The sequence below is a fragment of the Sciurus carolinensis genome, unplaced genomic scaffold (genome assembly GCF_902686445.1).
Source record: "Sciurus carolinensis unplaced genomic scaffold, mSciCar1.2, whole genome shotgun sequence".
Lineage (NCBI taxonomy): Eukaryota > Metazoa > Chordata > Mammalia > Rodentia > Sciuridae > Sciurus > Sciurus carolinensis.
This window is the reverse complement of record NW_025920267.1, coordinates 244,545-316,633: the sequence shown is the minus strand read 5'-3', so window position 1 is coordinate 316,633 and position 72,089 is coordinate 244,545. Positions and strand designations below refer to the sequence as shown.

The window sequence follows — 72,089 nt, the reverse complement described above, 5'->3', positions numbered from 1 at the left end:
CAAAATGACTTCTAAAAGCAAGGTGATTAATGGTGGTTTCTTGTACACCTGGTGATTTCTCTCTCCTCAAGCTTTTCTAGAGCCTGGATCATGTTCTGAGTGTGTGCTTTCCATATTACATTCGATGGTAAATGCTGCTCTACCCAGTTCTGCCTCACTCTGCAAAGGCCATTGCTTCTCTGTGACACACTAGGGAAGTCTCAGGTTTTCCTGAGAGGTTGAGTGGACTTGTAAGTGTCTGTTATGAGAATCCAAAATTGTTTCTATTTTCACCATTTTGTTAGGAGCCTATACATTTCACTTCCATCTCATTTTTTTTGTAAATTGGTACGTTGTTCATTAAATTAAGGGTAGAACTCCTTTAGAATGAGGTACAGAATCTCATGGCTTCCCTTTGAATGAGGACTGACTTATGTTCCTGTGGGGTGTCCTCTGAGTTTCAAAGGCATAGAGGTAACATTTCCTAATATTTGCTCAGGTCCACAAGAAAGGATTCCACCTCTTTCTGTAGTTGTTTTCACAGGTAGAATGGATATATATTGAAGGTCAGGGAAGGATTGGAGGCTTTTTCAGGGGAAATTGCAATTGAAATGGTGAGATCTGAGTGGTCAATTATCAATGTCCATCTTGCACTATATGGCAAGGACATAAATACTTAATAATCAACAGTCAGAATATCTGAGCTCAAATCCAGTCTTGGTGAACATGCATGTGATATCTGTGATATCTGTGATATAAAATCAACTTTCTTGAGTGTCCTCCTCTGTAAATCTGGATGGTAATAAAACACATACATTTTCACAAGATGATTTTGAAGCAAGCCCAAGTTATGGAACCATTGCTTTAGAAGACAGATTTATTCTTAATGTCTTTTAAAATAAAGGATGGAAAATTCTAGTTCAAAATCATGTCTCACACTTTTATTTCATTCTAGCACTTAGCACAGTGACTGGGAAAGAATTGGGGTTCAATAACAACTCATTTCAATGAAAAAAATAAAGGAGGAGGAGTGTGTAATGAGGGATGGGAAGAAATTGTATCACAAAAAAGTCTGAATATTCATTCCAGTTCTCAGTAACAAGGAGGAAGCTTTTGTGTTTGATGAAGTTGTTCTCAAACTACATCAAATATTCCCAAGGGTTTGTTGAAGCATAGATTGCTTGTGATTATCCTGAGGATGATTCAGCAGATAACTGTGGTTGGGGATGAGGGATGTGTATTTCTGTCCTCTTTCCAATTGCTGCTACTGTCCATATTGGTTATGATGCTTTCTCCCATCTTTCCCATTGTACTTACCAGCAATATGGAACCCACAAACCAAACAGCTGTCTCAGAATTCCTCCTTCTGGGACTGACAGATGATCCAACACTGCAGTCAATCATCTTCAGTCTGTTCCTGTCCATGTACCTGGTCTTCTGGGAAATCTGCTCATCATCCTGGCTGTCAGTTCTGACCCCCACCTTCACACTTCCCTCTATTTCTTCCTCTGCAGTCTGTCCTTTAATGCCATCTGTTTAAGCACAAGAACAGGCCCCAAGATGCTGGTGAACATCCAAACACAGGATCAGAGCATCACTTACATAGGATGTCTCTCCCAGATCTTTTTTGTCTTAATTTTTGCATATTTAGAAAATTTTCTCCTTGCAGTGATGGTCTATGACCTGTATGTGGCCATTTGTCATCCCTTGAGGTACACAGTCATCATGATGCCCCACTTCTGTGTTCTGCTGGTTCTGGTCTCCTTGTTCATCAGCTCAGTCATGCCCTCCTCCACACTCTGATGCTGCTGCGGCTATCCTTCTGTGCAGATCTGGAGATCCCCCACTTCTTCTATGACCTTGCTCAGGTCATCAAGCTGGCCTGTTCTGATACCTCAGTGGATAATGTACTGATATATGTTTCAACGTACATGTTTGGTGGCATTCCTCTTTCTGGGATCATCTTCTCCTATGTTCACATTGTGTCCTCTGTTTTGAGAATGCCCTCATCAATCTGAAAGCATAAAGCCTTTTCCACCTGTGAATCTCACCTGTTTGTTGTCTCCTTGTTCTCTGGGGCAGCTTTTGGGGTGTACATTAGCTCTGCAGTGACTGACTCCCCCAGGAAGACAGCTGTTGCTTCAGTGATGTATTCTGTGGTTCCTCAGATGCTGAACCCATTTATCTACAGCTTGAGGAACAGGAACTTGAAAGAGGCTTTGAGGAATCTCATTGGAAAGACAACTTCCCTTCTATGATATGATGACTTCCATCTCCACATCTCTGTGTTCTTTCTCTTTGGACTATAAGTCAAAAATGACAGGATTCCTGTTCAGCCTGAATGTGTCAAACTTGTATTAATGCATATTTCTCATGTTTGGATAAATAATCACCATGTGCATTATAACTTGTCTTGAACCATGACTTTTTTTTTCTAACTGGGATATTTGACTTATGATTCCTATGAACAGAATGTATTTTATTTTCTCACGTTTCACAGAAATGGTTATTGAAGCACTGACTTCTGATTTTTAAAAATTTTGTTTTTTGTATTCTCCTAGAAAAAGGTAAAACTGTAGAAGGTCATCAGTCAGGAATATATTGAATCTTAACTGTGGTCTTATATGAAGAGTAGGTTCCACCTGTTCTTATGGTTGGAGTCACATGAATCACCTCCAGATTTAGTCTTATGTGATGAAAAATGTTGCCCATTAACAGTCTGTGAAGCAGACTGCAACCTTGAGATAATTATAGCATTCTCCACATTCAGTGCCTTCCGTGAAGTTGTCATAATTAGATAATATCAGTGGTTTGTGATGATTTTGACATAACTGAGATTCATCAATGAAATAATCCTAAGGTCTAATAGAAAAAAGAAAGGCTAATATTGAAATGCTCTATCAATTAAGAGAGTTGCCTTTTCTCACAAGGAAAGCTGAGATAAGGAATGTTCCAGAAGTATAGGACTTCAATCAGTCCTCCTTGTGGTGGCCTCTTCCTAAGACTGGTTCCCTTCCAGGTCACCAGGTGGTAGCAGCAAATCCAGGTGTCATTCCTGAACAAGATGCTAGAGACAGAAACCTAAGTATCCTTCCTTAGGTCCACACATAATTCATTTCCTCATGGACCAACTAGACTAACTGAATCTCTGTAGTGGACTGAATGGTGACCTCAAACTATGTTCAGATCCTGTCCCACTGATCTGTGATTGACTTATAGGATAATTCAGTGAATGTCCTGTGTTTGGGAAAAGAGGATTTATTTGTTGAGGAGGAGATTTTCCTGGATTATTTGGGTGGGCCTTGAGTATAATCAACTGGTTCAGTGTAAGATAGGGAAAAGTGGAGAAGAAGTGGAGAAAAGGAGACACATAACACTGAACATAAAAGCTGGATTGGGAAGCCAGTAGTTGATCATTTTGTCCCTATAAAAATATCATTTTCAAAAGATTTTAGGGTATTTTAATCACTCCTTTAAATATCCCTATACTATCATTATATAAGTGCTACCCTTAGACCTTGCCAAAAGTTCAGATTTGATAAATGAATTCCATGTCTCATACAGGTGCTATCATCCTGCTCTGAAGGACTGATCATGTTGTATTTAGAAGTCATTCATTCATTTTTAAACTCCATATTTATTTAGAGGGACATTAAAAATTGGAAACACTTCTGGTGTTGAAATATTAGCATATATTTTTCTACTGCTGTGAATCAAGTTGTTTGACTATTGTCCATATCTTTTGAAGAAAATAAAATGTTTAAAAACCTGGGGTAAAACTACTGGCTATAGCAGCATAACTATTCACCTTTGGTTAATTTCAAAGATATTTTTAAGGTGGTTAAGCCATTTTTCTTCCCAAGCAGATATTCCTGCTCTTCCATATGACTCCCCAAACAGTGTCCCTTAATTTGACAGTCTAAAAGGTGTGAAGTATAATTTAATTAATTTAAATTTCTCTTGTGATGTGGTTCAGTGTCATTTCATATAGAATTGGTCTTGCCTTGTAAAATAAATGCATTTTATTTCCATCAATCTTCTTATCCTTTTGAAAATTAATTTCTAATAGTCCTTTACATAATTTGTAATAGCAGTCCTCTCCATTTCTCTCCCTATATATCACAACCTTATTCTTTAGACATGGTTCTCCTTTATCATGTGTGTTATAGTAGTTAGTAGGTACCCTAACATGCTTAGATTTAATTTGATATTTACTTCTTTATTTATTTATTATTTTTAATACAGTAATTTTATTTTATGTTTTCGACACTATTTTTCTTGTAGTCACTTCTCAATAGTTGTTGGTACTGAACTGCCTACTTTGAGGAAGTGTTTGTAGACTTGCCTTTCCCATCTGAAGCTGGAGCCCTGGGCAATTTACTTTTGCAGTTGATGTAAGAAAGGAATCACATTCGTTTTCATTACTGAGAACATTTCATTAAGGAATCTGGCCATTTCTGTAACACAGTTCAGCAATGAAAAAGCAGTGAGCTCAGGTGTCCATGTGTCCTGGACTTTCCTTCTCGACAGTGACATGGTTGCATCTATCCCTGCACTAATATCACATGTCTTAATGACTGCAGCTCACCAGTACACAGAACTAAGATTCTTATGGCAACAAACAAGCCCTAGAGGCTATTTAGTTCCAACCACAAAGGTGTCTTGACTCAGGACAAATTATTTCTGTTAATTTGCATTTTGGGGCAATGGTATTGATAATTGACTTTTAAAATTTTTTAATTTTATTTTTTAAATTATTTTTTCATTTTTACAGATGGAATTTTGATTCATTGTACCCAAATGGGGTATATCTTTTCGTTTCTGTGTTTGTGCATGATGTAGATTCATACCATTCGTGTAATCATACATGTACATAGGGTAACTCTGTCTGTCTCATTCCACCATTTTTCATATCCCCCCTCTTGTTGCCCTCTATAATTTACTCTTAGTTCAAATCTATGACATCCACTTATGAGTTGTAATGTGCTTATGTGCTACTACTACAAAGTTGCAAAAATGCATTGGTAAAATTCTAAAAAGGAAGTGAAATAGGTGTTATCGTCCATTTTGACTATGGAAAATATATTAGAAGCTTTTGCTTATAAAATGCAAAATAAGTTCACATTTAACAGAGCCATACATAGAATAAGCGTTAAATGGTTGGTATTTTTGTGGTACTTTCTGTATATTATCACTTACTAGACAATGAAATGGTTAGCCAAAATGATAGATCTCCTCAATCTCTCTCTAGAATTCCCAAAGCATATCCAAAGGCCCCTTTGGCACTCTCATGTGAACACCTAATAGACATCTTATAATCAACATTCATTTGGAAATCCTGATGTTGATCTTCGAGTATGCTGTGCACACACAATTTCTGGTCATCTTTGATGGCAATGACTTCCTTTAGATACCGAGCCATTTTTCTCACTGAACATCAGCACTCATTCCTCACTTTTTGTCCCAACCCACGCACCATCATTCAGAAAGCCCCGTTGTCCACACTCTTCGTGTTCCCAGAATTCAGCTGAAAGGCATCTCCACAGTTGCTGCTCTCCAGCCCTCGGGGGTGCACCCCCAGGATTTGTGCAGGAGTTGGAAAGAACTCAACTAATGAGAAGCTTTGTATATGGAAGCCCCAAGGGCCACAGAGATGACAGTCTATCTGTGACTCTCCACTCCACACCTGGCGCAGGTGAATATGTAACACACCTGGCCCTGGGCTGGGGTCCATCATTTCTGCACCAGAGGCACGTGCTGCCCTCGTTCTGCATTCCCTGAGAACAGAGCTTCTGTTTTTCCTCCTTCACATCCAGGGAAGAACAATATCCTTCCTCAGTGTTGGTGCCAGGTAACCTGAAGCCTCCTGGTTTATATTTCCCTCAGTGGCAGGTCATTGTCCATCAGTCCACCTTGGGCAACCGGAGGTAAAGACCTGAGGAGGGTGAGCAGCACTAGTCACCTGCAGGGTGTCTTCCTGGCTGTGCATCGCCTGCGCACGCTAACCTCCTCTCCTGCACCAGCACCCAAGCCCCTTTCCTTTCACTACCACCTCACTCTGCTGATGGAGTCCAGCACTGCCTTCCACACTCCACAGCAATCTGCTCCTGTGCAGGTTGTAATTTGTTCTAGAATTCTCTAAACTTTCCTTTCATTTATTTCACAATGGGCAAAGGTACGCTGACAGCTTCTGGTTCCTTTTTCCTTCCTGGGTCCTACTTCCCTCTGTAGAGCACATCCTGACCAGCCCTCTCTCCTGTTATAAAAATTCTGTGAAATAGCAGGTGGAGAGCAAGGCAAATGCCAAGACTACACACGGATTCAGCTCTCTCTTGGCACTAACCTACGAATTGCTGATAAACAGAACAGCACAGCCTAACCTGAGAGATGAGCCTGCATGCATGACTCCACAGGGTGGCTGTTTTGCTGCCCGTATTCTGTTCATAAAATAACAAAACAGCAGGCATCAATGTGACCAAGACTTTGTGTTCCACCCTATTCTCCTTCATTTTACAGAGGAAAAACCAGTTTTTAACTAAATGGTCCTTAATGCGTTATTTTAAGTTCATTTATATTTTGTACACTTTATGTGTGTGTATATTTTATGGACATATATATATCTTACATACATTCAATAATTAAGAATGACCATTGGTTGGAAAAAGAAAAATAAATTGTGATATAATAAGACATTGGGACAAAGTAAGGTAGTGGTGTTAATGAGCAAGAGAAAATCATACCAACACTAAGAAGTGATTAAACACATTATTTTTTCAAAATAAGAAAAAGCCATGTAATATACATGGAGTTACTGTATTTTTAAAGTTGTTTTTGTTAGCACCTTGTAGTTATAATTGACTTTGGGGTTCATTTAGACACAGTTATACACCCATGGAATATGATTTGCTCCATTTCAGTCCCCAGTAATCTGTAGTGCAAGCACAGAGGAATAATGTGTGTCAACTTCACTATACTGATGATTTCTCTTGTACACTTTCATATTATGGATATGGAAAATTAATAGGTATTACTTATTTTTCAACAATAATAGTGCAAACAAGGCAGTATCATTTAATTGATGGTGAATGCTCCACACTCAGTTCTTTATTCTTTTTATCTGCCTTTTGAATATCTGAGATGTTCTTATAATTAAAAGGTTCATATCTGTGATTATTCAAAATGTAGAGTTTTTATAATTCTTTCGATATCTTGTTAGGAAAAGTCAGTTTTCCCTTTTAATATTTAAACTATTTCAGGTTACCCCTGTAGTTCTAATGTATTTGTTTTGATTTCAGGACACTTTATTGCACGTACCCGAGAAGCAAACAGGAATTTCATAAGCTTCTGTTCAGTTGTTCCCTCTTCTGGCTTCTCTCTCTGTACAAGCTGGCTAGTGGGCCTTTCAGTACCCTGATGCTGCCCTGATGGTTTTGGTTATCAAGTAATGATAACCTGTTTTTCTTCCACATGTGTTCCCCTCATCTCTTCCCTTCTGTCATGATCTGTGCCAGGTGTCCTCGTCTCCTTCATGCCAGGAGCAAATCACGACAGAAATACCAGGAGTGTCTTGGATCTCAGGCAGTGTTGTTGAAGATCTGTCTTCTCATTACTCATCCTGGCGATATTCCTATTAGGATTTATAGAGGTTCCCAAAAGTATAAATAAGGAGCCTGACACTTCTTGCACAACTCATCAAATTTTCTTCTTTACCAAGCAAGCACTGAAGACAAGATGAAAGCCCAATCATTCTGAGTTAAAATCCTGTTATTCAACTATTTTAATTTATTTTATTTTATTTGTTCTTTTTAATTATACATGACAACAGAATGTAATTTGACGTACCATACGTACATGGAGTTTAAATCTTGATGAAAGCTGCTATTATTGATTTAGGTATAATATTGCCTATTTATTCATTTACTGTTCATTTAAGAACTGGAGAATTATCAGGGAAAAGCCACATTTTATTTGCTTTTTTATTCCTACGAGGTGGATCAAGTAGGAATGGAGGTTGTATTAAAGAATAAGCAGTCAGATAGTTGGGGAGTGGAAGTGAGAAAGACAGGAGGTTGAGAGGGAAGGGAGCAGGTCACAGGAGCTGAGAAGAATGTAACTCTTCTCACCTCACCATGCAGACACTGCACTTTCCTAATAAGGAACTGTGTGCATCCATTATCTATATCCTCACCTGTATCTTTTCCATCAGTCTCTCCAAGAGCACAGAATCAGAAAACCAAGTGGGCACAGTAGAACTTCTCCTCCTGCGCCTCTCAGATGACCCAGATCTGCAGCCCCTCCTCTTTGGACTGTTCCTGTCCATGTACCTGGTCACTCTTCTTGGGAACCTGCTCATCATCCTGGCCATCTCCTCTGACTCCCAGTTCCACAGCCCCGTGTACTTTTTCCACTCCAACCTGTCCTTCACTGACATCTGTTTCAACTCTACCACGGTCCCAAAGATGCTGGTGAACATCCAGAGACAGAGTAAGACGATCAGTTACACAGACTGCCTGAGCCAGGTTTGCTTTGGTGTGGGTTTTGCTGGATTGGAAAACTTTCTCCTTGCAGCAATGGCTTATGACCATTACGTGACCATCTGCCATCCACTCAGGTACTCAGTCATCACGAACCTCCGCCTCTGTGTCCTGCTAATTCTCTTGTCCTTGTCCATCAGTGTTGTGTATGCCCTGATCCAAAGTTTGATGCTGCTGAGGCTGTCCTTCTTCAATGACCTTGAGATCCCCCACTTCTTCTGTGAACTTGTTCAGGTCATCAAGCTGGCCTGTTCTGACACCCTTCTCAATAACATCCTAGTATATGTGATGTCTAGCTTACTGGGTGATCTTCCTCTCTTGGGGATTGTTTTTTCTTATATAAAAATTTTCTCCTCCATTCTGGAAATGCCCTCAGCTGGGAGAAAGTCTAAAGCCTTTTCCACCTGTGGGTCTCATCTCTCAGTGCTCTCCTTGTCTATGGGACAGGTTTTGGAGTGTATATTAACTCTGCAGTTACAGACTTATCCAGAAAAAGTGCAATAGCCTCAGTGATGTATTCAGTGGTTCCTCCAATGTTGAACCCTTTTATTTACAGCCTGAGGAACAGGGACATGAAGAAGACCTTAATGAAACTCATTCAAATGTCTACCTTGTGATTAGTTCCGTGCTTTGTGCTTTGACTTCTATAGTGAGTCAATGTCCAGGAACACTGGATGATCCAAACAGTTTTCTTCTACCACTAAGGTCTTATTCTGCAATGCTTAGTTCCTCTTCTGATCTGGGTATTTCTCCTTAGAATGGAAACTGACTTGAGTCTCCAGTCGTTTGGGATTCTTGAAAACTCATGTGAACTTCTTGAACTTAATTTTGTGGTCAGCTTCCACAGAGGCAGAACATAAGCAAAGAGTTCTTGCTATTGAGATTTTGGGGTATTTCTCAGGATAATGTGAGTGACAATAGTGTGGTAGGAAAATGGCTGGAATTAAGTAAGCATTTCAGTACGGTAGGAGCCAATGTTTGAGCCTCTACCTCAACCCATGGACTGAGTGATCACATGACTTCCCCAAATTATTGCAATCTTATTTTCTGATTTAAATCCATGACGTTTTGAACATTGTCTCCAAGGCAGATAATCACCTGCCAGTTTCTGTTGAGTTGTGATAATTCCGCAGATGACACAGGAGCTATGCAGTGTCAGTCAACAGTGACAGCAGGTGGCAATCAGCTCAGTGGTTATCAACATGCTACTTATGTAGTAAAATAGCACCCACTAACCTTAGCTTCGTCTTCCACAAATTTGGCCTAAATGCTGCATTATGGAATTTGACATAACTATGGAATGTTTGAGTTTCATGAGTGACAAGGGCTGTAGCTCACATCATATGAAACACTATTAAATTATTTCATTCAAACAGTGAAGCTGGTCATCCTGAGTCATTGAAGTTCACACAATGCACATCCAGGCATGGCACAGGATGCCTCATTCACTGTCCCACCTGTTGGTTTCACCCATGTTCTGCCATTCTGGTCACTGAAGTCCCAGATCAGTTACAGGGTTCATATACTTAGATCTTCCAGAAAACTGAAAATAGATTGTTTTTCCTTAGGTTTTGTTTCAGTAGAGAGCCAAACATTTCATGGTTTTATTTAGAAAACATCCTTTCACATAGCACAGTCGAGAATGACGGCCTTTGCTCAATTGTAAACTAATCTCTGTGAGGAGATACAGGCTGTATTCTGGGGTCCCTGCAATGACAAACCCACCCATTCATCTACAGTTCATGAAACAGAACATAAAGGTGACCCTTAAACTCATTAATGCACAAATCAAAACAATAATAATAATATGAATAATAATAATTAATAATAGCATAAAGAAGATCAATAGAGTAGAAGAGGCAGCTCAGGAGGAGGAATAAAAGCTAAGAAACCTAATCACATTATATTATGTGTATGTATGAATATGGCATAATAAGTCTTGCTACTACCTATTATTATAATGCACCAATAAAAACTATGAGACACTCCTCAGAACATCTTCTGTTCTGTTGCTATTGGGTCATCTGATTTATACTTTGGCTTCTTATTGACTGCTTTCATCTATACCCATGGATGAAGGTAATCCTCAATCAGCGGGGCTGCTATTGAAAAACACCATACCTGGCTGGGTTCAAGAGTGGACATTTATTTCTCCAAGGACTTGGCATTGCAAATCCCAAGATGCAGATCTCAGAAGATTCAGACACTGGTTATGGCTCTTCTTGTGGTTTTCACATTGCTACCACTTTGTTGGACCTTCTCTTAGCAGAGACAGTATTTCTACTCTCTTCCTCTTGTTATGAGGGCATGAATCTCATGGCAAAGCTCCATGACTTCATAAAATCCAATTAATTTAAGAAGTTCCACCTCCCAATGCTATCAAACATGGGAACAAATATAAATGATCAGAAAAGTACCTACTTGTTGTAAAATATATTCGTGATTAAGAACCAAAAAGATTTCAGAGTTTTTTATCACCATAGCAAACATAGTTTTGGTTACAATGTTCTATGTTTATTAAAGGATGTGATTTTGGAACAGGGAGAGATACAACAATAGTATTGTTCAGGAAAGAGATTCCAGGAATCATTGACTTGTAAATGAACAGTTTATTTCTGAATTAACCTCACAGCAAAGATGGATTGTTTGGTCAAAAGTGCTTAAAAAATGAATATGATTCCTGTCTCTCATCAAAGGCGAAAATAAATTTCATGTGGTTACAGTCTAATTTTCTAAAGGTAAAATTTAAAATCATTTACTGAGGAAAGTAGGAGTTTTAAAATCAAGACCTCCTGAGCACAGACCATGAGACTATGTATTTACAAATTAAACTGTGTGAAAGCTGTGTTCTGTGACCGTCTAGTGAATACCATGAATACCATGAAGCACAAGAAAAACAAGACACTCCTAAAAAACTAACTGCAGTATTTTATATGTAGGAGTGTTATACATGTATAGGATGGCTACTCCAATTATATAATGAACAATTATGAATTGTCTTTTTGAGATAGATGAGGAATTCAGTGGATATATCATGGATTCATCAAAAGACAGAAAAATAGATAATAATATGTGCAAGGAATCTTAGCCTCTTAATGAGAGAAACAAATTAATTGCCCGCATTTTGCACCCTTTAAATAATCAAGGTAGTTTAAATATTGAAGAATAATAAAGAAAATCAGGAATTTTTATTGAGAAGGTACATCATTGCATAGTTCCTTTGAACTATGCAAAAATGGAAAACCACTTGACCACAACCCAAAATTCCACCCCTCTGTAAAAAAACCTTTTATTTCCTTCTTTAGACTTGGAAGAGAATGTTACAATGACTTTATTTAAAAGAAAAGAAAATAGATAAAAAATTTAATCACTATCAAAAAATATTCCTCAGTTTTAATGTCAGCCTAATGGGTATAATATTATGGAATATTCGGAATAAGAGAGTAACTGTTGTACCCAAGAACACGATGGATGCTGAAGTAACTTGATGAGAATAACTGGAGACAAGAATTCAGTCTCCTGTTATTTAATTTTGAATTTATACATGTGAAATGGAAGCACTTCTATGTATTGAATCATCCAATTATAGCTGCCTTGGGGATACAAATGCACCAGAGGTTTATGGGAATGCCAACTGGGTAAAGGAAAAACAATGAATACTGACCACATCAATCCACTTATGACCTGTATGGTTACCACATGTTCTTTTCTGTGTCCTCTTCCTTCTGGAATCATTGATTACCTGAGAGCCCCCCCAGATCATCCACTTAATGATCTTCCTCCACAGATCCCCTATTGGCAGGGACCATTTCCGCTATGCTGCTTGACAAGGTCTGAGAATGGGGAAGGGTTTGGCAAGGCCACCATTCCAGGAATTGCCGCTGTCATCTCTCCTAGGAATTGGGTGTTCTTTTTCGTAATCATCATATTTATAAGTATGCAAGTGCAAATCATATTCTCTGATTGTTGTGATAAGAATTTAACCTCAAAGAGTCTGTGGAGGTTGGGGGAGGATAAGGAATGCTTTAAAAATGTACTACATCACACATATAAGTCTGAAGGTACAGATTTGAGGAGTTCTTCAAGAAACTATAGTTGCAGGAATTGCTTGCTCCTGTGCTGACCACATCGACCCCAGTTAATGCTTTACCAGCAAAACAGCCTGACAAACAAAACAGGAGACTTGTCCCCAGAGTGAAAGAACCACGCTACTTAGCTTACAAGATTGGGGGATGTTTGTGGTACCCACCTAGAGGGAAACAAGTGAATAAGCATAAGGACCCACCTCCCACAGATCCACCTCTTCCCCATACAAGAGTGTACAATGAAAATGGTAAATGAGCAATTATTATTAATGGTAAATGGACAAATGTCCAATGTTTGTCCTTCCTTTAGAGGCTTGGACATCAAGGGTCACCCTCGAAATGTAGGGCTAAAGAGCAAAGAAACAGCATACGCAAACAACTAGAAAGATATTATCTGAAGTTAAAATGCCCTCATTACATGTTAACTGGTTATGAGTAGATTATGCTGGCTTAAATCTCATATATGTACTAAAATAGGAAGAAGATAAATCAATGACATAAAAATAATAGGATAAAATTAGGTACTCACTCTGATTGTTCGCAATAAAATAACCTAACTTAGTTTTAACAGAGTGTGTTTAGATAATATAGTAGAACTTTAAGGTTAAATCAAAACATAATAACATGAGCTAAAGATTAGTGCCTATTTTAATTAGCAGTTAAGTAAAATTAGCTTAAAACGAAATAGGAGTCATTATGCTAAAAATAGGTCTGACACCAAAGGGTAAAAAAATCCAGTAGGATGAAAAAGGGAAATATCTTTCACTGTAATATGCTTATGTGAGTAATTTTAAGTAAATATAAAAAGTTGACCTTAATGTACCCACTATGTGTGAAAGTGTGATTACTGACAAATCTTATGGTAATTTCTCAATAACATGTATCTTATTTAATCCTGCTTTACTTAATACTATAAAAGAAGAGCTAAAATAAATCTGAGCAGAATTTGCTTCAAGTCGCTCCAGGGGTTCGTGTCATTTCTCTGCACCGACTCCACCCATCCTTTGGGGATCCTGTGAGTTGCTGGGGCTGGCTCCCAGCACCCTATTGCAAACAAGTGCCTTGTAACAATTTGTTATGTAAGTTAGTCACGAGTGACTGAGGCAGCAACTGTATATCTGAGGGCCACAACTCAATGCACCACTGAGATGTGGTCTGCTTCACTCATGGAAAGGTTACCACCTGTGGACCCATGGAAGGACACATGGGTTTCTGTCTCTGAAATCATGTCCAGGTGTGACACCTGACCTCAGTTTCTTCTGCAAAATCCTGAGGACCTAGAGATCCAGTCCCAGGATGAGGTCCCCTCATAGAGGAGGGAATGTAGTATCACTCTCTGTTCTATCACATTCTCTGCCATTGAGTCATTGTAATGAATCTTGTTTTATTAATCAAGCTCATTACTATTAGGCTTTCTTTTCCTTATTAGGACTCAAGACATCTTCACTGATGAGCTTCACTGTCCTATCACACCAATGACATCATCTAGTTATGAAAATTTCATCAACAATGAAACTAAGTGTGGTAGATGCTAGTGTCACCTTAGATGTGCATGGTTTGCCAGTACCAGGTCTCAGTGTGTATTTCTCAGGTCATGGATGCTTAATCCTTTGATTCACAGTAGTACTACACTAGAATGTACTTCTATTGCTCCTAAACACTTAAGCAGGCAAACACTATTTGTAAAATATGACAATAACTATGCTTAAATATTTTCCTGATATCTCCAACCTCACATTACCTTCTTCTGAGCAGGCAAAAATGTTTACATTGGAATCTCTTCCACAGGTTCTGCATCTATGGAAGTCAAGCCAGGAAGCATTATTTGGAGAATAGAAATTATGGGTCAAAGAACAGAGAGCAGAACAAAAGCAAAGTTAGGTTCCAGCAAAGTTAAAATGCACCTAGTCATTACTTGGTCATTGTAGGTTACTATGGTGGAAAAAGGCTAAAGTAATATGGTTCACAAAGAAACTTGTCAATTAAATATGCTTTAGAAACCCAAATTCAAATCATGAATCTTTATAGTAAAGATGCAGTCCTACTAATGAGTTTCCTCAAGGCTTCTTTCATATCTCTGTCCGTCAGGCTGTAGATAAAGGGGTTCAGCATTTGAGGAACCACAGAGTACATCACTGAAGCCACTGCAGTCTTTCTGGGGGAGTCAGAGACTTCATTGCTAATATACACCCCAAAAGTTGCCCCATAGAACAAGGAGACAACAGACAGGTTAGACCCACAGGTGGAAAAGACTTTGTGCTTTCCTTCAGGGGGGGCATTCTCAAGACAGAGGACACAATGTGAGTATAAGAGAAAATGATCCCAGAGAGAGGAAGACCACCGAATATGCAAGCTGCAATATATATATAAGGATGTTATCAATGAGGGTGTCAGAACAGGAGAGCTTAATCATCTGAGCAAGTTCACAGAAGAAGTGAGGGATCTCCAGGTCTGTGCAGAAGGACAACCTGCAGCAGCATCAGACTGTGCAGCAAGGCATCCCCAATGCTGACTAAAAAAAAATAGAAGAGAATCATAAGAACACCGAGGTGCAGATTCATGATGACTGTGTACCTGAGTGGATGGCAGATGGCCACATAACGGTCGTAAGCCATTGCTGCTAGGAGGAAGTTTTCCATTCCAACAAAAAACCAGAGCAAAATAGACCTGGGTGAGGCTGCTTGTGTAACTGATGGTCTTACTCTGTCTTTGGATGTTCACCAGCATCTTGGGGACTGTGATGGTGCTTAAAGATATGTCAGTAAAAGACAGGTTGGAGAGAAAGAAATACATAGGGGTGTGGAGGTGGGAGTCAGAGCCAATGACAAGGATGATGAGCAGGTTTCCCAGGACAGTGACCAGGTACATGAACAGGAACAGTACAAATGCTGGATTGCAATGCTGGGCTGCAATGCTGGATCGTCTGTGAGGCGAAGTAGTAGGAATTCTGAAACTGCTGTTTGGTTTCTGGGTTCCATGTTGTTGGTGAATCTCAAGGAAAAGGTGGGGTGAAAAATAAAAATACATAGGAACAGCATTAGCAACATTATTTGGGAAGATGATAGCAATGCAAATTCTTGAACCCTCCATTGGACTCACTGCTGATAAACCCTGTGAATGAAAACTGGCATTCTAAGTTTCAACAAGCCCCCTGGGTGGCTTTGATATATGCTGAATTCTAGGAACCATTTATTAGAAACAAAGCTGTATCATTAATACTGTGAACTCAAATGAATGTTCAAACATCTTCCTCTGCTACTTTCTCCTTCCTTCCCTATCCACTCACTTCTTTCTCTCACCTCATTTATTGAAATGATTGTTTTACTGAACACCAACTGTTGCATCTACTGAGTTAGGTGCTGTGAATAAAGCAATGTGTAAGACATGACTTTTCAATTAGAATTAGTCTGTACCTTCACGCAAACAGTAAGACAGCCATGACCATGTTACATCTGTCCTCTTGAGCCAGGGTTCACCTACATTGGTTTTTTTCAGAATCCTTTTGGAATCATCTGATTGTCTTGTCAAACTGCTGCTGTGTTAGTCCACACTGCCACCTCATTTTACCCATGAAGACCCTTAAGAAAGGGGAGGTAATACTGGGATGTGGGCTGTGTGATGAGTGCTTGGCTAAGACCAGGACCCAGCTCAGGTCATCTGACTGAAGGGTTGACTCTCCACTAAGCTCTGCTAATGACTGAATAGCACAGGAAAAGCATTCTGAAATAAACACTCATATCTCATAATCTACCATTGTAATTTTAACATTTTTTCCTGTGAAAAGCCTCCTTCAAGGATTGGCCACTTGTACCATTAGTCATGTCTATGGCTAGCATCCATCTAGGTGGGCATAAGACTGCATTTATACCTGAAGTTAGAAGACTCGCCCATGGAATTGCAGGTCCTCTCCTTTGCAAGCAAGTCTCTTCATGAGATTCCTGGTCTCTTTCTAATTGTTTTTTTTTTTTTTTTTTTTTTTTTTTTTGCCTTAAGGTAAAAAGCACCAGAATGAAAGAAAGCTTGAAGTTCATAGACTCCTAAGAAAATCAGTAAGACTACATACAACTTGTTGTTCTCTGGAAAACAGAGACCAGATAACACAGACTTATATTTATTAGGTCCTTTTAGGAGAATCAGGTTCCTCTTAGAAATGCTATTGTGGAAAGTTGGTCATGTAGAAGCAGGAAACCAATCTTCATTTGTGATACATTTGGGATGAAATGGATAACAACTTAAATGAATTGAACAATAATGGATTTAGATACATGAATCACACCTAACTTCACTTGCAGTGCTTTAACTAAGGGACTGCCTGGTACCTGGTGGACTTCAAGAGGAAGGATGCTCAGTGCCTCATCGGTGTATTGGTGATGCACGATGCATGCTCAGGAAGTGCAAACAGATTGAGTCAGCAGGTCCTGGTCAAGAAGGATCACATCTCTAGGAGGAGGCTCCTGGGTTGCTTCTCCACTGGGGCAGGGCTGTGGGGTGGGGTGGCCACAAGGTGACTCTATGCAGTCTCTGTACCCCTGGGGCTCAATATCCAAAGCTCCTTGTTAGACTAGCAATTTTACTGCCCTTCTGATCCCTGGGGTGCATAACCTTAAAGACCAAAGAAAACAGAAGACAGGCTTTTAGGCTGGCAGGTCCCCTGACCCCAGAAGTCAAGTGCAGCTCACCCAATTCTCTCCACTGATTCTCCTCTCCTCCACTTATGGTACCTTGCCTGCAAGACCCATGAGGTTTCTTGTAAACCCCAAATATTCATTTACCAAAAAAGAAAAATATAGCTGTTTCATATCAAGGAGCCTGATTCTCTTTTAGGTATGAAAACATAGCTTGTGCATGTAGGTATTACAAATCTGATTACAAACACAACCAAGAGGTTATAATCAAACAAATACTCAGAGGTATCACTTCAATGTCATTAATGATTCCTGATCCTTGATTTTTATGTTCAATATGTTGTCCAGAATATTCCAATCTAGTTTTTTGGTCATTTCCAACGTAGTTTTTAAGTACAGACAAGGATACTTTTTCTATGGCATTTTGCAAAATCTTTACAATTGCATCACAAAGTATGTTTTTATCACATTAATTGACTGTGAGATGAAATTATGCAGGAGCAGAGGTCAGAAAACCCGACGCAGGAGTGGAGACCTGACTGGAGACAGTGAGGACAACTGCAGCCCTGTCAGAGGGGACTTCAGACAGATTTAAGAAAACATTGGTGGAGAAGAATTGGGGAGAAGAAATACAGAGATCAGCTTCAAGAATGTTTTATAAATGGAGAAGAGAATGAGGCTGTAGCTGGAGCAAGATGAGTGGTCTAGAGGCCACTTCCAATTATTATTAAGGGGAGTGCAATATACAATTACACTGAGGACATCAGACTTCACAGGTGACCTACACCTCCATCTGCTGTGACCTCTAAGTACCACATTAGGATCATTGAAGTGTCACCAAGACTCCTTCACTTGATTGACAATGTCCATCTGAACAGAGACAGACAGGCCAACTTTAGCTCTCAGTGTCTCCACTGCTCTGACCACATAGGTCCTACATACCAAGTGGCAGCATCCAGATAGGACCCACAATCTGGACCAGCGCACACACTTCCTCAAACCTTAAGGGTCATGAATATTATTATTATTACTAGGGATTGAAGCCAGGGACATTTACACAGTGAGACATAGCCCCAGCCTTTTTTAAATTTTAATTTTGAGAAAGGGACTCTCTCAGTCTCTTGAGGCCTCACTAAGTTGCTGAGACTGGCTTTGAACTTGTGATCCTCCTCCCTCAGTCACCCAGTTGCTGGGATTACAGGTGGGTGCCAGTGCACCTGGGTCATAAGTATTACTTTGAGGAGGCATTCTTTTTAGTAATTTTTTGAAGATTAAACCTGTATCTATGAGGTGATATGTTGCCTATATATTTTTTCAAAGCAGAGAAATGAGAGGAAAAATACCATAGAGGATTTGAGACACTTGTAAAAACAACAGCAATTTTTAGTATTACTTAACCCGACACCTGAGAGGGAAAACACCACCTCTCCATACAAGTGCCTCTGCAGTTGGTGAGGACAGCATTGAGGGAGTTTGGAAGAGGGGAAATGGACACCTGGACACTCAACACCTCTTACCGTTGAGGTGTTTTAAATATTGAAGCACATTATACAGCAGGGGGCTCACTTGTTGATAGTGCAATCCTTGCGCTGCAAGGCCATTGGCATGATTGATTTAGGACTTGAGACTTTTGAGAAAGTCGTCTTCTTTCCCAACCTGATGCTGACTGCTCCCTCATCCTGAGAGTTCCTGGTGGTGTGGTCTTCTGCATCCACCTTTCTCTTCATGTCTGTCCTGAAGGACTTTCTCACAGGGACACACCTTTGCATATACACGATTCTTGTCTTTTCTCCTTTGGTAGCTTTAGAGTCACAATGATCTTTACACACAGTATCAGGAACACCAACACACCTTTCAACTCAAAAATAAAATATAGATATAGAAGACAGTTACAGTCTGTAGTTTTCATGATAAATTGTATACATAGATATTGTTATAACTAGTTTTTGCACAGTTACACATGATTCACATGTATTCATGTGAGTCACAGGTACAGTTTTAGGTAGCTATAACCTAATGCTATAATTTGTATTTATAATAAATAACAAAATTAGAAGAGGTGACACTAAATAGACAATAGAATTTCACTATCAAGTTTTCATTGAAAGTGATATAATTTATACTTTTATAAATACACGTATAAACACATTAAGACACAAATACACATAGACACACTGAAGATCCTAGACCCAAATGTTGGGTCTCTGTTATCAATTTGGACGCAGAAAATTGCCAAGTATCAGAAACCCATTAACCCAGGGTGCAAAAGACCTTTGTGACTATAACTAAAACAAATGACTTGTTTGTTACCACACTAACATTAGTTTTATCTGAGCACTGTGGCTCATGGTGGCACAGGCCTGTAATCCCACTGGTTTGAGAGAATGAGGCAGGAGGATCATAATTTCAAAGCCAGCCTCAGCAACTTAGTGAGACCCAAAGTGAATTATTTAGAGTCACGGTCTCTAAAGAAAAAGAATAAAAAGGGCTGGGGATATGACTAGTGATTGAGCACCTCTGGGCTTAATCCCAATACCAAAAATTAAATAAGAAAAATAAAATTAGTTTTAACTGACTGAGGCACTACAGTAATAAAGAGTTGTGAAATTAGGGAAGAAGAAGTTACAATCCTATTGCCCAGGAAAGTGTAAGGAAACACATTAACTCATAAGTGAATTTATTATTCACAGCTGGATTGTCATTGTAGTGAACAGATAGAAGCATTTAATAGAAGTGTAAGGAAATTAAAAAGAAAAAGATGCCTGTCTCACCTCAAAGGCAACAATAAATTTTAGTTGGTCTCCTCCTCAATGGCAAATGGCAAGACTAAAAATCCCTTACTGAGGCTATGTATGCTTTCAGTGCTAAGACCTGTTGAACACAGATCCAGAGACAAAACATTGCAAAATTGTACTCTATACTGAGTACTGGGGGTGCCTACTAAGCCACCATGAAGCACATGCAAAAGTAGATGCGATCCTGCAGAAAAAAATCTGCGGTATGTATTTAAAGACAAAGGGCTGTTATTCCAATTGCATGCATGATATTATGAATCAACAACAGATCTGCAGCTTGATGGACAACTCACAAACACGTATTTCTTTTTTTTTATTATTGTATACAAATGGGATACATGTTGTTTCTCTATTTGTACATAGAGTCAAGGCATACCATTTGTGTAATCATACGTTTACATAGGGCAATGATGTTTGATTATTTTTTTCCTCCCCCCCACCCTCCCACCCCTCTTTTCCCTCTATACAGTCCTTCTTTCCTTCATTCTTACCGCTCTCCTTATCCCTAACACTAAACCTAACCCTAAACCTAATGCTAAACCCTCCCACCCCCCATTATATGTCCTCATCTGCTTATCAGTGAGATCATTCGTCCTTTAGTTTTTTGAGATTGGCTTATCTCACTTAGCATGATATTCTCCAATTTCATCCATTTGCCTGTAAATGCCATAATTTTATCATTCTTCATTGTGGAGTAATATTCCATTGTATATATATGCCACAGTTTCTTTAACCATTCATCAACTGAAGGGCATCTAGGATGGTTCCACAATCTGGCTATGGTGAATTGAGCAGCAATGAACATTGATGTGGCTGTATCTCTGTAGTATGCTGATTTTAAGTCCTTTGGGTATAGGCCAAGGAGTGGGATAGCTGGGTCAAATGGTGTTTCCATTCCAAGCTTTCTGAGGAATCTTCACACTGCTTTCCAGAGTAGCTGCACTAATTTGCAACCCCACCAGCAATGTATGAGAGTTCCTTTTTCACCACATCCTCGCCAACACCTATTGTTGCTTGTATTCTTGATAATTGCCATTCTAATTGGGGTGAGATGAAATCTTAGGGTAGTTTTGATTTGCATTTCCCTTATTACTAGGGATGTTGAACATTTTTTCATATATCTGTTGATTACTTGTACATCTTCTTCTGTGAAGTGTCTGTTCATTTCCTTAGACCAGTTGTTGATTGGATTATTTATATTCTTGGTGTAGAGTTTTTGAGTTCTTTAAAGATTCTGGAAATTAGCGCTCTATCTGAAGTATGGTTGGCAAAGATATTCTCCCACTCTGTAGGCTCTCTCTTCACATTGCTGATAGTTTCCTTTGCTAAGAGAAAGCTTTTTAGTTTGAATCTATCCCAGTTGTTGATTCTTGCTTTTATTTCTTGTGCTATGGGAGTCCTGTTAAGGAAGTCTGATCCTAAGCCAACAAGTTGATGATTTGGACCTACTTTTTCTTCTATAAGATGCAGGGTCTCTGGTCTGATTCTGAGGTCCTTCATCCATTTTGATTTGAGTTTTGTGTAGGGTGAGAGATAGGGGTTTAATTTCATTCTATTGCATATGGTTTTCCAGTTTTCCCAGCACCATTTGTTGAAGAGGCTATCTTTTCTCCATTGCATATTTTTGGAAGCTTTGTCTAGTATGAGAAAATTGTATTTATTTGGGTTTGTGTCCATGTCCTCTATTCTGTACCATTGATCTTCCTGTCTATTTTGGAACCAATACCATTCCGTTTTTGTTACTATTGCTTTGTAGTAGAGTTGAAGATCTGGTATTGCAATACCCCCTGCTTCGCTCTTGTTACTGAGGATTACTTTAGCTATTCTAGGTTTTTTATTCTTCCAGATGAATTTCATAATTGCTTGCTCTATTTCTGCAAGGTACATCATTGGGATTTTAATTGGAATTGCATTGAATCTATATAGCACTAGCCATTTTGACAATATTAATTCTGCCTATCCAGGAACATGGGAGATCTTTCCATCTTCTAAATTTCTTTCCTTAGTGTTCTGTAGTTCTCATTGTAGAGGTCTTTCACCTCTTTTGTGAGATTGATTCCCAAGTATTTTATTTTTTTCGATGCTATTGTGAATGGGATAGATTTCCTAATTTCTCTTTCTGAAGATTCATCACTTATGTATAAAAATGCATTGGATTTATGAGCATTGATCTTGCAACCTGCTACCTTTCCTGAATTCACTTATGAGTTCTAAAAGTTATCTAGTGGAATTTCCAGGTTCCTCTAAATATATAATTATGTCATCAGCGAACAGGGATAGTTTGAGTTCTTCTTTTCCTATTCGTATCCCTTTAATTTCTTTGGTTTGTCTAATTGCTCTGGCTAGAGTCTCAAGGAAGATGTTGAATAGAAGTGCTGAAAGACGGCATCCCTGTCTTGTTCAGTTTTTAGGGGGAATGCTTTCAGTTTTTCACCATTTAGAATGATATTAGCCATGGGCTTAGCGTAGATGGCCTTTATAATGTTAAGGAATGTTCCCACTACCCCAATTTTTTCTAGTGTTTTGAGCATGAAGGGATGCTGTATTTTATCGAATGCTTTTTCTGCATCTATTGAAATAATCATGTGATTCTTAACTTTAAGTCTGTTGATATGGTGAATGACATTTATTGATTTCTGAATGTTGAACCAACCTTGCATCCTTGGGATAAAACCCACTTGATCGTGGTGCACTATCTTTTTAATATATATTTGTATGCAATTTGCTAAAATTTTGTTGAGAATTTTGTGTCGATGTTCATTAAAGATATTGGTCTGAAATTTTCTTTCCTTGATGTGTCTCTGTCTGGATTAGGTATCAGGGTGATATTGGCTTCAGAGAAGGAGTTTGGGAGGGTTCCCTCCTCTTCTATTTCATGGAATAGTTTGAGGAGTATTGGAATGAGCTCTTCTTAAAGGTTTTGTAGAACTTGGCTGAGAACCCATCTGGTCCTGGACTTTTCTTTGTTGGTAGGCTTTTGATGACCTCTTCTATTTCATTGCTTGAAATTGGTTTATTTAAGTTGTGTATGTCCTCCTCGTTCAGTTTAGGTAATTCATATGCCTCTAGAAATTTGTTGATGTCTTCGAGGTTTTCTGTTTTGTTGGAGTATAGATTTTCAAAATAGCTTCTAATTATGTTTTGTATATCACTCGTGTCTGTTGTGATGTTTCCTTGTTCATTCCGAATTTTAGTAATTTGAGTTTTCTCCCTCTTTCTCTTTGTTAGTGTGGCTAAGGGTATATCAATTTTATTTATTTTTTCAAAGAACCAACTATTTATTTTGTTAATTTTTCCAATTGTTTCTTTTGTTTCGATTTCGTTGATTTCGGCTCTGATTTTAACTATTTCCTGTCTTCTACTACTTTTGGTATTGGTCTGCTCTTCTTTTTCTAGCGCTTTGAGCTGTAGTGTTAAGTCGTTTATTTGTTGATTTCTACTTCTTTTGTTGAATGCGCCCCATGAAATAAATCTTCCTCTAAGTACTGCTTTCATAGTGTCCCAGAGATTTTGATATGATGTGTCTTTGTTCTCGTTTACTTCTAAGAATATATTTATTTCCCTCCTGATGTCTTCTGTTATCCATTCATCATATAATAGTGTATTATTTAATCTCCAGGTATTGGAGAAGTTTCTGTTTTTTATTCTGTCATTTATTTCTAATTTCAATCCATTATGATCTGATAGAGTACAAGGTAGTATCTCTATCTTCTTGTATTTGCTAACAGTAGCTTTGTGGCATAAAATATGGTCTATTTTAGAGAAGGATCATGTGCTGCTGAGAAGAAAGTGTATTCGTTCTTTGTTGGATGGTATATTCTATATATGTCCATTAAGTCTAAATTGTTGATTGTGTTGTTGAGATCTATAGTTTCTTTATTCAATTTTTGTTTGGACGATCTATCCAGTGGTGAGAGAGGTGTGTTAAAATTGCCTAGTATTATTGTGTTGTGGTCTATTTGATTTCTGGAATTGAGAAGGATTTGTTTGACGTACATGGATGAGCCAATGTTCGGGGCATAGATATTTATGATTGCTTATGTCTTGCTGATTTATGCTTCCCTTAAGCAGCATGTAATGTCCTTCTTTATCCCTTCTGACTAGTTTTGGTTTGAAGTCCACATTATCTGAAATGAGGATGGATACTCCAGCTTTTTTGCTGTGTCCGTGTGCATGGTGTGTTTTTCCCCATCCTTTCACCTTTAGTCTATGGATGTCTCTTTCTATGAGATGAGTCTCTTGCAGGCAGCATATTGTTGGATTTTTCTTTTTAATCCAATCTGCCAGTCTATGTCTTTTGATTGATGAGTTCAGGCCATTAACATTCAGGGTTATTATTGTGATATGATTTGTATTCCCAGTCAATTGACTCATATTTGTTTTTGACATGATTTGGTTTCTCCTTTATTTGGCTATTCCTTTAGGCTAGCACCTCCTGTTGCTGATTTGCATCGTTGTTTTTCATCTCTTCCTCATGGAAATTTTTGCTGAGAATGTTCTGTCTTGCTGGCTTTCTTTTTGTAAATTCCTTTAGCTTTTGTTTATCATGAAAGGATCTTATTTCATCGTCAAATTTGAAGGTAAGTTTTGCTGGGTATAAGATTCTTGGATGGCATCCGTTTTCTTTCAGGGCTTGGTATATATTGTTCCAGGCCCTTCTAGCTTTTAGGGTCTGGATTGAAAAATCTGCTGATATTCTTATTGGTTTCCCTCTGAATGTAATTTGATTCTTTTCTCTCGCGGCCTTTAAAATTCTGTCTTTATTTTGTATGGTAGGTATTTTCATAATAATGTGTCTTGGTGTGAGTCTGTTGTAATTTTGTATGTTTGGAGTTCTATAAGCCTCTTGTACTTGGTTTTCCATTTCATTCTTCAGATTTGGGAAATTTTCTGATATTATTTCATTGAATAGATTGTTCATTTCTTTGGTTTGTTTCTCTAAGCCTTCCTCAATCCCAATAATTCTTAAATTTGGCCTTTTCATGATATCCCATAATTCTTGTAGATTCTGTTCATGATCTCTTACCATCTTCTCTGTTTGGTCAACTTTGTTTTCAAGATTAAATAATTTTTCTCCAATGTCTGAGGTTCTGTCTTCCAGGTGTTCTATCCTATTGGTTATGCTTTCTATGGAGTTTTTAACTTGGTTTATTGTTTCCTTCATTTGAAGTATTTCAGTTTGCTTTTTTTTCAGTATCTCTAACTCTTTATTGAAATGATCTCTTGCTTCCCGTATTTGGTCTTTTAACTGTTGATTGGTGCGATCATTTAATGCCTGCATTTGCTCTTTCATCTCCTCCTTCAATGCCTGCATTTGCTCTTTCATCTCCTCATTAGCTTCCCTGATCGTTTTAATTACGTACATTCTGAACTCCCTTTCTGACATTTCTTCTACTGTGCTGTCATTGGGTTTTATTGATGTAGTATCTAGGTTTCTTTGGGATATTTTCTTCCCTTGTTTTCTCATATGGGTCAGCTGTCAGTGGGACCCTGAGATATTGCAGATTTCTGCTATTGGCTTATAGTGTCCCGGTAGATTTCCAGTGTATCACCTCCCAGCCTTCAGTAGCCTGATGTCTTGGAGGAATTTGATAATGCAGTGCATCCGAAGAAAGCTGCCCCTAGCCTCCTACTGGTTCCAGGGTTTGGAAGCTGGCTCTGTGCAGGAAAGGCTCTCACTGGGTGCCTGCAACATGCAGCTGGCCATGTGGGAGTAGCCCACCGCCGGAGTGTGGAAGGCTACCTTGGGAAGACTCTAGCTGCCCTGCCCTGCTCTGATAAGCCACCCCTATCTGTGCCTGCCACCCTGGGCCAAGCTTTACCCAGTGGGCAGACTCACCCATGGCTCTATTTCAGTCTGAGTCTCTCAATGCGTCCCCTTCTTAACTCCTGGGTTCTGGAGTGACTGGGGGTGTAGTCACCCTCTAGGCCACCATCTTGGATCACCCCGTGGAGAGAGCCTGCGGCCGGAGTGGGCAGAGCTGCTTGAAGAGGTCTCTGGCTACCCTGCCCTGATCCCAGAGGCTGGTTGCGGATCGAAGCTCTCCTTTGGTTCGGGGACTTGTGGCTGGTTCTATGTAAAAAGCCTCTGACTGGTCTGAGAAGCTAGCCTTGAAAGGCACCTCCCACCGCAGGGGTCCAGGCTACTTGGGGAAGTCTCTGGCTGCCCTATCCTGGTCCCTGATGCTGCTTGCGTGCTGAAGTACGCTGTGCTGCGCTGGCTCCGGGATTTGGAGCTTGTTCTGGTCAGAAAGCGCGTATTTCTTAAGAGAGGAATTCTTGGGCCCATAATTCAGGAAAAGATTCATAACTTCCTCTTAGAAAACTGTAAGTAAATATTTACACTCATTGAATTGTCAGAGTAAATGAAAAGTTTGAGTAATGTTGTGAAACTCCAGAATACATCAGGGTAGGGTAAGTTGGTTCACCTCTCTGAAACTACCCAAAGGTGAACACTGTTCTACTACACTCAGTACCTCCACACCATGTGCAGACATTTTATTTACAGGGTTGTGACGGCACTGGCCATGTGTACCTGGACAGTACCACTGAGCTACACCCTCAGTCCTAAAACTCTTTTTCATATGTTTTGGGAGGCATGGTTGGGAATATTTAAGATGTATATCCAAATAGCTGAAATTTGGATGCCACACTTTGTTCCTCCTCAGAAATGATTCATATGTTTAATGTCACCACATGTAACATACAAAATATAGAGCACACAAATCAAGAAATAACTTCTGAAACCAATGAAAAGATCATTTCTGGAGCACAAGCATTAGACTTGCAAGAAGAAATGGAATTCATTAGTTGGTATGTTGTTTAGGGATGTCTACAAGGGTGATAAATATGAATTGCATTGCTGTAAAAATGACAGTTTTTCAGGGCAAAACTGATCCACTACTAGCAATCAAATACTGACTGTATCAAACAAATTCCTGTCTCTGCAGTCACCATACCTCCCTCTGTATTCTGTCTTCTCCACTTCTTTCTTAAGAACAGACATGGGATGATCTTGAGATCCCACCCAGATGATCCACCAAGTGCTCCTTCTCTGCCAACCCCCTTCTCCCAAACAAGCAGCATTCACCATTTATGCCACACGTTGATCACAAGTTTTCAGGACAGGATGTTGACACAGTTTGAAGACCACCATCCAGTCCACCTCAGAGATGCAAGTATTTGGTACATGGAGAATTCCCTTCTCAAGACACACAGGAGTGTATCCTCAGATTGTTGCCTGTGGCATCAGGTCCACATATGTCAACTGCATTTGCACTATCACCTGGGGAAGGGGAGGAGACCAGTGAGTGCAGGGAAGAGGCTACTTCATGGGGGACTGAGTGAAGGATGTTCTGCTCTCTGTGTTATTGTATTTCCTACCTCTCACATCTTTGGAATGAAGGGTATTTCTCCTTATTGTCAGAGACAGTATTGTCCATCTTCATTGATGGAGTTCAAGCATGTCACAGTCATCTCAAAACAGTGATCTGATCCATCATGCCAATTTTATAGATGAAGACACTGAAAATGGTTGATGCTATTTTTGCCCCATAAGTATATAGATGCCAGTAACAGATCGCAGGATATGAATGTCCAACCTTTTGCTTGCTTTAGGTCTGATACCCAGATGAAATTCTAATGGCCCCAGCTGTATGATCAGTGGAAACAATTCTATGAATATGACCGAGCAGTTCTTAAAGATCACCCTTATCCTGCCATCTTTCACTAACTTGCTTTCTTCTGAATTTCATAACAAGGGAAAATTCTAAGACTAGAATCCTTGCTTCAGAGGCTGTCTGTGTGGAACCAGAGCAACAAAATTATGTTTGGGGTGAGAAATCATGTGTAAAACATCACAGAGCTATACTAAAAGCAGTGACGGGTTTCAAGACAAACTAAAATCCATGTGGCCATTATGGTATTTCATTAATTTAGAATAGTATAATGACAGATGAGTAAGGAATTATGGCTCATCACAAATGTTGTCACTGTTAATTGTTCTAGAAACCCAGTTCGAAAAAGGGCAAATGACATAGAACAGCTATCCAACTGATGAGTTTCTTCAAGGCTTCCTTCATGTCCTTGTTTCTCAAACCATAGATAAATGGGTTCATCTATTGAGGGGCGACTGTGTACATCACTGAATCCCCTGCAGTCTTCCTGGGGGAGTCAGAAACTGAAGAGCTAATGCACACCCCAAAAGCTGTCCCATAGAACAAGAAGACAACAGACAGGTGAGACCCACAGGTGGAAAAGGCTTTATGCTTCCCTCCTGATGAGGGCATTCTCAAGACAGAGGACACAATGTGAACGTAAGAGAAAATGATTCCAGAGAAGGAAGCACCACCAAATATGCAAGCCACTATGTATATCAGGATGTTATCAATGAAGTTATCAGAACAAGACAGCTTGATAATCTGAGCAAGTTCACAGAAGAAGTGGGGGATCTCCAGGTATGTGCAGAAGGACAACTGTAGCACCATCACACTGTGCAGCAGGCCATCCATGAGGCTAATCAACAAGGAAAACAAGGTCAGGAGTCCGCACAGGCAGGGGTTCATGATGGCTGTGTACCTGAGAGGATGGCAGATGGCAACATAGCGGTCATTGGACATTACTGCAAGCAGACAATTTTCCAAGCCACCAAAAACCAAGACAAAGCAGACCTGGGTGAGGCAGCCTGTGTAGGTGATGCTCTGACTCTGTGTTAGGATGTTCACCAGCATCATTGGGATCGTGCTTGAACTTAAACAGATATCAGTGAAGGAAAGATTGGCAAGAAAGAAGTACATGGGTGTGTGGAGCTGGGAGTCAGAGCTGTCAGCCAGGATGATGAGCAGGTTCCCCAGGGTGGTGACCAGGTACATGGACAGGAACAGGTTGAAAATGAGGGACTGCAGTTGCTGGGTACTCTGTCAGTCCCAGGAGGAGGAATTCTGAAACAGTTGTTTGATTTCCAGTTTCCACATTGGTGATGAATCTGAAGGAAAAGAATGAGTGAAAAGATAAAGAAATATATGGACCATCAGTAGCAGTATATCATGGAAATGTGTTAGAAAATTCCTCCTTTAAGACCTTGTTATTGTTGCTTCCACAGGATGCAATTTTCATAAAACAACTGTACTCACTTCCAGAGAATTAATTGGAGTGGTGTGTCTTATGCTCCCTTTTTGGCTAGAATAGGAGTGAGGTTGTGCATCTGATCTGTGTACTGAAGATGGACAAGGTGTCCTCCAGAAGCAGAGACACACTCAGTGAGTGACTGGGATCTTGATCTGAAGGATTGTCTATGGGAGGAGGCTCAGAAGCTGCTTCCTGACTGGGGCAGGGCTGTTGAGTGACATCACATGCCAACTCCTATTGTCTCTCTATCCCTGGAGGCTCAAAATGCAAGGTCCTCATTAAACTAACTATTTTACTGTCATTCTAATCCCAGGAGTGCATGTCCTAAAGGACCAAGACTTTGGAGGTGAGGAGTTTTAGGATAGCCAATTTTCTGACCACAAGGCCAGGTGTTCACTTATTTCTGTTCATCTCCATTTGTAGACCTTGCACATGTAACACACAGCACAACTATGATAGATAAAGTCCAGTGTTCCTTTAAGTTACAAACTAAGGCACATCTATTAAATTATCTACTAAACTTTATCTCAAAGTCTGTTTCCTATTTTAAGTGTGAGAATGTCTCATGTATGTGTGTGTAAATAGTGTCACTTTAAATGTTATCTAGATCTTAAAAAATACAGACGACACTCAGGCATGTCTTTTCTTAACTCTAATAGTATTAATTAAGCTTTAAATTTTGCTTTTCATGTTTAGCACAGATGATTATAATCTGCTTTCAATGATCATGGCTAATGACCAAAAATACAGATAGGACAATGACTCTTTGTTCAGAATTCGAAAATATGTTCTTCAATACTGTCACAATAGTTTCAGTAGTTGTCTTCCCTAAAGGAGAGTGTGAGTTGAAATTATCATTCTTCATGCTTAATGAAGAGATATGTTAATTATTTACAAAATCATCAAAAGAAAGAACTATGCAAATGTGTACATGAACTCAGCACATCTATATCGATTTTGACATCATTCTGGGAGTGAAATTGGTGTTCATGTTAGTGTTCGCCTTAAAGATTTTTAAACTTAAGGGCTTCAGTTTGTTCATGTATTATCAGCACATTTTACATCATGTTAACTTGTTACACATAAATCTCTAGTTCCAAGTAGATTGGATGTGTCTTGACAAGATGGCATGTATGTACACGTGTGTGTGTATGTGTGTATGTGTGTATATATACATGTATGTATATATACACACCCAGGGGCACTCAGTCACTGATTCACATTCCCCTCTTATTTTGAGACAGGGTCTCACTATGTTGCTTAGGGCCTCAGTAAATTTCTGAGGCTGGCCTTGAACTTGTGATCTTCCTACTTCAGCCTTCTGAGTTTCTGGGATTACAGGTTTGTAGGTGTGTGCCACTGTGTCTGGTGCTTTCTGATATCTTTCTTCACCATTTTAATACCATCAATGTCTAACACACATGAGTGATAATTAAAATTAACAAAGACATCATCGGGATTACAAAACGGTCATTTTTTCTGTGCACCACAGAAAGAGAACAGCAAATATAAAAAGAGAATAATGTTTTTCAGGTACCAGTAAAGAACATGACACAATTTTCCAAATGGGTAGAAGCCAACAGCTCCATGGATTTACCCCCATAAGCAAGAAGTATTTTCTCTTTCTAGATATTGCAAACGTGGTGTTCTAGAGGACCAGTTGCTAAGGGTAGAGATAGAGATTTTTGCTCAAGAAGTATGGGTGAGCTCAAGAATCAAGCATTACCAAGACCCATGAATGTGGGCCTATAACCTTATAGTTGCAGAAAAATCTCCAAGGAAGGACAGAACCAAACTCAGTAATGATTTGTGGATGGGTTCTTAATGTTATGTTCTTCATATCTTCAAACATCCAAACGAATTAAACAGATTTTTGGAGTGTAGACCTGACTGATGATGGGTGAGGCAACCGTGGCCCCACCAGATAAAAAAATCTGTTTGCATTTGTATTGATTGATTGACACATTGTAGTTATACATAATATTGGAGTTCATTTTGGTGTAATTATATAAGCATGGACTATAATTTGCTCCATTTCAGTCCTCAGTACTTTCTCTTTCCATCCCCACCTTCTAATCTCTCTTCCCCTTCCTCTACTCTACTGGTCTTCCTTCTACCCATTTACAATTTTACAAATTTGTGCTTCATAGATACACTTAAAGTTGAAATTTACTGTGGTATATTCATTTATTTACATAGCATAAATTGGTCAATTTAATTCCACAGTTCTTCCCTTTCCCCATCCCTCCTTCCTCCTCCTCAATCTCCTTCCTCCTACTCAATCCCCTTCCTCTACTCCACTGATCTCTCTTCTGTTTTCATGGATTTCCTCCTCTTTCCCTCTTTCTTTGCTCTAGCAACAGCATATGAGAGAAAACATTCTTGCCTCTCTGAGTCTGACTTATTTCACTCAGCATGATGCTGTCCAATTACATCCATTTACCAGCAAGTGACATAATTTTATTTTTCTTTATGGCTAAGTAACACTCCATTTTGTGTATGTATCATGTTTGCTTACTGCAATCATTGATTGAGGGACACCTAGGCTGTTCTCAGAAACTGGCTACTGGGAATTGAGTTGCTATAAACATTGGTATGCATATATCATTGTAGTATGCTAATTTTAGTTCTTTTGGATAAGTACCATGGAGTGGGATAGCTGGGTCATGTGGTGATTCCTTTTCTAGTCTTTTGAGGAATCTCCATACCACGTTTCAGAGTGGTTGTAGTAATTTGTAGACCCTCAACAACATATAAGTGAACATTTCACCCATTTCCTTACCAACATTTGTTATTATTTGCATTTTGATAATTTTGACCCTAACTGGAGTGAGATGAAATCTTATTATAGGTTCGATTTGCATCTTTCTGATTGCTAAGAGAGATGAATATTTTTTCATATATTTGTTGAACATTTGCATTTCTTCTTTTGAGAAATGTCTCTGCTCATGTCCATCAAAAGCACCACTTAACGGACCTCTGTACTAGCTTCTGCTTCTCTTTCAGTACATGCCTTTAGAGTCACAAACATACTCATAAATTAAATCAAGAAATCTGACATCACAGTTTAAGTCGAAATAAGATGTATGAATATATCAACATTTAAATACAAGTGATAAAGCAGAGTGTACCATAATAATGCAACCCTACAGGGTGCATTCCATTTATTTCTCTGTAAAATTTGAATTTGGCTTTGTACATTATATACAGAATGTTTCTAATAGAGTCTCTGTAATCAAAATTCACTAAGCATTTAACAAATATCTCACTTTTCTTTTAAAATTTCAGTACCAAGTTTTCCAGATTTCATAGTATTGGTTCATGTGTGTGTTATCAACATTGTTACAGAAAATTCCAAACTAACAGAAAAAGAGTTAATTTACAGTCTAAATCACCTTTGTGATTTTATGTAAAAAACCTGAGGGCATATTTGTTACCCCAGCAAACCTGATTTGATTGATTGATGTGTTGATATCATTAAGACAGGAGATATTGTTGCAAGAACATATATAGTAATCTTATTGTTTGAAAAGAGAGTCCAGCAACTCATCAATGAAAGACTTCTTTACTGCTGAATTGACATTACAGTGACTGGATGAAGTATTTCATAAAACATGCTAAAATGAAAATAAATTTGGATACCTTTCTCTTATCAAAGCCAGAAATACATTTCAGATGGATTCAGTCTCAATTTCAAAAGGAAAGACTATGAATTCTTTGTTTAATATCAAGGCTTATCGAGTATAGATGCAGAGGGAAAATACCGGCAAATTAAATCATGCTAAAACTAAGCAATTTTGGACATCCATGATATAGTAAATTGCAGATAGAAAAGGAGGCACTCTCTTAAAGAAAAATATTTAATAGTAGGTAATTATTTTTCTTATTTATTCAGTTTATTTATTATTTATTGTTAACATATTTATTTATTAATATTTAATGTTTCAAATAAGAATTGCTATTCTAAATGCAAAAATAACTTATAAATTAGGAAAATAAAGTTTAAGGCAATGGAAATATCATAAACATTTATTTAACAAGATAGAAAACTAAATGGCTCATAATATGTAAGACTCCCTGTTTCATAATAAGAAGGTATATTAATTAATATGTTACAGCCATTAGTTTGTCAAGGTAAATAAAGTATTCTGCAAGTGATGTGAAACACAAGAAATATCTAATTAGAATTTAAATTCATTATCATTTATAAATACTCTTTGTCAACCCCAAGAACTATATACAATTGCCAGTATAATGTACCCTGTATGTCAAAATGCATTTTATTTCCTTTGGAAGACATGGAGGAAAATATTCACACAATAAAAGAAAAATAGATACCCAAATTACATCCACATCAAAAAATGCCCCTTATCTTCAAGTTTCAATACACAACTCAGACACTGAACACCGAAAATAGATAAATAATTGCTAAATAAATAGATAACAGTGGATTTGATGTAAGCACAATGACCAGAAGAACATGACATGTGATTAACCCATTGATTAGCAAGGGTGGGCATTGGCACATGATTTCTATTCTCTAAACATACTGTCTCTGCTTGTGTTCCACAGAGGCAGAGGCTAAAGCAGAGTTTCTAGTTTTAGCAATTTTTTGGTGGTGCATCCACAGAGAAGGCAATGTCAAAAAGAAACAAATTTACACAGTGACATGTACAGGGATATCTTCAAGGTTGATAAAAATGCACTAGAGTGGAAGTCACAATTTTGAAGGTTAAATAGTGATCAAACACTGGAGATCAGTACTGTCTAGATGAATAGTTTCCATCTCTGTGGATACAATACCTCCCACTTTTCTTAGTGTCTTCACCACTTCTATCTTATAAAGAAATGTCACTGGGCTCAGGGCCACACAGGTAAACCAGGATAAGTTTCTCTTCTGCAAATCCTGTTTCCCCCGTTATCATATAAGTCATATTCCCTCATTTACCACAATGGGCACAGCTAGTGGTACAGGATCTGGGTGTGCGTAGAGGGCTCCCATTCAGTCCTCTACAGAGCTGCAGTCTGGTAGATCCACAGAAAAAGGACCAAGGGGAGGACCACCAGTGTTCTACCTCTGGCATCATGTCCAAATATGATGCGTGGGTTTGCTCCTATCACCTGGGTTCCTGAGGGAGAACCAGCCCTGAGACCAGTTCACTTCAGGGAGGACTGAGTGAAGCCCTGCAGTCTGTCCCTGTAGAGTCTGTCCCTGATCAGATGTCTTTGGTGCGAAAGGTAAACCTCTGTTGTTTCAGCTTATTGACAATGAATTTCTTGTTCTTATTAGGACCGAAGTCATCTTCCTTGTGAGTTTCAAAGATCTTGTAATCATTTCAAAACATGGATATGAGATGAAACCATTTTAATTATAGAAATTGAAATTGAATATGGTAGATGCTGTTACTACCTGAGAAAGATATTTGCTGCCAGTAATTTGTCTCAGTAATTGCTTTGTGTAATCCCTTTATCTCACATTAGGACTAAGTCTAAGGAAGAAATTCACTTGAGCCTAATTAAGTGACCAGGTATAAACTATTCCCTAGGTATGGCCACCACTGGGTTTATAGTCCTTAGCCTGTCCACTATGTCTAAATTACCTCTTCTGAGGAAGCATCAGATTTTTTTTCTAAAACTCTGAACTCTGATGTAGGCTCTTCTTCCATGTAACTTGAATAAATAAATGGTCTTAAGAGAACTGGAATCATGCATTTAACATTAAAGAGTTAGACATAAAGCAAAGTGAGGTTATCAACCAAGTCACAACACAGTCATGTTATCTCATTATTTTAGAGATGGTCCTCTAAAAGAATGCAAGTGACAGGAAAATCAGAATTCTAGACCACAAGTCATCCTGCTGCTTTTTGACATACCCACGAAACCCAACTACAAAGCAAATGACTCATTAAAGATGATCTATTATCTTGTCAGTGACCTTCCTCAAGGTCCCCTTCATGTCCCTGTTCCACAGGCTGTAGATAAAGGGGTTCAGCACTTGAGGAACCACTTTGTACATCACTGAAGCCACTGCAGTCTTTCTGGGAGAGTCAGTAAACACAGAGGTAATGTACACCCCGAAAGCTGTCCCATAGAACAAGAAGACAACAGACAGGTGAGACCCACAGGTGGAAAAGGCTTTAAGCTTCCCTTTTGATGATGACATTTTTAAAACAGAGGAAACAATGTGAACATAAGAAAAAATTATGCCATAGAGAGGAATACCAACAAATATGCAAGCTGCCAGATATATCAAGATGTTGTGAATAAAGGTATCAGAACAGGCCAGCTTGATAATCTGAGCAAGTTCACAGAAGAAGTGGGGGATCTCCAGGTCTGTGCAGAAGGACAGCTGCAGCACCATCAGACTGTGAAGCAGGGCATCCACAATGCTAATCAATAAGGAAAACAAGGTCAGCAGTCCACACAAGCAGGGGTTCATGATGAGTGTGTAACTGAGAGGATGGCAGATGGCCACATAGCGGTCATAGGCCATCACTGCAAGCAGACAATTTTCTAAGACAGTAAAAACCAAGACAAAAAAGAGCTGGGAGATGCAGTCTTTATAAGTGATGCTCTGATTGTGTGTCTGGAGGTCCACCAGCATCTTTGGAATCATGCTTGTGCTTAAACAGATGTCATTAAAGGAAAGATTGGAGAGAAAGAAGTACATGGGAGTGTGGAGGTGGGAGTCAGAGCTGACAGCCAGGATGATGAGCAGGTTCCCCAGGATGGTGACCAGGTACATGGACAGGAACAGACTGAAGAGAAGGGGTTGTAAGGCTGGGTCATCTGTCAGTCCAAGGAGAAGGAATTCTGAAACAGCTGTGTGGTTTCTAGTTTCTAAGTTGTTGACAAACCTTATGAAATTGATGGGGTGAAAGGTAAAAATTAATGGACCAGCAAGAGCAGTATCACCTGAGAACATGTTAAGACCATGGTGGTAGACCTCCAGAACTATTTCTATGTAAATTTCTATTAAGCAACCCAGTTCGAGATAATTGGTTATGATAGTCCTCACAACTAATATACTCACCAAACCTTGCTCAACACCAGCACAAAAATACAAATATATTTCAGAATATTTTTATGTCATTATGTTTAAAAAGCAGCAGATTTCTGGTGTGGGGCAACAGTGAAATCTCCTTGAGGAGAGTATGAGACTGGAAGACCGAAGCCTGAGGGTTATCAGTTCAAACATGTGGGGGAATTTGTCAAGTAGATGACAGTTGACAGGAGCCACCTGGGGAGACTGGTTTCTCATCACTCTTGGTGTCCTGTCCTCACTGCTTCCCCAGTGAGGACATATTCTCATAAAACATGGGCTCACCTTACCAAAGTATTGATTAAAGCTCTTTGACCCCTGCTTGGATTTAAGAGGAATGGTTGAACATCTACCTAATGTTTTTTGTAGTACTTGAGATGGAACCCAGGGCCTCACATGTGCTAGGTAAGTGCTGTACAATCTAGGAACATCCATAGTCCAACTTACCTGAATGCTGAAGATATAAGATCCATCCTCAGGAAATGCAGACTGATTAAATGAATGGATGAGATCCTGGTCAGGAAGGTTCATCTCTGGGAAAAGGGTCAGGTGGTGCTTCCTGGTCAGGGATGGACTTTTGAGGGAGGTGGTAACAGGCGACTACTACAGTCTCTTGTCCCTGGGGCTCAATATCCAAAGCTCCTCATTAGACATTATCTCACTATTCTTCTCATCTCAGGAGTGCATGTCCTTAAAGACCAAGACTTTGGAGGTGAGGAGTTCTGGATGGCTGATTCCTGACTCCACAGGCCAGTTGTTCACCATTCATATCCCTCCATTGTTTCTTCTCATCTCCATTTCTGAGTCCTTAAACATGTACCACAGAGCACTTCTCATAAATTCCAGTGTTGCTTTTAACTTACGAACTGTGCCATCTCTACTTATTTCATGATATCTGGAAGCCTGGTTCCTGTTTTAGTCATGATAATATGTCTGATATATGTGGGTCTAAATATTGTAATTTTAACAGTTATCTAAATATTATAAAATACAAACACTCAGGGATGACTTTTCTTTGCTACCTTTGATGTTAATTTTTTGCTTTTTATTGAACATAGAGGATTATAGTCTATTTTCTAGGATCACTGCTGATGGTCAAAATTATAGACAGATTCATGACTCTTCATTTAGAATTTGATGAACACATTCTTCAATTATATCACAATAGTTTCAGTAGTTCTCTTCACATACAGAAATGGTAGTTGAATTTATGTTTCTTCATTTTTACGTGAAATTATAATTTCACATAAAGTTATGAAACCACAAAAAGGCAGTGTGTCCATATATTTAGCACATATATCACCCATCACTTAATGGAGTTGGTGTTTTGTGTTGGTGTTTATTTAAAAACCTTCCATACTTAGTGATTTCTCTATCATCATATGTTTATCAAGTTATTTACATTTAACCTCTTTCCATGTGAAATTATATTTCATTGAATATATCATTTGCAATTTGTGAAGAGATGAATTGTGGTGGTTTGCTTCAACATCTCAACTCTATTGATTTGAAAAGGGGAAAGAGTAGAAAAAATGTAATAGATCTTTAATGAGGTTTGTTTAATTTTTAAGAGAAACTCATATGTGGGAGGATATCAGAAATGACCTCCTCAAGTCAGAAGAGAGATGTGGGAATTTCTAGAACTATGTTCTAGAGTGAACAAGTTCAACACAAGTTAGGAGTGCTGAAATAAACTAGGCGCACACATTTCTCTCAATAAAATACAGAAAGCAACTAGTCTTGGAAACAAAAAGTAATTTAAATTTTATAAGTAATACAACATTCCATAGAACATCACCAGACTCACAAAATTTATACAGAAGTTCTTCCTAACATTCAGGGGAGGTGATTAATTGATTTCAACATTAAAGGTGATTTCAGGAAAGATAGGGAAGGAATATGCTCTATATCATCCACATCCTGGATGATGAATGCAGAAAAGTTTAATACACAAATGGAAAACCAAAATGTACTTTGACTGCAAAATTTCTGGCAGAATGATAGAAATAGGAGCCCAGCAAAGAATAAAAATTGTGACTATTTTTTTTCTCAAGAAATGCAAGGTTGGTTCTATCTCTACATAATCACATCATGTGCTCTTGACTACACCAGGTCTTTTCTCAAATGTCTTCTTCTCAGTGAAGCATCTCATTACCATCTTGTTTCAAATTTAAATACTTTAGCATTATCTTATTTCCTGACACAATCCACAGCATTTCTCAGCACTTAAAAGAATATGATTTTCTTATTACAACCAGTTGAGCTACCAAGAATAAGACAGAATCAGAGGTTGATACTGACGGGTTATTAGAACGTGCACCTGGAATGAGACCCTGGGGAAGAGAAGAGCTGGAGAATAGATTATGCTTAGGGATAATTTGTGCTAGGACCACCAGTATCCTCTGACCTGACTGGAGATTATGGACTGAAATGCACCTTCACCTTTTGGTATGTCCCCAAGAAGAGCAAGTGAGTCAGGTTTTTAAACTGCATAGTTTGGCCATGGATGTAATTTGGGAATTGGAAGTAATCTTGGGTGCAGTTCATCTCTTCTTTTATTTATTTATTTATTTATTTATTTATTTATTTATGTATTTATTTATGTATTTATTTATTTATGCCAGGAATTGAACCTAGGGGTGCTTAACTCTCAGCCAGATCCCCAGCTCTTTTTCATTTTTTAATTTTGAGACAGGGTCTTGCTAAATTTCTCAGTGCCTCACTAATTTCCCAAGGCTGGCTTTGTATCCTCAATCCTCCTGCCTCAGTCTCCCAAGCTGCTGGGATTATAGCCATGAACCACCAAACTCAGTCCAGTCAATCTCTGCTACCAAGGCATTCCCAGAAGGGATCTGAGAGTGAAGCGCTGACTGCCAGCAGCCCTCAGCTGCTTTGGTGTTAATTCCAACTCTCCTGACATGAGATCCAGATGACACCTCACATGCCATCATGCTTGTTTCCCTTGTGTATTGTCTATTTTTCCTCTCATGGATGACTCAGGATGTCATGAATGAGGGCATTTGACAGATGGGCTTGATGATCTGAGTGAGTATGTAGAAGTGAGGAACTCCAGGTCTGTGCAGAAGGGAAGTCAAGGCACCATCTGACACATCAGGCCATCTATAAAGTTGTTGAACAGAGAGGACTGAATTGGCAGGACTCACAGAGGCAGAGGTTCATGGTAACCATTTATTCCAAGGAGTTACAGTCATGAAACAATTACAGGACATTACTGCAAGGGAAATTTTCTAAGACAGTATAAACCAAGACAAAGCATGGCTGGGAGAGAAATTGTGCCTAAGTGATGCTCAGGTCCTGTGCTCTGATGTTCCCAGGATCTTTGGTACTGTGCCTGTGCTTAAATAGATGTCAGTCAAGGATGGGAGGGAGAGGATGAAGTACAGCTCGGTGTGATGAAGGGCATCTTCCTGTACATTATTAAAGAAATTTTCACTTCATTTTGTGAGTTACTGTTTAATAGTTTTCATAAATACCTTTCATCACAGTCTGACTTAGCATGAGATACTCCTCAAATATATTACAAGAAAGCTATGTATTTATTCTTGTTTTATTTTCTTTTGGACCCCTAACCCAGGTTTCCTGGAATCTATACAAAGTTTGCCTGTGTACAAGAGTTTCTCTGTCCTATGAACTGTGCAAAACCCTGTCTACCTACTCATTAAAAATAATTTCTTCCTGGTGTATTATCAAGGTCTTTGTTTTGTAAGTTTTATTTTATTTTCAGGGGCACAATTGTACATTTTTATCGGGTGCATTCTGATAGTTTATCACATGTGTACACTGTATAGTGACTGAATGATTCATAGATGGAATCTAAAATGTTGATCTCAGAATTAGAGAGTAGAATAGTCGTTACCAGCATCTAGGAATGGCAGGGAGGAGGGAGATGTGAGGAAGTGTCAGTGAACAGGTGCCAGGTTTCAGGTGGAGGGGAGGAGTATGTTCTGGTGCTCTATTGCACAGTATGGTGACTGGTCAGTAATACTACATGCTATATTTCACAGTGGGATCTTTGAAAGCAAAGGGCATGTATTACCATATATATAATTGTGTTTAAATTCATCTCACAGCTACTCATTTTCAGAGATCAAAATGGATGTTTAGTCACTATATATTGTGAAGATTGAATTTGAAAATGCAGCATAACTTAAATCTGTTTTTCTTATTCAGGATTTTATTAACAAATATGCTTAGAAAAAAAATTATAAAATTTTAGAAATAAGATTGGTTGCGTTGCAGGCATGTGAAAGAAAAATTTTAATAAAATGACTTTTATGTTTTTAAGTTGAATTTAAAAAAAATTTAAACAAAATATTTTCCATGTAAACTTTTCAGATTGCATTTGTCTATGGGAAACCACTGATAAACCACAGAGAAACCACAGAGAAAGAGGGGCTACTGTACTTTCTCAAATGTGAAACGGTGGATATGATAATTTACTACTATAATAATCATTTCACATGGCATAATTAAATGAATACAATAAAATTAAATGAAAGTGCTACTTAAATACCTAAAAGATAATTAAATTTTAACATCATCATGTATCTTGCAAAAATATACAGCAAGGAAAAATCAACTCCTGACACACAATATCATCAGTAAATCTCAAAAACATCAGGGCAAGTAAAAGAAGGCACAGTTCAACAATGTGTATGCCATTTTTTACAATAAAAGATAATTTAAAAAAAAAGAAGGCATGGTTAATATGTTGCAATTCAACTTTTGGAACTGAGGATTGAACCCAGAGTTGCTCTTCCATTGAGGTACACCCCCAGCCCTTTTATATTTTTATTTTGGGACAGGGTCTCACCAAGTGGCCCCAGCTGGCCTTGAACATTTGCAAAGCTCCTGCCCCAGCCTCCTCAGTTGCTGGTATTACAGCTGTGTGCCACTGTACCTGGCACAATTAAACTTTAACAAGGTAAAATTATGTGTTATATCTTAAGCCAAATGGAGAAATGCTGGAAACAGGAAAAAATTACTAACACACAATTATGGATAGTGGACACCCTGGGAGAGGTGTCATGTCAGAATATGCACAGACAGGCAGTCCAGAGATCGAGTGAACTCACGGGGAAACAGCTGAAGCTGATTCCAGGGAGCTGTGCCTAGAGGTCCTCAATTAAGTCTAATTTATTCAAGATGATCATCTTGTTGGAGCAAAGTTGAGTGGCATTTTTTTCTTATTTGAGATAGAGCCATTCTTATGGATAGAAATCAAAATTTCATAGCCATGTCAAATCTGTGAGTGGATGACTCAGCCCGATTTCATAGATGAGAAGCCAAGGGCAGTGGGTGGTCTGGGTGCTGTGCAGGCAGAATATTTGTCAGCCTCTGGGCTGTGTGCTCAGAAAGGGATAACAGACAGCAATGCATAGCTGCGGTGTTCTATGGAGGATTATCTCAGCTCAATAGTATCCTGTCCAGATAATCAGCCATCACAGCCCTGGTGATAAAGCTCAGAATGTAATAAGGCTGTTAAACTAGGAATAACTTCAGGATGTAGCACGCTACATGGACTGAGGAGAAATTTAGTCCTTCAGCTATGCCTGGATCTTTCTTTCACTCCTTTGCCCTAAATGACCTGATGTCATTAACCTTCACCTGAGAAATACCCCCAAGTCATTAGAGGGAAATCCTTTGCTTATGTTCTGCTACTATGAAAGATGACCAACAGATCAAGCTTAGAATGGTCACAGGTGTTTTCAGGAGACCACAGTCATCTTTCAAATCTAAGTTGAAACACTGGTAGCATAAGGGAGTCTAATCGTGGTAGCATAGGAACGTGATGGTGGAAGAACTCACCATGTGGCTTACTCGGTGTTCTTTCACATTGACTCATTCTGCAATCACAAGAAAGGAGAGGATCTAATGAGCTTCCTCAAGGCCTCCTTCATGTCCCTGTTCCTTAGGCTGTAGATAAAGGGGTTCAGCATTTGAGGGATCACCGTGTACATCAATGAAGCTATCACAGTCTTTCTGGTTGAATCAGTAAATGCAGAGCTAATGTACACCCCAAAAGCTGTCCCATAGAACAAGGAAACGACAGACAGGTGAGACCCACAGGTGGAAAAGGCTTTATGCTTTCCCCCAGAGGATGACATTCTCAGAATGGAGGAGACTATTTTAATGTAAGAGTAAATAATTCCAAGGAGAGGAACACCACCCAACATGCTAGTCACTACATATACCAGGATGTTATTAAGGAGGGTGTCAGAACAGGCCAGTTTGATGTCCTGATCAAGTTCACAGAAGAAGTGGGGAACCTCCAGTTCTGTGCAGAAGGACAGCCCCAGCACCATCAGACTGTGCAGCAGGCCATCTACAATGCTGATGGTCAAGAACAACAGGATCAGTAGGATGCACAGGTGTGTGTTCATGATGACTGAGTACCTGAGGGGATGGCAGATGGCCACATAATGGTCATAAGCCATTGCTGCAAGGAGAAAGTTTTCCATTCCAGCAAAAACCAGGACAAAGTAGACCTGGGTGAGGCAGCCTGCTTAACTGATGATCTTGCTCTGTCTCTGGATGTTCACTAGCATCCTAGGGACTGTGCTGTTGCTGAACCAGATGTCAGTGAAGGACAGGTTGGAGAGGAAGAAGTACATGGGGGTGCGGAGGTGGGAGTTGGAGCAGATAGCCAGGATGATGAGCAGGTTCCCAAGCACTGTGACCAGGTACATGGACAGGAACAGGACAAAGAGGATGGGCTGAAGTTCAGGATCATCTGAGAGACCCAGGAGGAGGAATTCTACTGCATCAGTTTGGTTTTCTGATTTCATGTTGCTGAGGAGAAAAGAAAAGATGATGGAACAGAGTAGGTGTGCCAGGGTCTATTATTTTGAAAAACTTTCACATAAACTTTGTGAAGATATTATTGCTAGTCTCTCTCTCTCTCTCTCTCTCTCTCTCTCTCTCTCTCTCTCTCTCTCTCTCTCTCTCTCTCTCTCTCTCTCTTTTCTTTAAACATTTTTCTTTCTGTCCTACTCTCTTCTACCCTACTTGATTTTCTGGAATTTTTATTGGAATGCTCACACTTTTCCACATTGTACCAATGATTAGAAATAAAATAGAAAGTGATATATCAGTCTTAACACTGAAAATTTCCTAAGCCTCCAACCATCAGGAAAATCAAAACCAAACTATATTAACTTTTAGGTAACAAAAACAGTGTTAGTCAGGATTTAAGGTAGACACAACCAAGTTAGACTCTGGCTTCAGTGCTTGGTTCACAACCAGTGAAACACTTTCCACTGTGAGAGAAGACTCAGTGTCCACATCTGTATAACCAGAGCCATTAAGAGATTCCATGGGAATGTTATGAGGATGCACAAAGAGGAAACCTTTGGGGAAGGGCTTGATATGAGACATTCTTTTTTTTTCCCTGTTGATAAGTTATGTTTATTTCTTTTTAAATTTGTTTAATTAGTTATCCATGACACTTAATATTGTTATTGTTACTTGCTTCTGCTGTGGACATGACCAGAGTGCCTGTACCCATCATAGTAGATGAGAAGTGATGGACGGGACAAATGTATAAAGATGAAAGATGGAGCATCTTTTGTTGATAACTGCCAATTTCAGGGAAGAATCAGTGTATTAAATCTCCCCCTACCCCAAGAATCTCACACATATGCAGAAGCAGGAAAAGTAAATGATTCAATGAATATCTATTATATTTAATGTTTATATCTCTATTCTCCTGTGCATATAACATCTAGAAATAAAATAAATAAAAGCTGGATGTAGCAACACAAATAGAAATTGGATAAGCAAGAAAATTTTCTTAAAAGACACAAGCAGCATAACAAAATTTAAGTAAGTTTAAAAATAGCATTGACAATAACATTAAAATTTTTATAAAATATATGAGCTATTCAAAACATATAGCAATGAACAGCCAAGTATCCACCACTAACCATCAAATTAAAATATAATGCTATGTTTGCATTAAAATATTCATTTATTTTTGTATCTACAATCACAGGAAGACTGTGTGTATTGTGTTCCCCAAGGAACTGTGCTGTGCTGCAGTTGACCCCTTGTCCCCCAGGCTTCCAATGCTCTGAGCGATTGCCTCTGCAAATTGCAGAAGACATGTTTGGGTAACCCTCAGATGAGGCTGGCGTTGAGCCAAGAGGTGGCGCATAGTTAGTGTTAACATGGCGTGATCTACTTTTGCCTGATTAGTTAATGTCTCCTTTGTGCTAGTGGTCAACAGATATTCCTCATTCTTTCTTGATTGGTACCAAGGGGCATGCTTCAATTGTGCTAATCCTAAGCTGATTGACTGCCTTAGGTATATAAGACACACACCTATAGGAAGCACCTTGTATAAGCAACTAGCAAAGAGAAGAAGCAGCAAGTAGTAAGAAGCAGGCAGATCGTAGAGTGGAGAACTGAGAACACATCTCTAGGTCATAGATCACATATCGCAGTATACAGGACACACCACTAAGAAGCACTTCAGATAGATATCACCTAGTTCACAGGATGCAGGACCTACCTCTAAGAAGAAGCAGCAGAACTCTAAGAAGCAATAGATCTCTGATAAGTGTAGAAAAATGTCTTTCTCTAAAAACTTCCTATATATGCAAAGCCTATCTTTCTCTCAAAGCTTGTCTTCCTCTAAAATCAAGCAAGCCTCTTTTTCCTCAATAAACTAGGGAATAAGAAAGCAAGCAAGGAAGCAGCACAGAAATAGAAGTAGTTTATTTCCAGTTCACCTCCGATAAATACCCACGCTATTGTTGCTGCACGCAGTAACAAATATCCGTGGGATTGTTGCCACGGGCAGCAACAGCAAATCACATTGCCATCCTGTATCTTAAAGTTTTGCATGCTGAGCCTGGCATTGTTCTAATTGTTCTAATAATATTTTAATCATCTCTTAGTCTTTGCATATTTTTCTCTGTTTCTTTAGCATAACTACCTTACTCTATTCCAATATTTCATTAATTCACTACTTATTTATGCTTTCTCTAACCAAGAGGCATTTCTATTATGCATTCCCTATGCACACATACACATATATAAAGATTGTAATGCATGAATCAATTTAAACATATGAGGATGGTTTGAGGTTGTGTTTGCCTCTGAAAAAGGAAAAGAATGGAGAGGAATGTGAAGCATATGGTGTATCAATGAGCATAGTTTTGTTATTTTAGCAAACAATCTGGTTAAATCTGGCAGCATGTGTTCATGCTTATTTTCTCTATCATTCTGTGCTGTTTGGAGTTTTAAAATTTAAATATATCATAGAATGCTACAGACAATCATGTATGCTAGATCAAAGTCGTGGTTCTCCCTTACTCTCCACCTGCTCTCCCCACGAATACTGGAGGACAGGAGACAGTGTCAGCAAAATCCACAGAGGAGCATGAAGAGTGAACACCTTGGTGGACATCATGATGTCAATGTTTATTTCTTATGAACTTACAATAAAAGGTCTGTCAATTAAAATAAATAAATGAGACCTAGATGTAGCAAAAAAAAATTATGTAACTATAAAATATATATTGCTTAGCAATACATCTACAGCATGGTAAAATGTAACAATTATAATACTACAGATATTAAAAATTTAACTTCTTATAAAACATTTTAAGTATTCAAAATGCAGTTCAAAAATAAGAATGAGCCTCAGCAGATCTGAAAAAATTAAATAAATAAATAAACAAATAAATAAATAAAGATAAACTGAACAAAGACCTGAATATTCACCACTCATTATAGTAAATGTATTGCCATTTTATATATCATTAAGAAATAAAATAACACATCTTATATTTGCATATTCTTTATCATCTGAGTATCATGAATTCCCTTCCTCAGGGGAACCACATTACTGAACTTGATCTTGATTATTCTCCCCATCATTTAAAAAAATTGAGTGAGTCTATCTGTAAACCATATATTTGTTTTTCTTTTGCTTTTTCCCTCTTAAAAAATCACACATACCAGTTGTATCTATTAGCAGGGTTACATGATATTTCCAGTCATGCATACAGTACGCACACATCAAACACAAACACCTATTCCCCTCTCCTCCACACCTCTCCCAATACCTCTTAATCACTATTCTCTGATTTAGTTGATAGTTTTTGTTTTCACATATGTCTTATTCTACCTTTTAAAACCTTACAAATAACATGGCATTTGCCCCTGAGTAGTTTATAAACAATAAGTTTAAACACTTTTTAATCTTGGTACATTATCTCTGCTTAATTAGCTGCAATGATCTTACTTTTTTCTAACATCTTTTACATCGCACACATACACATACATGAACACACACAGGCACAGTACTCATTGTACAATGCATATGTAAACCAACACGTGTATACATAACTGTATATATTACACTTACACACACGTACATATGCATAGCCATGTGAAATGCAAGCATGCACATAAGTAATAGTATGCAATGTGTAAAATTTTTAAAAGATCATGTGAAGTCTCATTAAGACCATGTTTGCATCTGCAAGCAGAGAGAATGGAGAGGGACCTACAGGGTCCATTAAAATTATGCGTGCTCTTTTGTTATTTAAAGTAAAGAGCTCTGATGGCTCAGGGTCAAAACAGCCTCATTTTGGAAGAGTGCATACATGTTTACTTGTTGTGTTTCTCTGTGCTGTTCTCCCTTTTCAAATTTCATAGGTTAATAGAGAAAATAAGGCAGACCAGTATATAGTCTCTTCGCATCCTCTCTTCCCCTGAACCACTGACTCCATTACATTGGTCCCCCTTCTACTGCTATTATAATTAAGTGTTAGTGCATTATAATCATACACAAATTTGAGATTAATTGTGGTATTTTCATACTTGAACTTATCATAATTTTGGTTCAATTTTTCCCCAGTTCTTCCCCTTCCCCTTTCCACCAACCTCTCTCCAAATCCCCGTTTTCTACTCCATTGGTCTTCTTTATATTTTCTTTTTTCCTTTTTTAATCCCTTTTATACTCTCTAGCTTCCACATACTAGAGAAAACATTCCATCCTTGACTTTAAGCCTGACTTATTTTACTTAGCATAATGGTCTCCAGTTCCATCCATTTTCTAGCAAATACCATAATTTTATTCTTCTTTGTGGCTATTTCTCAGAATATTATTAAACAGGAAATAGTGTCAGCCAGGTATTTGTTCTACAAAAGGGTATTGTGATCCAGGAAGGAAAAAAATAAAAATAAACTGGCCATGTACTTTTAACACTTGCCAGATAAATTAAAGTTTAGGAAATTCTAAAACATCCTTCAAAATGAGCAAGAGTTAACGGATGTTTAGAATTTTAAAAGTCCCTGGACTTTAAGGTTGGAATGAGACATTAGTAGAATGCAACTTACTCAGATATTGGTGCATGCCTCAAATGAAACATGGAGATGATGGAGAATCAGACAGACAACTCACAGGTGACCCAGTTCTGGAATGAGTAAGCAGAAAAATACCTGTCACTATGGGAAATCACAAGCAGGTAGACTTCTTATTACCTGGGTGACATCACTGAGGAATGGCATTCAGTTCCTCCCTGGGTATAGAGGAGAAAGATGAATGATATGTTCTCAGGGAACACAGAGAGACAGGGCAGCACCTGCCTCCTGGGCAGATAAGATGGTCCTGAGGCCAGGGCCAGGTGAGCTGTGTTCTCCCTTGGGCCAGGTGTTGAGTGGGTGGTCATGGGCAGAAAGTTTGCCATTTCTGTGACACTTGGAACTTCAATATCCAAAGGTCCTAATTAGTCAAACACTTTTAATCTTATGCAATCATATGGCAACAAAAATCTTTAAGAGCAAACCTGACTGATGGAGAGTTTTACTTTGATTGATTCTCCCACATGGAGAGGCTAAGCAGATGTCTTCTTCCCTCTACCTGCTTAGGTTCAACCCCAATTCAAGCATCACATACACCTCAACACATTCTCCTTCTGTTATTGGATTATTTTCTTCCTATTTTTGTAAATTTAAGGCAACTCCATTCTGATAACAATATTAGAAAAATATGATATTTAAGTCTGTAAATATAGCTCATTTTTACTTGTAAAAATTCATGTGATAATAAATGTATGCTAAAAATTCAAGAAAATAATAAAATAAAATTTCATAGCAATACTATGGATATTACTATGTATGTTTCATGAATATTTATTCTGTTTATTAACTTCCATATTACATCAAAGAGTTACTAATATATAGATGAAAAAATCTTTACTAATCAAATGTTACTAATCAAATGTAATCAAATACAAAAATGCCTTTACATTGTTCACAGCCTTATTGAGGTATGATTGATATACAATAAAATGCATATAATTAAAATGTATAATTTTACTCATTTGTATAAACATGGAGTTCAATATTGAGACATGTAGGTACATAGATAAGTATCTCTACAATATATACATATATATACATATGCATATAGATAGAAATAAATAGATCTGATATATCATCAAACTCAAGAATGATGTGTCTGTCAAAAGCCAAAATTTACTTCTGTCTCTTTGCCCATTTTTTCCATATAAAAATTGATCCCTTGACTTTCACATCCTGGATAAGTATTATATCACTGGAGTTACATCTCCAGTTTTCTTATGTTCCTTTGTAGATTTTGTTTGTTTTTCTTTCATCATACTTGTTTTTTGACCCAACAACTGTCTTAGGTCTACAGTTTTTCACTTAATTTCCTGAGCAGTATTCAATTGTTTGAAAGTTGCATGTGTTGCTTATTCATTCACCTTTTGCTAACAATTGGGTTGAGTACAAACAACACTGTTATGAACATTCATGTATAGATCTTTTTTTAGACTTATGTTTTCATTTCTCCTGGGTAAATACTGAGGAGTGAAATGGAAGCACCATGAGTTAGGTGTATGTTTAACTGATTCAAAAGGGGCCAAAGCTATATTAATAACTATTCTTACCTGTTCTTTAAATATTCACTTATATCTTTTCAGATTTGAGAAGTACTTCTTTATACAGCATATGCTTCAGACATCTCTGCAAAGATCCAAACTCAGTAGTTTTAAGGTGAGATCAATGAATCTGAATATAGTGCTCAGGTGACCCACCACAATCTTCACTGTGGACACCAGTGGAGAAACTCTGCTCTGGAAAAGACACAATGGGAGCTAAGCATGGAGCTGTACAGGGATTGTGGTGCTGAACACTTTTCCCTGTTCCCTCCCACCATCTCCTGCCCCAGTGATGGTCTAGCTGGGTACTCTTTGGATTCTCTTGTGAGACATGAGAATCCCATTGTTTTCATTTCCACACCCACAGAGATGAGTTTGACTTATGGAGGGTCTTCCTCTGCTGGTAGAGAATTCATGACCCTTAAACCTGCCAGCTTTCATCTTCTTCCATTTTTTTTTCAGACAGAAGATTTACTCCAAAAAGTAAAATCTTTCTCCACAGAAATTGGTCTTCTTCATAAAGGCAAATTAAAAAGTTTTACTTGAAAGCTTCATTGGTCACTTATATATATCCTGGAAATCTAGCTTAAATATGATTACAATCACCTAAAAATATTATTATACTAAATATTTTCCTTTAGGCTTCCTTTGTGTCTCTGTTTCTCAGCTGTAAATAATGGGGTGAGAGACAATAGAATACATCACTGAAACCACTAAAGTCTTCATGGCTCTACAACTATCTAAAAAGCAAAAGTAAATGCCAAAAGGTGTTCCACTGAGTAAGAAAACAAGTAAGAGAAGAGACATTTAAGTGGTAAAACCCTTGTATATTCTATCAGCTGATGACATTCTCAAAAGAGAATGTGCAATTTGAGTACATAATAAAAAGATTGAGGACAAGAACTACTGTTCAATATGACAGGCTGAAAAAAAAAAGAACTAAATATTACTGATCAGGGTATCATAACACTCAGACCTAAAGACCTGTGACAGTTCACAGAAGTGGGGCATCTCCAGGTCTGTTCAGAAGGACAGTCACAGTACCATCAGATTGAGCAGCATGGGATCCAAGGAGCTTAGTCAGAGACTAAGGCATTTTTATAGAGAGTGAGAAGTTCACTATGAACATACACAGTAGTGAGCAACATAGGACCTTATATTGGTCATGGGCCATTGCTGGGATGAGAGAGTTTACCATGACACGACAAACTGGAACAAGGAAAATCTGAATGAGACAACCTGGGTAGGTGATGTTCTGAGTCTGTTTGGATGTTCATTAGCATCCTTGAGATTTTGCATGTGCTTAAGCATATTTCAGTAAAGAAGAGGTTGCATGGAAGTTTGGAGATGAGAGTCAGAACTTACAACCAGGATGATGAACAGGCTTCCCAGGGCAGCCACTACATACATGAACAAGAGCAGAGTAAAGAGGAGAAGTTACATTTTTAGATATTCTTCCAGTTCTGTAGGTAGGAGTTGTGAAACAGCTCTTTGATTTCTTGGTTCTATGCTACTGATGAATCTAAAGCATATGTGGGCAAAATGACAATAAAGTCAATGAAACTCTAGCTCATAGCAGTAGCAGCATCACATGGGTGATGTAATGGGTATAACCCACTCCATCTACGGATATTAATTTCCAGAGATGAGGATCAACAATTTAACCCCTGGTGATTTTTTTCTTTCGACATGTATGCTCTCTCACCTGCCTTGACATCAGGAAGGAGAAGAATGGGAGGGAGGAGAGGAGGGAAAGGGGAAATACTGGAGACCCAAGTGGATCAATTTACTTTCCATGGCTGTGTGGCTGTGTCAAAATGACTGCAATGCTATGTATCACTTCAATGCACCAATGAAAACATTTAACAAGTAGCTTAAATAAAGCAAAGTCACTACTTTGGTCTTGGCCAAATTTGTTTTTGCTGTTTTATGGGTGTTTCCTGCACACCCAGGGAGTATAAGTGTGTTTGGAAAGCTGCTGGAACCAAGGAAGGCTTCCTTCCTGGAGAAGCAGCCAGCTCCTGGGCCTGCTAGGTCCTGTTCCCCTGAGGTCCAGCCAGCACCTGGGCCTGCTAGGTCCTGTGACCCTGAGATCCAGCCAGCGCCTGGGCCTGCTAGGTCCTGTTCCCCTGAGGTCCAGCCAGCACCTGGGCCTGCTAGGTCCTGTAACCCTGAGGTCCAGCCAGCGCCTGGGCCTGCTAGGTTCTGTGACCCTGAGGTCCAGCCAGCGCCTGGGCCTGCTAGGTCCTATGACCCTGAGGTCCAGGCAGCACCTGGTCCTGCTAGGTCCTGTTCCCCTGAGGTCCAGCCAGCTCTCTCTCTGTCTCTGCCCTCAGCTCTTCATTTTCTGTCTACCTCGTTGGCCTTCTCTTGCCTGTTCTTCCCACTTCCAATATCCTTCTCTGTTTCTCTTTCTCCTTCTGTTTTCTGGACAGCTTCTTCTACTTTTTCTTAAGTACAGGGAAGATAGACCAGGCTGAAGTGGAGTTCTGTTCATTTGTTCATGGAAAGTTCATCAAGCAGAATCTCGAGTTACCATGGCCACATTCTTTAGGGAAAAGATGATCTCTGATTGGAGTGTTGACACTCATAGCCTTGTCAGTGTGATTGAGAGGTCTTGGTAGAAATAAGATCACGAGAACATGGGAGAAATAAGACCACAAGACTGTTGTGTGTATCTATTTATGAGTGTGTGTGTGTTCCTATTTGTGTGTGTGTGTGTGTGTTTCAGTGTGTGTGAGCATGTGCCTGGTGGAGTTCTCAGAGAAAGGGTACTTGAGCTTATATATTTCAGTGTGACTTTTAGTAGCTAGAGGTTGGAAGGAGGGAATCCTTTGAAATTCACAAAATGTCTTTGCAGCAAATATAAGTGCAAGAGGCCCAGGGTGTGGAAGAAGCCCTTGTACGTTATACCTTCAGAGCAATGAGGTCACCTCATTCCTCAACATTCTCTGACACCATTTCTCATCAATCTTCTTCCTTGTCTTCACCAAGGGCTTTCTTTTAAGCTTGGTTTTCTGCAAAAGGCACATTCCTCAGGACCTTTGCATTGACCTTTCCCTAATGAGCACTGAACTGTTGAGGACAACTTGTGGTTCCTAACCTGTCTTCCTTCCAGTTTAGATGGCAGTTTTCTTGCTGATCTTCCATGAATTGTTATAAAAGTAGAAGAAGCTATCTACTCTTGTTTTCTTCTGAATACCCATTGCACTATTTAGTCAATTTAAAAATTTTTGCTTCTGTTCTTTCTGGGTAAGATGAACTATTGTTTTGTGCCTTATACATATTACTGATACAGTGCCTGGAATAGTTGAACTTACAAATTTATAGGTATAACTTTATGTTTCCCTATATGTATAAATTGTGTGATCATTGAATAATGGTAATTAGCTTCATTACCTATAATATCCATCATTTCTGTGTGGTGAAACACTCAAAATCCTCCCCTCTAGCTATTTTAAAATATGTAACATATAATTGTTAACTATAATACCCGACTGTGCAGTACAACACCAGATGTCATTCCTCTTCTCTAATTGTAACTTGCTCCCCTTGAGAAACTCCTCCTCTTCCCTTTGGCCCCAGAATGCTCCTCAGCTTCTGGTGAACATCATGCTATGCTGAGTTTCAACGAGAGCATGTTTTGCAGAATCTGCATAGGAATGATACCATGCTGCTTTAGTGTGCTGTGCCTGGCTTATTTCACTTCACATAATGTCCCCCAGGTTCACCTATGTTGTCCAATGACAAGAGTCTTCTTTTTATTAAGAATCGAATATTATTCCACTGCGTATCTGTACCCCAACCAAATGGCCAATAGCCAAATGAAAAATGCTCAAAATTGGTAGTTATCAGGGAAATGCTAATGAAGACCACAGTAGAATATCGCTTCACTCTAGTTAGAAGAGCTATTACCAAAAAGACCAAAGATAATCAGGGCCAGTGAGAATGTGGAGAAAAAGGGTTCCTTTTCCAGAGTTGGAAGGAATGAAGACTAGTGAAGTCTTTATGGAAAGTGATATGGAGGTTCCACAAATATTAAAACAGATTTATCACAAGATCCAGCAATCCTACTACTGGATATGTAGATAAAGAAATGAAATGGGTATACAGAGGAGATATCTGTCCTTCCATGTTTACTGAAGTACAATTCACATTAGTCAAGATACAGAAACAACCAAAATTTTCATCAGGGGGTTTGATATTTATTTTTCAAGTTCATGAAAAACTTTCTTCTTAGAATCTTGAAATTCATGACTTTCTAGCAAAACCTTGAGACTGAAATAGGGATTCGTCTTCAGAGGTGGTACAGGATTCCTTGGGGGACAAGATCCATACACATTATATAGAAGATTATTTCTTTCCTTTCCCTTGGTTTTTATTTTACGTTTTTGTGCATGCTAGGCAGACACTCCACCACTGAAATACACCCCAACACTAAAATTAATTTCTTTACAGCAAAATATGTATTGTTTCATTTTAATTATATAAGTAAAACAGTCTATGTGAAAATGCTCTTTTTCTTGTTTCTGGTAGTCATATGTGTATGGAACCAGGGAATGATACTCAGCTTTAGAATCCCTTCTTCTGGGACTTTCAGAGGACCCAGAACAGCAGCCCTTCATCTTTGGACTCTTCCTCTCCATGTACCTGGTCACTGTGCTGGAGAACCTGCTCATCATCCTGGCCACCATCTCAGACTCCCACCTGCACACGCCCATGTACTTCTTCCTCTCCATCCTGTCCTTTGTGGACATCTGCTTCACCTCCACCACTGTCCCAAAGATGCTGGTGAACATCCAGACACAGAGCAAGGCCATTACCTATGCAGGCTGCATCACCCAGATGCAGTTTTTTTGTACTCTTTGCAAGGTTGTACAACTCTCTTCTTTCTGTGATGACCTATGACAGTATTGTGTCCATGTGTCACCGCTTGCACTACATGGTCATCATGAACCACAGACTCTCTGGATTGCCAATTCTGGTGTCTTGGTTTGTAACTGTATTATGTGCACTGTTGCAAAGCTTAATGATATTACAGCTGTTCTTCTGCAAAGACCTGGAAATACCCACTTTTTCTGTGAACTGAATCATCTGTTCCACCTTGCCTGCTCTGACACCTTTCTCAATGAGGTGATGATGTATTTTGCTGCAGTATTCCTGGCTGGTGGCTCCCTCACTGGCATCCTTTATTCTTCCTCAAAGATAGTGTCCTCAATCCATGCAATCTTATCAGCTTGGGTGAGGTACAAAGCCTTCTCCACCTGTGAGTCTCACCTCTCTGTGGTCTCCTTATTTTATTGCAGGAGCCTAGGTGTGTACCTCAGTTCTGCTCTGACCCAAAACTCACGCTGTACTGCAACAGCCTCGGCTATGTACAGTGTGGTCACCCCCATGCTGAACCACTTCATCTACAGTCTGAGGAATAAGGACATCAAGAGCACGCTGAGAAGACACTTTGAGAGAGAATGATAAAAGTGTCAAACTAAAGAAGTGCCCATGATTGCAGGGCTCAAAACCACAGACCCATAATCTGGGATTCTTTTACAGAAAACAGAAGCAAAACTTACTTCTCCTACCTTATTCCTGAGTTTCCATTTCTTTGATTTCAACGTCTACATACATTTCCACAGCATCATTCACTTTATTACACTTTCTTTAAAAAAAATTATTGATTCTAATTAGTTGTACATGGCAATAGAATGAATTTATATATTTTGAGAAATTATACATAAATGGAGTGTAATTTCTCAGTTTTCTCATTGTACACATTGTAGAATCACATCAGTCATGCAACCATATGTGTACATGAGGAAATAATGTCTGTTTCACTCTTCTATCCTTTCTTCCCATACCTCTTCTCCTCCTTTCACTCCCCTCTACCTAATATAAAGTAACTCTATTTTTCCCTAGTCCTGCCTCCTTATTGTCAATTAGCATTCACATATCAGAGAAAATATTCAGCCTTTTCTATTTTGGTTCGGCTTATTTTGCTTAGCATGATATTCTCCAACTCAATCCATTTAGCAGAAAATGCCATAATTTCATTCTACTTTAAACCTGAGTAATATTCCATTTTATTTGATATTTTGAAGGGCACCTAGGTTGGTTCCATCTTTAGCTATTAAGTTGAGCTACTATAAACATTGATATGGCTACATCACTGCAGCATGCTGATACTACACCTCACGCTGATACCTACACCTCAAACAGAGTGTTAATCTCAAGGAATATAAAGAACTCAAAAAACTTAACACCAAAAAATAAAATAACCCAATGAATGAATTGGCCCACGAAACTGAACAGACACTTCACAGAAGAAGAAATATAATTGACCAACAGATATATGAAAAAATGTTCAACGTCTTTAACAATTAAAGCCCAAACCTGGAAACATAAAGAAATGACCTGGAGAGGGACAGGTTCCTTATGCTGTTCCATTCACTGCACACTGTGCATGTGCTGAAGTAAAACCCTGACTCCCCTCGACATGGACACCCTCATATCAGTGAAAAGTAAATTGAGATTTAAAAACTGTACTCAGCCTTTGCCTCTGTGTTGGACCATGTTATACACACTGTTCTTATTTCCCTGGTCACTGCTTCACAAGGAGGTGGAGCTTATGGTCACGAGGCAACAAGCTTGATGTAACTGAGGGAATGATGAAGAGGACCCTGACCAGACTGCAGGGACCTGGCCACGCTCCCAGACCTGAGGTGCAGTTGGCTCTAGAGAAGCTTTGCTGATGTGAAATTCAAGGTCAAGGGAAACAGAAGCTCTGACACGAACTCTTGCTTCTGGGATTCTCCCCAACACAGTGACATTCTGTCTCTGGGTGAGCAGTCCTAGGAAGGAAGCAGACACCAAGGCAAGGCATTCGAAGTTTCCTTGGTTATTTTAATGTGATTTTCTCTGTGCATTCATGAAATTGAGCACATTTTCATGTTCTAAGATGTTTGTATTTATTCTTTTAGGTCACTGGTCCAGGAACTTTGATCATTTTTTCTGCTGCTTTAAAAATTCTAATGGTTTTGAAATAATTCACATATGTCTCTTTTACTAGTTTGGATTTTCTTTAATTTATATTTAATTTTTTTTGATTTTTTCTTTTGTTCCAATTAGTTGTGCATGACAGTAGAATGCATTTATAAATCATTCTGATCAATCATATATAAGTGGAGTGTAATTTCTCATTCTTCTAATTGTACATATCGTAGGATCCCACTGGTCATGCAGACACGTATGTACATGAGGTATAATATCTGTTTCACTCTACTACCTCTTCTAACCACATACCCATTCCCCTCCCTTCATGCCCTCTACATAATATAAAGTAACTATTGTTCCATTACCCCCTCCCTTATGTGAATTAGCATTCACATATCAGAGAAAATGTTTGGCCTTTGGTTTGTTTGGTTTGGCTTAATTCGCTTAGCATAATATTTTTAATGTATATATCATTAACCATATTTGAGGTCGATGCAACGGGTAAATAGAGGGAGTTAAACGATCACAATAATGAAGCAAATTTCCATAATATACGGCATATGTTTTCCCCTACCTTTCAGATTTTCTTATCAATGTTTTGACATACACATTTTAAAATATTTTATTTTAAAAATTATTTTTTTCATTTTACACCTTTATGAGGTATAGCATAAGTTAATTCATGTATTTTAGAAAAATATATAATTAACAAATAATAATTGTATGTAGTTATGAATACAGTGTAAGATTTCAATATGTTTACACAGTAAGTACTGATTAAATGAACATGAATTATGTCTCCATCTACTCCTTAATCATTTGGTTTGGAGACCTTGACCTCTTCTTTCCTAGTTATTCATAAAATATGTAATGTGTTGCTATGAACATTTCACCTCCTGTGCCGGAGAATTTTACAGAACTTATTCATTTCTTCTAACTGTTTTTATGTAACAGTTCTCCAACCTCCACCTACCAGCTTCTCCCCACCCGACCTTTCCCAGGCTCTGGTAGCCATTCTTACACATTCCAATAGACTTTGTAAAAAATTCACATATGAGACAGAAGAAAGGACCTGAAAACAGTTTACATGTTCCCAACAAAAAATAACCTGTTTGAGGGGATGGCTATGCTAGTTAATTAATTGGCCCATTACACTTTGGAATCCTGCCTCAACTGCTGACAAATCCTGGGCAGACAGATGGAGGAGAAGATATCTGGAAGAAAAGTCAGTTCCAGTCAAACCACCCTAGATTAGTCAACTATCAACTGTGTCCCCAGTGCACCAGAAAGCCCAGCGGAGATTGGCAGAGGGTCTCAGGGTGTGTACAACTGTCTACAGGTTCATAAGGAGACTGGTAAGCTCAGAATTATTCATCACTGTGCACTCCTACTAGATTGTAAGATATTATAGTAAACTCATTTGCTTTTACAAGTTCTTGTTATGCAGCAATAGTTGACCCTTACAATAAGTGAAAGGAAGGGAAGTGAAAGCAATTAGAATAATCTGCTACTTTCTGGTTTGGAATTGCTCTGCTGGTTAAAGACAACATTCACAACTACTCTTTTATTCAAGTTTATTTGATACAACTGTATTTTAAATGATACATGGAGGGATGCATCATTCAGATTTACTTTATAACAATCTTTGCAGTTTGGGACGATTTACTTCTAATTGTGATGACCTATGATTGATTTGTAGCTACCTATCACCCTCTGTACTACAAGGTTATCATGAAGTGTTGACTCTGTGTGTTGGTGGTACTGGCGTCCTGGATCACAAGTGCCCTAAATTCTCTGTTGCACAGTGGACGTCCTTCTGCACCCATTTGGAACTGCCCCACTTTTTATGTGAACTCAATCAGGTGGTCCTGCTTGCTTGTTCTGCCACTTTTCCTAATGACATGGTGATGTATGTATTCTGCAGCAGGATTGCTGTTCTGTGGCCCCTCGCTGGCATCCATTACTCCTACTCCAAGATAGTGTCCTCCATCCATGCGATCTCATCAGCTCAGGGTAAATACAAAACCTTCTCAACCTGTGCGTCTCACCTCTCCATCATCTCCTTATTCTATTGTACTTGCCTAGGAGTGTTCTTTAGCTCATCTTCTGCACACTCCAGTGCAACAGCCTCAGTGATGTACAGCATGGTCACTCCCATGCTGAACCCCTTCATCTACAGTCTGAGGATTAAGGACATAACTGGGGATCTGAAGAGATTCTTCTGTGGGAAGCTCTAGAGGAGACAGATTTCATGAAGTGCCTCTGGTCAAGGGAACTAAGCCACAGAGCCAGAAATTACAGTTCTTTAATCAGATCCTGATGTAGAATGGGCTCTTCCCATTCTTACCCTCTAGATCTGATGTCTTTCATTTCAACATCTTTGCTGAATTAAAACAACCTCATTAATAAGGTGTCAGTTCTGTTAGCCAATGTCTTTCTCTCATTTTCTACTGTCCTCATGTTCTTCCAGATCTCAGATCACAGGCAGTCTGGAGATTCCTGTCATTGTCACAGATAAGTTATACCCATCATGTGGAATAAACTGCACTTGCAGATGGGTTTTGTGTAGTTCTCTTGTAGAGGAAGACCTGGGACCACAATTCTTCAATGTTCTGTTCCTATTGCTGCCTGCAATGTTGCCTCATCTGGTCTATGTTATGATCTAAACTTCAACATACCAGTGACTTTACAGCTCATCACAGGAGTTTATAGTCACAGGAATATGATGCTCTTATTCAGCACAGTTTTGAACTCATGCTGTACCTATTTCCATGATACAGTAGAATACTTTGGAAGATGCATGCAGGGTGAAATGAGCAAGGCAGGGTGAAATGAGCAAGGCTTCTCCTCCAGCATTAGTCACTCCTACATGCTGAGAATCTTCAGGCTCTTGTAGTTACTGTGAAGTGTGTGGAAGGTTGCTGTGGCCACAGTTCCCCTACTGTGCTGCAGATCCCAGAGCTGGCTCCTCCTGGCTCTCAGAGTTTGGGAGCTATTTTCTGCCCTTCTGTCCCCTCCCTCCTACACATCCAGTCTCCAGTGACCACGATTCCACTGTCTTCCTGTGTAAGGCCAGGATTTTAGCTTCCACACATGAATGATAGCACGCTCTGTTTCCATGTACACAGCTGCAAATAGCAGGATTCATTGTTTCTTAGCTAAATATGATTCTGTAGTGTTCTGTATCTGACCTCCAATTGACGAACATATTTTCTTTCCCTTTGCATCCCATGATGGACATCCCGGTGGTTTCCACATCTTGCCTCTTGTGAACAGGCTGTGATGAGCCCAGCCAGCAGATGTCTCTCATGGATTCATAGACTTTGCATCTGCACAGAACAGTTTTCATTGTCTTCAGTCCACATCCCTCTACACTCTTCCCCTATTGTAAGTTAAATTAGATTTTCTACACGTTTCCTCATTTGCCTCCTACCAGGTCCTTATGCACTGTGTGACATTAGTGCAACATTTTACAACTAAATCAAAGGAGTTTCAGAGTGCCTTTCTATGTTCGTGCAGTGCTAACAAACACAACACTGGGGCTGACACTGTGAACTCGGCATGCTGCTGTCAGCTCTGAGATCTGAGGAGCCACACTCACAGCTGCTCTCACCAGGAGTAATCACACCTTGTGACGTACACCACCAAGGAAGCTGTCCTACAAAAGACATTGCAAGGAGAATCACCTTTTTAAATCAATTTCTATGTTTAATTCACACATAACAATTGCATCTACTCGTGGTGGACTGTGTGACATTTTGCTACATGTGCCAATGTTTAATGACAATATTGGTGTAATTATCCCATTCATGTCTTTCATCATTTGTCATTGGGAGGGACATGAAAACTCACACTCCTGTTTTCTAACTATTTTGAAATAAATGAAACATAAGGGAAACAAGTCCTCTGCTGTGCTGTGGAACACTCAGACTTCATGTCCTCTCTGTTACTTTTACCGTCCACTAGCCCACCCCTGTCCTCCCTCCCCGCTCCCTTCCCAGCCTCTGGTCACTGTCTGCTCTCACCCTCTGAGATGTCCCTCTCCTTCTTACTCTTTCCTGTTGCCACACTGACTTCCTCGCTGGCCTTGGACGTCTGAAACGGGCACCTTCCTCAGGGCCTTGGCATGGTCTTTGCCTCCTGCCACTCTTCCCTGACAGCCTGTGGCACTTACTCTGTCTTCCTGCAGACTTTTTTTTTGTTTTTTTTTTTGTTCAAATCTGATTTGTCAACTTCTTTTCTTTTCGCCAAAGTCCAGTTTTAGAAAAACACTTCCATCTATTCTCTTCTATTTTACCTTATTTTCTTTCTTTTTGCAATCATCTCCTTATCTGGCATGTTATATAATTTTCAAAATTTGCTCATAATTTTCTCCATCTTTAGATTGTAGGGACATTGGTTTTTTTGTACTGTTCACATATTTTCTAGATTATTCCCAGGACATTGTAAATTTTTTTCTTTAAGTACACTAGAGATTTCTCAGTATAATTCTAGAGTATATGATCTCCTGAGGAAATGCTCAGAGGTGGGAAGAAACTTGTTTTAAAAGTGTAGGTGATGCCTTGACAGGTGACCAGATTCAGATGAATATAAAAATGATAACTATACTGTGAATAAAAATGAGAGAAAATAGAAATTAAACAGTAGAAATGCATCTCCCTCTCTCCTTCTCTCTCTCTCATCGTCACACCAACCGCATGAAACAAATTAACAACACAGAGCTTTCAGAATTCCTCCTTCTGGGATTTGCCGAGGATGCAAAACTGCAGCCCCTCATCTTTGGACTTTTCCTCTCCATTTACCTGGTCACTGTGCTGGGGAACCTGCTCATCATCCTGGCCACCATCTCAGATTCCCACCTGCACATGCCCATGTACTTCTTCCTTTCCAACCTGTCCTTTGTGGACATCTGCTTCACCTCCACCACCGTCCCAAAGATGCTGCTGAACATCCAGACACAGAGCAAGGCCATCACATATGCAGGCTGCATCACCCAGATTCATTTCTTTGTACTCCTTATAGAGTTGGACATTCTTCTGGTGACTGTGATGGCCTATGACAGGTATGTGGCCATTTGTCGCCCACTGCACTACCTGGTCATCATGAAGCCCCATCTCTGTGGATTGCTAATTCTGGTGTCCTGGGTTGTGAGTGTTTTATATGCATTGTTGCAAAGCTTAATGGTGTTGCGCCTGTCCTTCTGCATGGACTTGGAAATCCCTCACTTCTTCTGTGAGCTCAACCAGGTGGTCCAACTTGCCTGCTCTGACACCTTTCTCAATGAGGTGGTGATTTATGTTGCTGCCATCTTGCTGGGTGGTGGCCCCCTCACTGGCATTCTTTACTCTTATTCCAAGATCGTTTCCTCCATCCGTGCAATCTCATCAGCTCAGGGGAGGTACAAAGCCTTCTCCACCTGTGCTTCTCACATCTCTGTGGTCTCCTTATTTTATTGCACGAGCCTAGGTGTGTACCTCAGTTCTGCAGTGACCCAAAACTCACGTTCAACTTCAACAGCCTCTGTGATGTACACTGTGGTCACCCCCATGCTGAACCCTTTCATCTACAGTCTGAGGAATCAGGACATGAATAGCACACTGAGGAGACTCTTTGAAAGAGAAAGATTAAATGTCAATTGACCGAAACTGGAGAAAAGCCCATGATTGCAGGACTCAGGGCCTCTGAGCCAGAAACTGGGTTCTTTTCAGAAAGTGGAAGCAGAACTTGCTCCCCCTACTTTATTTGTGAGTTTCTGTTCCTTTGATTTCGACCTCTGCATGCCATGCCACTGCGTAATTCACTTTATGATGCTTTCTGATCTCTTTGAAATCCAATCCTCTCCATTTGTCCTTCTTCATCTTTCCCCAAATCATTCCCATCTTTGGAGAAGGAAGACTTGCAAATTCTCATTTATCACATAAGATATATTTCTAGAAATAATTTAAGCTCAAATGATATATATCATGCTAAGTAATTGTTTATTTCACTGAAAATTGTCATAATATTTATTCACTTGTGTAATGTATCTAAAAAGCAAGGTCATTTTTATAATTTTATTGTGGGGGAAAATCGGAGAAAAACAATTTGGTACCACAGATTTAACTGAGGGATATTTACCCATCCAGAGTCCTGTTTTCTGTCTGAGATGTGGTCTTGCTAAGTGGCTTAGAGCCTAGCTGGGTGCTGAGGCTGACCTTAGACTTGCAATTTTATGCCTCAGCATCCTGAGTCACTGGGATAGCAGGTATGCAGCACCATGCCTGGCTGACAATAAGTTTTCAAGTGTTTTTTCCTTGCTGTATCACTCCCATAAATTACATTCTTTACACGGTAACCTTAAACATACCAGGGTGTTAGCTAGTCATCAGGTTATATCCTCATCTTTTGGATCCTCTTTCTATTTCAGTGTGGTGTCCACAGTACTGAACATAGTCATGGACAAACCTGTCCTCACAGGTATTGACTCCACCATTTTCCCCAGGTGCACAATTTTATGTGCTTGACAAATTTTTTGAAATGTCAGCAATAAATAAATGCTGACTACATTAATGGTCATGAGTGGACAGTCACTGGACAGGGAAGGAGGTGAATGTGGCTATAATGGGGCAAAACTCGGAATCCTTGACTGATGGGAACCGTTCTGCATTTTCCATTGATAAACATGTATTATTTGTAAACCTTTATGAGGTTCAGCCTGGTATTTCCACACATGCCTACAGTGTACACTCATCAAATACAGCCCCATAATTCACTTTCTCCAACCCCATACCAACATCTACATTCAGGTTGGCATTTTGTTTTATTTTTTAACTTCCTCATATGAGAGAGACCACACAGCACTTGCCTTTCTGCATCTGCCTTATTCACTCAGCACAATGTCCTCTGGCTCCATCCACGTTGCCACAGTGACAGGATATCATCCTTCCATGCAGCTGAATGATGTTCCACGTTGTGTATGTGACACATTTTTCTCCTCCAATCATCTGGTGATGAACACTTAGATTGACTCCATACTTAGCTGTTTTGAATGAAGCTGCAGAAACATGGGTGTGGATGCTTCTCTTTGCTGTGCAATTTCATTTCCTTGTCATTATTGTAAATACCCAGATGTGATATTTTGCTCAGTCTTTTGTGGAAGCTGACTAAAGTGTTCTTGGATCTTTTGGCCTCATTTCTTAACAAGAACATGTCAATCTACAATTTTCTCCAAATAAAAAGTTGATGAAAATTATAAATGGAAAAATGAGTGTTGTCTGAGCACGCCATTTGTTCACAGTTAAAATTTCAATGCCTTTTCATTTTCCTCCACAACTCATGGTTGCTTTTCACTTTCTCCCACGCAATCATAGCTGTCATGGTCTAGCCTGTGTTTAGAGTGACCCTCATAAGATCAGGTAGATGAAAGAGAACACAGTTTGCTGATAATGTGCTGTGGCTTTATACCAATCCAGATCTAACGTGTGCAGCAGACTGTGGCGACATTTGCTTTGCAGATTGGTGTGTGAAAATGTTGGATATTGAAATAAGCAGATTTGGGATGGTAAGAATTGCTGGCACCTGATCTTTCGTTGTTCTTGCTCTCTCTGCTATGTACACACTAAGGGAGACGATTTGATTGTAACGTGGCTTTTTCTTAGGTGAACATCTTCTACTGCCTCTCTTCTGCACAACCATGGGTACCCCACACTGTTCTGTGATCTTGCCAGAGTTCTGCCACCTCATCAATAACATAGTAGTGTATTTAGTTTCTGTCATTCTAGGTCTTTCTCTCTTACTGAAATCCTCTTCATTATTTAGAAATTCTTTCTTCACTCAGAATTAAATCAGCCAGGGACTATCCAAAGCCTTTCACTTGGTGGTGTCCTTGCTTCATGCACTGACTGTGTTAGTCAGTGTTCTGTTACTATAACAAAATACCTGAGATTTATAAGGAGAGAAGTTTTATTTCAGCTCAAGATTTGCAAGGTTCTAATCTGAGGGACTGGCCCTGTGTCAGTGAGCACATGATGGGGTGAGAGGCATGTGGCAGAGTAAAGCTGCTCACCTCACGGGCAGGAAATGAAAAATGAAGAGGAGGAGACTTGGGTTTGTACCCCATTCATGTGTGATCCCCCAGTGAAGGAAAACTTCCCACTGGAGCCCCTCTTAGCATTTTCACCACCTTCCAATAGCACCACGTGGGGGAACTGCCTTTACCCCAGTGACTTTGAGGGACACTTAAGATTGACACCTGATCACTGGCCTTGAGGTCTACCTCAGTTCTATAGACATCTAGTGTCTAGGATAACCTTGAGTGACCTTGGTGCAGATCACTCACATATGGAGCCCCATGGTCCACAGTCTGAAGAGCAGGAAGATGAAGGGGCCAAGGGCATGGGACACCTCAGTGAAGGCCATCACAGGACTTTGCTCAGTAGCAGCATGAATGACACTGAGGACCAGAGAGCCTGGCCTCCTTCATAAGCACTTTGATGTCTTCTGCTTTTACAAGTTCTAAAGCAGCTCTCTCATTGGGTCTTCCTTCAGGGTCTTTCCTGTCCTTGGTGCTGTTCATAAAGTCCCAAGTTTGATGAATACAGCCTGGCATTTTCCCAGTTATCTACAATAATGGTTTGTTTTTCATCTTTTACCTTTATTACACATTCTCAGAAGTGACCCTCTGTGTTTCTTTTTGCCCTGGACACTCACTTGCAGAGATGTGCTCTTTGGTGATGCAAATGAGACCAAATGGAAGATTTCCTGCTTTTGTATGATTCCCTTTCCTTTCAGTCACACTGAACTTACTGAATTTTACTACTCACATGCAGTATCAGTTCCTTGAATTTCAGAAGTGTAGCTCCTCTGTGCTTGCAACTGTGATGTCTAGTACAGTTCCTAGTAAGGAGTTTGTTCCCTGTGAAATCTTGTTGAATAGAAGGAAATTCAGGGGATGGTTGAAGAGAGAGGAGAGAACTGGGCCAGTAACATACCCATAGGTAGATTTCCTAAGAGGCTTTGAGACAGAAAAATACTCCAGACTCATGGAGGTAGATCTTGATAAGACACACAACACAGAGGGAATGAAACCAGCAATCAAAGGAGGCACCTGCTCATCCCCACTTTCCCTGGGCAGTAGCACAGCAGTCAAGGCAGGGAACCAGCCTAGCTTCCCATGGCAGAGACATGGAAAAGGGAAAAGCAGTGTGTCCATAATGAGTACTCTTCAGTCTTCAGGAAGAAAGAAATCCTGTCATTCATAACAAAATAAAGCGGGTGGGACACATTGCCACATGAAAGAAGCCAGAGAACAAACCCCACAAGTGCTCTGTCCTATGTGGGAGCGAAGGAGCCTCAGTTTGAATACAGAATAGTGACCCCAGTGACTGGCATGGAGGCAGTAGGAGGAGGGAGGGAGGGCAGCTGGAAAATGGGTAACAGAACACAGTTCAGTAGAAAGAAGAAGTCCTGGAGTTCCAGCTGAGTGGGGGAGGAGGGGCTGCAGAGCACAACGTGTTGTCCTGTGTTTTATGAGGATCTAGAAGTGAGGAGCTCAAACCTGGGAACACAAGAAATGACATGGAGAGGGAAAGGTTCCTTATGCTGTTTTGTTCACTGAACACAGTGTGCATGGGCTAAAGTATCACACTGACCCCTGTTCACATGCACATTCACATGACAGTAAAAATTAAATGAAGATTTAGAAACTATACTTGGCATTTGCCAGTTTGTTGGACCATGTTATACACCCTGTGTCTGGATGTTTGTGGTCCTTGCTTCACAAGGAAGTAAGAGCTTATGGTCACTAGGCAACGAGCTTGAGGTCACAGAGGGAAGAAAGAGGCCACATCCCAGGTCATAGAGGGGATGAAGAGGCCCCTGCCCAGTCTGTGTGGACCAGGCCAGGCTTCCAGTCCTGAGGTTTAGTTGGCTCTAGAGAAGCTTTGCTGATATAAAATTAAAGGTGGAACAAAACAGAAGCTTCTGATAGAAACTCCTGCTTCTGGGATTCTCCCCAGCGGGGAAGGTTCTGTTTCAGGTTGAGTGGTCTTAGGAAGAAATCTAACACCAACGTAAGGCACTTGAGGTTCCCTGATTATTTTAAGGTGACTGTTCTGTGTATTCATGAATCAACACCTTTTCATATTTCTGAGCCTTTTGTATTTACTTTTAAGTCAGTGGTTCATGTGGTTCAAGGATCAAATCAATTTTTTCTTGGGCTTTTAAAACTCTAATTGTTTTGAAATAATTTGTATAAGTGTATTTTGCTTCTTAAATTTCTTTTAATTTAAATTTATTTCATTGTTAAGATATATTTTATTGTCCATATTTGAGGTTTATGACTGATGTTTTACAGTAAATATAGGTAAATGATTATAATATAATAATGAGGTAGATTTCCACATTATACAAGATATCATGTATTTTCCCCTAGTTTTTTAAAGATTTTAAATTTTTTAATCAATGATTTTGACATGCACATTTTAAAACATTGTATTTTAAAAATTATTTTCTTAATTGTACAAATTTATGGGGTATGGTGTAATAGTTCAATTCAAGTGTACAGTGTGGAATGATCAAATTAGGATAGTCAACAATTCCATTTTCTTAATCAATTTCAGAAAAACGTATAATTGACATGTAAAATCTTATTCACGGTTCACAGTGTAATATTTCAATATATGTATGGAGGATGTACTGATAAATGAAGATAATTAATGTTTCTCTCTACTCCTTACTACCTTTGGACCAATCAGTGGAATTTTCAAAGGATAAAAATGTAAAACCTTTCATTACTTAAGTTTAAAAATCTAGTATATTTTTAATTGGGATATATATTGAGGAGTCTGCAGGGATGTTTCTTCAAGTGTTTGTGAGGCAGAATCCTTTCTCTGCTCCTGGAGGCTGCCCTCATTCCTTGGCTCATTGGCCACCTCCACCCTCTTTAAGGCCAACTGTGGCAGGTGAGTCTTCCTCAAATTGCATTACACCAACATTGACTCTTCTATTTTTTTTTCCACATGTAAGTACCTTTGTGGTGACTTTGACTTCCTCAGATATCCTGGGATAATATCCCTCTCTGTGGTCACTTGTCAGAAGCCTAATCTCTTCTACTCCTGAATAACATATTCAGAGTTCTGGAAAGTGGACTGTGGACATTGCTTCAGGCATTATTCTACCCACCATCTCTCATGCCCCAGTTGTGGCCAAAGAGCTGTAAGCTGAAGTCTGTTAGGTGGAGTTTTATGGAAAACACACATCACATCATCCCAATGGACAAAATGCATATCAGACAATATTGAGCAGAATAAGGCAGCACAAAGGGGAACAATTCTGTTTATATGAAGTTTATTTTGGTCAACAGGCAATCTGTGCTCTTATGATTCCAGAGAGTTGTTACCACAGGGGCAGAAGGAGCACCTGGTATTGATACCACAGAGGCTTCTGTGTGGCTGTTAGATTCTATTATTTTTGTGAGTTCAAGCTGCTTGGAGGATATTCACTTTGTGAAATTTCATTTAGCTCTTGATATAGCACTTTTCCCATCTGTGTTTTATACTTCATCTGAGAGGTTTCTTTTGTTGGTTTGTATTTTGCAAAGAACTCCCTGTGACTCCCTTTACACTTCATCCTTGACTCTTCTCCCAGTCTTCCTGGCTGGAATACAGATTTGATATCTGGTGGTATATCAGCTATTCTGTGACCATAAGATTAGAAACACACATTGGTGATGATGTTGCAGAAAAACACCAGAAGACTAATTCCTCAATTACATCCAAAAGTTGCGAGAGTAGCCTTGAGTTCCCAGGTTGAAACCTGTGATATATAAATAAATACAGAATTTGTTTCAGTAACTGGTTCGGCTCTCTGTTACTTGTAAACAAGTATCCTCTATAACTAAATACAGATATTTGAGAATATTTGTAACTAGTCATATACTCAAAACATTTGCACAAGGATCACAAATGACATATGCAGATCCATAAATCCATACGTGCAAGTGACCATTCCATATAATGACTATCATATGACAAGATTTCATTCCTTTTTAATGGCCAAATATTATTCCATCATGAATGCAGGCCACATTTCCTGTACGTATTCAATCAGGGCTGCCTCCTGTTTCTTAAACTCTTCTTGGCACCCAGACATGCTCATTCAATACATTTTGCTCTCAGCCTATTTCCTGGTACAGAGGCAGATTTGTGTATCTCTGAAGGTCCTAGAACCAGTTCCCCATGGACATGGAGGGATGACCCTATTTTAATTTATATCCTCTTCTCTACGATGATCAGCTCCTGAGGATGGATTTGGAAGGAGTCATCCTCCAAGACTTAAGATGACCAAGATGAGTTTAGGGTCTTTAATTTTCTTTGGCAATAAAATATGATGAGGATGTTGGTGAATCCAAAGGGACTTTCAAGGGCATTTCAGCTGCTCTGTGTTGGAAATCTGCCTTGGCTGCTGACCAATCTAGGCTAGACAGTTGGAGGAAAATATATCTGGAAGAGAAGCCAGTTCCTATCATGTCACCCTAGATCAGCCAACATTCAGCTCTGAGTTCCCAGAAAGTCCAGCCCAGACTGGCAGAGGGACCCAGGGGACACACAACCCTCCACAGATTCAAAAGGGGACCAGTGAGTTCAGAATAACTCATCACCAGGCACTTCTATTTGATGGTAAGATATTATATTAAACCCATTTGTTACACAGCAATAGTTAACCCTTATGGTAAATGAAAGGAAGGGAATTGAATGCAATTAGAATAATCTACTAATGTTTGTTTTGGAATTTGCTCTGATATTTAAAGACACCATTCACAATTACTCTCTTGTTCAATTTTATTCAATACAAATCTATTTTAAAATGATAAAAGTTGATTATTTTCCAGGAAAAAGAACATGCATGTTTGGGATCTGAAATTGCATGACTGGGCAGGAACTCAAGCACTCTTGTGAGTCATCCATTGAACATGAAGACTGAAATGATCCCTGCACATGAAGGAGATATCGAATGGATAATATTAATTTTGCCTGTTCAATACCCCTCTAGTGTTATGACAACATTTACATAAGATAGGTTTGTCAGTCAGATGTTCTTCATTGTGACCAAAATCCCTGACAAGGACAATTTCCATGACAAGAGTTTATTTTGGGATCATGGTTTCAGGGGTTCAGTCCATGATTGGCTGATGCCATTGCTCTGGACTTGAAATGATGCCAAACAGGGCAGAACGGCATGGAGGAGGAAAGGTGCTCAGCTCATGGCAAGGATGGAGAGAGAATGAGGAACCAGGGACAAGAAAGAATCCCAAGGGCCTCCCCCAACCATGATCTGCTTCCTCCAGTCACCCTCCCCTGTCTATAGTTATCACCAAGTATTCCATTCAAATGATTAATCCATTGAGTGGATTAATACACTGAAGATGTGACAGCTTTCCTCATCTAATCCTTTCATATCTGACATTCCTGCATTGCCTAATACGGAACTCTTGGGGGGATACCTCATAGCCAAACCATAAGTGACTTCATTCAGAACACATAAGGATTCATATTTCTAGAAAGTGCTGGAAATTTTCAGGCAGAAACAGATAGCTCAATAATGCCTCCAAACAATGCCAATCAATCTTTGAAGAGGAAACTCACTTGCACATGGGATCCAATCTTCCACTCCACAGTAATTGTATTTCCAGTATGAAAAAGACATGTCTTGGGTAGTAATACAATATAAAGTTCATCTTTTCCTATTTAAGGTCCTCTTTGATGTTGAGGCAAATTGATCTACCTATCATTTCAAATTTGTCTTTCCATAGAGACATGACTTGGAGATCTGTATTTCCTAAATATATATCTGATAAATATCTGATGTGATTGTGGCAGAGACCATGCAAATGGTATGGAAATGACAACCCCCAACACAGCAGCCTGGGAAGAGGGAGGAAGAAGGTGAAATATTGAGAACATTGGTCCTTTCCCAATACATCCCTTCCCAGTGACAAGACAATCCTTGTGAAGAAGATGTCCATCAAACCTAAAAATGACATTCTTGGGGGAGGCAGTCAAAATATTGATCCTTCCCCAAGTACATAGTTCTCCAGTGACAGTAAAATAGACCCTGGAGGGAAGGAGATAAGCACGGAATGCTGAACCCTGGACCCTCCATCCTTGTCCAGTGAATGCAAATTTCAAACTCTCACAAACTGTTTCCTGAGTGCCCAAACTGATCTGTTCTGACGAAGTCTTCAGTGGTTCAGTCATCTCCCAGCATGTAATCTATAGAGACCCAGACCTCCCCTATAATGGGGGCTGCTTTCCATTCAGAAAGTGAACCTTCTGATGCCCGACTCCACCGCTGAATCAACGCTCTGTGAGTTGGTGAGGTCTGCACCAACCTGGTCACTCTGGTGTTCACACCATGGACACCAAGCTGAGTGAGTAAACAGAACTCTGACATGAGAAAGAAGCTGTGCTGGGTCTTGACTCAGGCTGGTCTGTTAGAGTCCACATCACCAGGAAGAGCCTTTGAGAGGCTGAAGCCAGAGGCATGAGGCAACCACAGGGCAGAACTGTGGTCCTGGGATTCCCTCTAGTGCAAAATGACACACGAGGCTTGGTTGTCAAGTGAGCTTTCTTCCAAGGAGGAGTTCAACATATGACTGCTTTTGAGTAACAAAATGAAAAAGAAAGAAAAGAAAAGAAAAAAATTATCGTGTATGTTCTGGTATTTGAGAAGAAGTTATTCTTTAAAAAAATGCAAGTTGTCCAATAAGATAAATGAGAATTTCCAAGGTTTCTAATCCACGATTGAAAATGACATTGAGAAAGTGTGAAAGACACCAAGGTGAACACTGTTCAGATGTCAAAGAGGAGAAAGCTTCACAAGTTGAGTGCTCATCTTTTATAGAGGAGTTGAAATCAAAGAAATGGAAACTTGAGGAAATAAATAGATGGCACAAGTCCTACTTCCATGATCTGAACAAACTTGCAATTATGTGCTCTGAGACTTCACACTCTGCAATCAATGGCAGCTTCTGAATCTCAGAACAGTAGATGCTTGTGTTGTTTCTCAGAGAATCTCCTCAGAGCACTCTTCATGTCCTTATTCCTCAGACTATAGATAAAGGGGTTCAGCATTGGTGAAGTGGCCACTGCTCTACCCATAAAGGGGAGCCCGAAAGACGTTTAATTGTAAGGGGCTCCGGGTGAGCAGTGACCCTTAGGTTTGGGGGTTTGGCCAGACAGAAGGTCTTGGTTCCCCTCTCCTTATGGCCTCCAAGGAGGGGTCATCTCTGTAGTTGGGGTGATAGGCCCTCCCTTCCTTAACATGCTGTTGGTATTCTTCTTCTTCCAATAAATCCTCATAAAAGGCTTTGTGATCTGTGGTGACATAGGCCTCTGCCTCACCTAGTATATCCTGACCGAGAAGATTAGCAGTTAATCCTGAGGCCACTAGAGGGCGAACTTCCCCTCCATTGCCATCGGGGTCTTTCCATGGGAACCAATAGGCCTTCTGAAAAGACTGTTTGCCCACTGACTCCCAATAAAGGCGGCCCAGGCAGAAACCTCAAGTGGGCGGGGTTTTCCTCCCTCCTCAGAACTGTTTTGTCAGCTCCAGTGTCAATGAGGCATTTAAAGTTCTTTCCTCCTATAGTAATAGTCATCTTTGGCCGGACCCCTGGCACCAGGGTAATATCCAGTGAGTCCTAACCAAGGGTCTCCCCTTATTTAACAGGGTTGGGGGCAGACCAGCAGGGAGTTTAAAGGTTTCTCCTTAATGTCCGTTTTGGATTTGCCTTGGCCCAATGGAACCCCATTTTACATTTGGGGCAAGGAGTGCGTGGTGGCCGAGAAGAAGAATCTCCTGGGGGGGTGTAATTCCCCTTTTTCTTTGAGGACACTCCTTTTTGAAATGACCGTCTTATCCACACTTAAAGCAGGTTTTTCCCCTCCCAGGGAATGCCTGTTGGAGTGCACAGATGAGAGTGGCCATATTATCTTCCTA

General features: G+C 39.4%; 3 protein-coding genes and 1 pseudogene across 3 annotated transcripts; 1 reads left to right on the top strand and 3 right to left on the bottom strand.

Moving 5' to 3' along the window:
- Positions 1-28,135: 28,135 nt before the first annotated feature.
- Positions 28,136-28,813, bottom strand: LOC124975406 (olfactory receptor 7G2-like). Its single transcript, XM_047538147.1, has one exon. The coding sequence runs from the start codon at positions 28,811-28,813 to the stop codon at positions 28,136-28,138; it is 678 nt and encodes a 225-aa protein (XP_047394103.1).
- A 6,236-nt stretch (positions 28,814-35,049) lies between these two features.
- LOC124975405 (olfactory receptor 7G2-like) lies at positions 35,050-36,069 on the bottom strand. Its single transcript, XM_047538146.1, has one exon. It carries the CDS (start codon positions 36,067-36,069, stop codon positions 35,050-35,052), a length of 1,020 nt encoding a protein of 339 aa, XP_047394102.1.
- Positions 36,070-42,059: 5,990 nt separating this feature from the next.
- Positions 42,060-42,995, bottom strand: LOC124975404 (putative gustatory receptor clone PTE03; annotated as a pseudogene).
- A 17,813-nt stretch (positions 42,996-60,808) lies between these two features.
- Positions 60,809-61,750, top strand: LOC124975402 (olfactory receptor 7A10-like). The gene has a single exon (XM_047538145.1). It carries the CDS (start codon positions 60,809-60,811, stop codon positions 61,748-61,750), a length of 942 nt encoding a protein of 313 aa, XP_047394101.1.
- Positions 61,751-72,089: the final 10,339 nt, after the last annotated feature.

Coding starts and splice junctions, on each gene's coding strand:
- LOC124975406 (XM_047538147.1), bottom strand. CDS start 28,813: ATGTACTTCTTTCTTGCCAATCTTTCCTTCACTGATATCTGTTTAAGT.
- LOC124975405 (XM_047538146.1), bottom strand. CDS start 36,069: ATGTTCTCAGGTGATACTGCTCTTGCTGGTCCATTAATTTTTACCTTT.
- LOC124975402 (XM_047538145.1), top strand. CDS start 60,809: ATGAAACAAATTAACAACACAGAGCTTTCAGAATTCCTCCTTCTGGGA.